This window comes from Rosa chinensis, chromosome 6, assembly GCF_002994745.2.
Source record: "Rosa chinensis cultivar Old Blush chromosome 6, RchiOBHm-V2, whole genome shotgun sequence".
Taxonomy (NCBI): domain Eukaryota; kingdom Viridiplantae; phylum Streptophyta; class Magnoliopsida; order Rosales; family Rosaceae; genus Rosa; species Rosa chinensis.
The window spans coordinates 48,887,669-48,947,012 of record NC_037093.1 but is presented as its reverse complement, the minus strand read 5'-3'; the positions used below and the strand labels follow the sequence as shown (position 1 = coordinate 48,947,012).

General features: G+C 37.5%; 8 protein-coding genes across 19 annotated transcripts; 7 read left to right on the top strand and 1 right to left on the bottom strand.

The window, feature by feature from the left end:
• The first annotated feature begins 5,409 nt into the window (after nucleotides 1–5,409).
• LOC112170127 lies at nucleotides 5,410–11,154 on the top strand. The gene is made up of 6 exons (XM_024307299.2): nucleotides 5,410–5,733; nucleotides 6,515–6,655; nucleotides 6,999–7,078; nucleotides 7,250–9,121; nucleotides 9,875–10,025; nucleotides 10,134–11,154. The coding sequence occupies exons 2-6, from the start codon at nucleotides 6,523–6,525 to the stop codon at nucleotides 10,853–10,855; spliced, it is 2,958 nt and encodes a 985-aa protein (XP_024163067.1). The 5' UTR covers nucleotides 5,410–5,733; nucleotides 6,515–6,522; the 3' UTR covers nucleotides 10,856–11,154.
• Nucleotides 11,155–16,597: 5,443 nt separating this feature from the next.
• Nucleotides 16,598–19,783, bottom strand: LOC112173462 (tetraspanin-18). The gene is made up of 6 exons (XM_024311095.2): nucleotides 19,253–19,783; nucleotides 18,954–19,053; nucleotides 18,375–18,455; nucleotides 18,163–18,267; nucleotides 17,727–17,930; nucleotides 16,598–16,742 (listed from the first exon to the last, which is right to left on the bottom strand). Exons 1-6 carry the CDS (start codon nucleotides 19,558–19,560, stop codon nucleotides 16,668–16,670), a joined length of 873 nt encoding a protein of 290 aa, XP_024166863.1. The 5' UTR covers nucleotides 19,561–19,783; the 3' UTR covers nucleotides 16,598–16,667.
• A 1,634-nt stretch (nucleotides 19,784–21,417) lies between these two features.
• On the top strand, nucleotides 21,418–23,571 carry LOC112171483 (GDSL esterase/lipase At4g28780). Its single transcript, XM_024308663.2, has 5 exons — nucleotides 21,418–21,810; nucleotides 21,910–22,037; nucleotides 22,143–22,385; nucleotides 22,685–22,934; nucleotides 23,042–23,571. Exons 1-5 carry the CDS (start codon nucleotides 21,447–21,449, stop codon nucleotides 23,275–23,277), a joined length of 1,221 nt encoding a protein of 406 aa, XP_024164431.2. The 5' UTR covers nucleotides 21,418–21,446; the 3' UTR covers nucleotides 23,278–23,571.
• Nucleotides 23,572–24,929: 1,358 nt separating this feature from the next.
• LOC112174043 (protein NLRC3) lies at nucleotides 24,930–30,946 on the top strand. Of its 9 annotated transcripts, none has more exons than XM_040509448.1 (18): nucleotides 24,931–25,085; nucleotides 25,173–25,265; nucleotides 25,354–25,456; nucleotides 25,565–25,630; nucleotides 25,727–25,843; nucleotides 25,974–26,047; nucleotides 26,326–26,428; nucleotides 26,596–26,638; nucleotides 27,079–27,141; nucleotides 27,575–27,804; nucleotides 28,359–28,479; nucleotides 28,569–28,672; nucleotides 28,919–29,032; nucleotides 29,114–29,284; nucleotides 29,383–29,526; nucleotides 29,612–29,760; nucleotides 30,138–30,377; nucleotides 30,639–30,946. In XM_040509448.1, the coding sequence occupies exons 2-17, from the start codon at nucleotides 25,196–25,198 to the stop codon at nucleotides 30,281–30,283; spliced, it is 1,818 nt and encodes a 605-aa protein (XP_040365382.1). In that variant the 5' UTR covers nucleotides 24,931–25,085; nucleotides 25,173–25,195; the 3' UTR covers nucleotides 30,284–30,377; nucleotides 30,639–30,946. The 9 variants fall into 9 exon arrangements, with proteins under 9 accessions (XP_040365383.1, XP_040365382.1, XP_040365381.1 ...); XM_040509447.1 differs by having other exon boundaries at nucleotides 25,565–25,639; nucleotides 29,612–29,757; XM_024311740.2 differs by having other exon boundaries at nucleotides 25,565–25,639.
• Nucleotides 30,947–35,832: 4,886 nt separating this feature from the next.
• Nucleotides 35,833–45,904, top strand: LOC112169732 (CLIP-associated protein). Of its 2 annotated transcripts, XM_024306787.2 has the most exons (21): nucleotides 35,834–36,479; nucleotides 37,181–37,336; nucleotides 37,442–37,504; nucleotides 37,700–37,768; nucleotides 37,953–38,106; nucleotides 38,656–38,817; nucleotides 39,236–39,333; nucleotides 39,608–39,682; nucleotides 39,796–39,864; nucleotides 39,982–40,067; nucleotides 40,147–40,264; nucleotides 40,363–40,461; nucleotides 40,542–40,899; nucleotides 41,044–42,839; nucleotides 43,120–43,221; nucleotides 43,815–43,919; nucleotides 44,013–44,087; nucleotides 44,176–44,244; nucleotides 44,484–44,552; nucleotides 44,786–44,887; nucleotides 45,459–45,904. In XM_024306787.2, the coding sequence occupies exons 1-21, from the start codon at nucleotides 36,147–36,149 to the stop codon at nucleotides 45,618–45,620; spliced, it is 4,320 nt and encodes a 1,439-aa protein (XP_024162555.1). In that variant the 5' UTR covers nucleotides 35,834–36,146; the 3' UTR covers nucleotides 45,621–45,904. The 2 variants fall into 2 exon arrangements, with proteins under 2 accessions (XP_040363534.1, XP_024162555.1); XM_040507600.1 differs by lacking the exons at nucleotides 44,013–44,087; nucleotides 44,176–44,244; nucleotides 44,484–44,552; nucleotides 44,786–44,887; nucleotides 45,459–45,904 and having other exon boundaries at nucleotides 35,833–36,479; nucleotides 43,100–43,221.
• Nucleotides 45,905–46,136: 232 nt separating this feature from the next.
• LOC112169733 lies at nucleotides 46,137–47,787 on the top strand. Of its 3 annotated transcripts, none has more exons than XM_024306788.2 (3): nucleotides 46,137–46,804; nucleotides 47,042–47,366; nucleotides 47,508–47,787. In XM_024306788.2, the coding sequence occupies exons 2-3, from the start codon at nucleotides 47,073–47,075 to the stop codon at nucleotides 47,697–47,699; spliced, it is 486 nt and encodes a 161-aa protein (XP_024162556.1). In that variant the 5' UTR covers nucleotides 46,137–46,804; nucleotides 47,042–47,072; the 3' UTR covers nucleotides 47,700–47,787. The 3 variants fall into 3 exon arrangements, with proteins under 3 accessions (XP_024162556.1, XP_024162557.1, XP_040363535.1); XM_024306789.2 differs by having other exon boundaries at nucleotides 46,138–46,804; nucleotides 47,083–47,366; XM_040507601.1 differs by lacking the exon at nucleotides 46,137–46,804 and having other exon boundaries at nucleotides 46,820–47,366.
• A 1,545-nt stretch (nucleotides 47,788–49,332) lies between these two features.
• LOC112169064 (two-component response regulator 24) lies at nucleotides 49,333–50,092 on the top strand. Its single transcript, XM_024306005.2, has 2 exons — nucleotides 49,333–49,587; nucleotides 49,919–50,092. The coding sequence occupies exons 1-2, from the start codon at nucleotides 49,333–49,335 to the stop codon at nucleotides 50,090–50,092; spliced, it is 429 nt and encodes a 142-aa protein (XP_024161773.1).
• Nucleotides 50,093–51,598: 1,506 nt separating this feature from the next.
• Nucleotides 51,599–52,501, top strand: LOC112169152 (two-component response regulator 24). Its single transcript, XM_024306137.2, has 3 exons — nucleotides 51,599–51,657; nucleotides 51,950–52,220; nucleotides 52,328–52,501. Exons 2-3 carry the CDS (start codon nucleotides 51,996–51,998, stop codon nucleotides 52,499–52,501), a joined length of 399 nt encoding a protein of 132 aa, XP_024161905.1. The 5' UTR covers nucleotides 51,599–51,657; nucleotides 51,950–51,995.
• Nucleotides 52,502–59,344: the final 6,843 nt, after the last annotated feature.

Sequence of the window (59,344 nt, the reverse complement as noted above, 5' to 3'; positions counted from 1 at the left end):
AAAATATTTTTTCTAATCTCATAATAATACAACTATAGAATGAAGGAAAGAATAATATGATACTAAATCTTCATTATATTAATAAAGATTAATCTCACAATAATATACTACAAGTAATATATTTTGAGTAATTTTTTCTTTCTTTCTTTTTAGTAGTGGAATATAAAAAATATTAAAAAACTAATCTTAAAAAGCTAAGATTAAGAAAAATATTGTAGAACTTAATTTATTTTAATTTCTAAATAGTTAAATATAATTAATTTTTATTTATTCAAATTAAGATTTTAAAATAGTGTTTTATAGTGGGTAAGTACGAGCATGGCCTGTTTATTGACCTGGCACGATATGGGCTCGGGCCATGGGCTGGACCGAGCTTAATGTTTAACTAAATGAGCCGGCTCAAACACGGCATGAAGCATGACTAAACCCGCTTAAAATGAATCGGGCCGGCTTGTTTGCCACCTCTAGTTTTAGTTTTAATTATATAGAATTATGTAGAGTGAGAAAAGACACATCAAATCTCCCACCAGTGTCCTCTCAATTTATGGGCAAAGAAGATCTTTTGTCTTGCAAGTTCTTCATAATCATAGAGGATGGTGGTAGGTCCTTCAATTATATTTGTATCACATATTTGTTGAGTAATCTTGTCAATGTCAAAGATGTTACCGTTGGGATTTCAAAGCAGGTGACCAAATAATCAACATTTGCTGGCCTATAATATGTTTTACCTTGTGCTCTTTACCTGCTACAATTTTTCCCCATATGCTTTTAAAATGTGATGATGGTCACGTTCATGGTAAAGTTCCACTCTAGTAACCATCAAAACACACTTATTAGATCATGTTTTTCTTTTGATGAAGACTTATTAGATCATGTGGGAGTTGTAACTGCTATGTTTCTGTACTCATATCTCTAGTTAGTTAATACGCTTATTAAACGCATATAAAATTTCAATACGCGTATAATTGAAAAAAACTTCATACGGAATATTGAAATTGTAGACTCGTTTTTTTTCGCACATTATTGAGTTCGACTTTTAAAACACGTTTTATACAACGTATTAGTTTTATGCGGAGTAAAAATACTTGGAATTTGAAAAGATAAAAAAATTAAAGCGCTAGTTAATTAAAACGCTTATAAAATATCAGTATGCATTATACTTCTATATAGCGTATTGTAATTCAAGCCCCTGATTATATTTTACTTGGGTGCCGTATCCTTTTTTTCATGTTTGATCACATATCATAAATGATATAAAATAAAAACTAAGAGTTTAGAATAGATTATTAGTTATTTTCTTACAAAAATAGTGTTTTATATATCTGTATTTTTGAACCCGTTTTTTCTACTATTTGCCAAATTATACACGTATAAGTTAAATTTATAAATTTGCAGTATCACGTTTTTTTGACCGTATTTTTAGACTAGATAAACCGAATAATACACGTAAGTTTCTTTGCCGAATTATACGCATCCCCTTTTTTTACTAACTGTGCTCATATCACATGTACATAAACATTGGTTGAAAAGACGTGAGAATAGAGGCAAAATTAAAGTTCAAAATTGACGTGAAATTTTTTTTTTAATTCACATGAACTTCAATTACGGCCTATAATATGTTTTACTCTGTGCTTTTTTTTTTTTTGAAATTCTCTGTGCTTTTTTCTTTACCTGCCACAATTTTTTTTCACTTGAGCTTTGAGTATTATTCAACTACAGCTGAGTAAATTTTCTCTGCTCTGCTTTGCATGCGAGTCTTTAAAACTTCATATATAATAACAACCGAAAATGTGTTGACTCATGAAAAAGATTCATCAATAAACAAAAAAAACTGACTACACTCTAGCATAAGTAATCATTATATATACCTTATGAACAGTACATTATCGATCTTAAAGCATAAGTAACCAGCATATACCCTTATCTACATTTACCTGAATGGCAAGAAAATATTCATACAACGTACTTACGTACTAAGAAACAACTAAATCCAATTTTTTTTTTTCATTGTCACTCTTAATCCAGGAGCAATAATAGTGTTCTGAGTTGTACAAGCATCACCAACAAAATTAACATCTCTTAACACACTAGCTTACAAAGCCAAATATTGTTATAGCATATTCTATAGTGTTCTTGAATAATCAAAACAGAACATGTACGTTTATCATATTTAAATGACCCAATTGTTAACAGAGAAAAACAAATTTGTCATTTAAACATAGGTTAACAGTGCATCAAGACAATTATACTATGTTGTTTAGTTAAACCCTATTAGATTATAGATTATTCACTCGTAATTTGCTCTAATTATGTATTAGGAGGGCTGGATCTATTCTGTCTTAACCATTGCTATCAAACAAAAAAAAAAGAATCTTCTTATCTTATTTGCCGAACTTGGCAGAAGAAATTTAAATTTATTTATTTTGATAGCAAATATTTGAATATTATACGTAATTAAACAACTAGAAAAATTGCATGGCAATTAGATAACTGAACACTCCATTTCTGGTATCTACAAGACTACAAATTCATAATTAAATCCTCAATTATGATTAGTAGGTAGGTGTGGATCTTGGGATTCAAGGACTTCATATTAAATCTTTGAAAATATTGCTGGACCTAATTATCAAAAAAGTTAAATCTTAACAAGGAAGGGCATGCATGAGCATGATTATTGTTTATGTTTATGTACTAATACTTGAAGACTCATTCCTCACGTAAAATTATCGAGTTTTGAATCATTGGTGACAGCTCAAAATAAAGATAGTAATCAAATTTGTTCATTTGGCATCTAAGTGTGGTTATAGTACTAGATGTTTCTCAATAACATGTTGTTGTTAGTTGATAGATTAAATTTTTGGGAAAATGATCATTTACCCGATTTTAGGCTAAAAATTGCCCACTTGCTCCACCAACTGTTTTTTAACCCCATTTACCCAAAACACTCTAAGGGATTATTTCCCCTTTACCCAATTAATTCTTTTTTCTTTTTTTTGAGACTTTTTTGCCCTCTCCTTCTTTCTCACTTAGAGAGAGAACTCACCTTCCACCTTGCTGTGCTACGGTGACTAGTGGCCGGCGCAGTCTCCGGCGACCAGACTCCGGCAACCGGTGACCGGACTCCGGCGAACAGTGACCGGATTCCGACGACCGGTGACCGGATTCCAGAATCCGGCTATTATTGCCCCCTAGTAATCATATTACTGCCCCCCAGTAATCATATTATTGCCTCCCAAAAATCATATTATTGACGTCCAGTGAATTGTATGAACTCCCAAAACCAAAATGAATACACTACAGGAACAATTGATCAATTTATAATCATATTACTGCCCCCAGTAATCATATTATTGCCCCCCAATACAAAGTCTAATGTTTCTACTGCCTCCCAATAGACCACCAAAAATGCACCTTTTTGTAGGATTCACAGATAATTTGACTTTAATACACAGAAAACAACATGTAACTTATCAAAACACCACACTATAGTGATCCATGTCCCTCGTATCAAAGTCTACTGGGGGCCAATAATGTGTCTACTGCCCCCCAGTAATCATATTATTACCTCACAATACTCTTACTTTTATACGTTTTCTTTCCTTCTGGGCATTCTGCCCTAATTTTACCAAAAAAAAAAAAAAAATTACGGTGAAGCAAACCGAGCTTCAGATCCATGAGCAAACCGAGCAAGCAAAATTGGGGCAAGCAAACCGAGCTTTAATCTTTCCTTCTCAGATCCATGAGCAAAAAAAAAAGGATTACGGTGAAGCAAACCGAGCTTCAGATCCATGAGCAAACCGAGCAAGCAAAATTGGGCAAGCAAACCAAGCTTCAATCTTTCCTTCTCAGATCCATGAGATTCAGATCGCCGCACTCTTCATCTCCACCAAGCAAACCGAGTTCCAGACCTCACAGTCTCATCTCCACAAACTCATCGCCCTCGAGAACCCGTCTTCCACGGCAACGATAACGTCGTCCACTAGCTCACCGCCACCGATTGCCACTTTGCCTACCTCGACATCCCCGCCGCCGACCGAGTCAAGATCGCCACCACTAGCTTGCGCGGCGACGCGAGCCCCTGGTTCTGCTGGTATGAGTCTCGGCACCCGGCGAGTTCGCCGTGGTCGATTCATCGCCACCGTGTGTAATTTGGAGCAGAAGAGGTCGCTGAAGGAGTATGAGGTGGAGTTTCTGAGGCTGGCTGCCGGAGGTGGACATCTCAGAGCCGTGGTTGAACAATTCAGAGAGAGAGAGAGTCTGGAAGAAGGGGAGTCGAGAGAGAAAGAGGGCAATACTGTCAAATATTGTTTGATTGGGTAAATGGGGTTAAAAAACTCTTAGTGGAGTAAGTGGGCAATTTTTAAGCTAAAATTGGGTAAGTGGTCACAGCCCCTAAATTTTTTCTCTCTAGTATATTATGTGATAAATTATAATTTTTTGAAATGATTATGTGATAAATTATAATTATGAGCAATTGTCGTAATATATTTTGCATGTTCGATCTCTTTTTACTATTGGTAGAAAATAATCACATCAATGAGTCCTGATATTTTAACATAAAGAACAAATTAGTACTCAAAATTGTAATAAAACCATAGATTTGGCATTAATACTTATAACGTAAAAGAGAATCGAGTAGTAACAAAGGGTATTGATGGTAGCCGACCCAATAAAGTGTGGCAAACCGGAACAGAATCTGTAATGATCAGTAACATCATTTGGCCAAAAGTATGATATTCTTCCTATAAAGTGCAATATCCATCTTTTTCATCTAGGCCAGCGAAAACCAGATATTGCAACTTAGAAAATGAATAAAACTGATATTTATGAAAGATGTCATCTTTTTCTCCCAAAAATAACACTTCACTCAACATACTTGTTAAGAACATGAAAAATCGTACATTTTATTTTTAAGATTTTAAGGATAATACAAATATATATAAACATACACAATTAAGAGAAAAAGTCAAGACATAAACAGTTACTTGCTAACTAAACTTAAAGCCCACAACCATCACAAAAAAGAAAGAAGTGGAAAGACATATATATATTTTTTTTGGATGAAGGAATGATATATTCTAAATAATTCACAATTTACATGTATTTTTGTAAATAATCACCACAAAGAACTAGTCAAGTAACTGAGTGTCTAAATTCTAGCAAAATTTAACATTCAAAGCTTATATTAAAGATGGATCAACACCGAAAATGTACTCACTAATAAAAGAGGAAGATTTGAAACTCAAAAACGAAGAGGGGCTCAAACCCAATAAATTTGACTAAAAAATATCCGTAATAAATAGGGCAAGGATTGAAAATATTCTAGAGTACAAGGACATAAATAGAAAAACAAAACCTCCCTGTAAAATATTACTATTGTCTGATTCTTTCTCCATACTTTTTTTTTCCTTTTTTTCACACTCTCTCTCTTTCTCTCTCCTGATCGTTCGTCTGCTTCTTCCTCTCTCTCTCTCTCTCTCTCTCCGAAATCGAAACTCATATATCAGTCACAATTAAACAAAACCCATTTTGCATTTTCAACTCCAGACAAACCCACCACAGAGCTTCAGCTCCAGCTTTAGTCGGTGGACAGAGACCCAAGAAGAAGAAGCAGCTCAAAGCTCAAGCCACCCCACTCACGCTTAGCCGATCTATCGCCGCCGCGTCAGATGCCTCCGGCCGAGTCTCCGACCACGTCCTCACCGGAATGAGAGTTTCCGACCACTTCACCAGGTCTCCAATCTCTCTCTTTCTCTCTCAAAAAGAATGCAGCTTGAAAGAGACTCTTGGTTCCACATTACTTTTTCTCACTTTCCGATCTCGCAGTTCTCGAAGCTCTCTACGCGAATCTGATTCCTTCGCAGACCTAATATTCTCTCACCCTTTTTTTTTTTGGGTTACATTTCGTTTTAATTTGCCTTGCTAATTTTTCCGATTTAAAAAAAAAAAAAAAAAACCCAAAACTCTTTTTGGGGTTCTTGCTTTTCTGGGGGTGATTGGAACTTGTCACAGTAAATTGAGTGATCAGTGGTATTGAATAATTGGTTCGGAGCTGTTCCCAGAATTTGATGTGATATTTCACTCTTCATCCACCTTTCCATTTGTCTCTTATTATCTCTAATACCAACTCCTCCCTAATAACACCATCCTTTCACTGAAAGATTTTTTTTTTTTTTTGGGAATCTGCAGCTCCCAAAATTGCCTGGCTTTCCTAATTGAGATTCAAGTTTTAAGCTTTGAGAGGTTTGTGCTAATTTTGAGTGAAATAAAAAAAAAGGGGAAACGAGAACCCTTTTCCCCTTGTTTGTCAGATTATTAATCATGATGAATTTGGTAGCTTCAAATGATATTTTTGTTTGTTTTTTAGTGATTTGCTTCGGTGGAAGCTGTCGTTTTTGTCAATGCATTTGTTGCTTCTTTGACTCCAGATTTCTTTTTATTGCGTTAACAAATCATAGAAATTGAAAGTGATTGCGTACTGGGATTAATCTAATCAAGTGTGTGATGACAACAGGGTCTGAAATGAAGGGGATGCATAGCAGCAAAGCGCACAATGTTGATAAGCCCTTCCCGGGATGCCTGGGAAGAATGGTCAACCTCTTTGATACCGGGGTTTCTAGAAACAAGCTGCTCACGGATAAACCCCACCGAGATGGTAATTTCTCTGATCATCATGTAGATGTCGAAACTTTAGGAGTAAAAACTGAGTTGTTGAAGCTTATTGTTTGTTTTGTTCTCATTGAAGGCATAGAAAGTTCATTTGGATTTTTAGGACATATTCATTCACTTTACGTTGATGGAAATTGTAGATTTGGTTAGGTAGTTACTTCTCTTTCCTCTATTGCCTACCTCATCATGATACAAGATTTTGAAAAGTTCAATGGTCAAAGTCTTCTTCCAATTTTTGGTGAAGCATTAGTCGTCATTATAACTCCCGTGTTTTTGCTTCATTTCGGTGTGAGTAATTGAATATAGTACTGAGACATTGATTTTGGTAGGCTCTTCACTCTCAAGGAGTCAATCAGATGTGGTAACAATGCTGGGTTCCCCCTTTGGAGAACAAATAGAGGATAAAGTGGTAAGTTATTGCAGGATTTTTCATTGACTAGTGAAATTATAGAAGAGTGATCACTGGCAAAGCAATTTGCATGTATTTAGTTCTCATTAGGTTATAATACACTTCAGTTTCTTGATTTGTGTTGAATTGAATGGGTGTTTTTTCTTACCTGTATTTGTATGGTGTCTTTAGATTGTTTCAGAGTTGAGGAGAAGTTCATCAAACAATAAAACAAATGGAACACCGATAAAGATGCTTTTAGACCAAGAAATGTCAAAAGAGGTGGAAACTAAGAAGAATCCACCTAATGTAGTTGCCAAGTTGATGGGTCTTGATTCTTTCCCACGACAACAGCCTGATTCAACTGCACAAAGAAGTAATGCAAGCAATTATTCACAATGTACTAATAATCATTCCAGTGTACCATTGGGATGTTGGCAGCAAGAAGATGAGTTTTTGGACAAGAGAATGCAGCATGAATTTCATCAGTGTCCGGAGCAGAATGATTACAAGGATGTTTATGAAGTATGGCAGCAACCTCAGAAGACAAGTTACGGAAGAAATAAGTCACCACAGAAGGGAAGGTATAATGAAAAGATTAATGAGAAGCAGATGGATCTTGTTCGTCAGAAGTTCATGGAAGCCAAACGCTTGGCTACAGATGAGAGGCTTCGCCAATCCAAAGAATTCCAAGATGCACTCGAAGTATTAAGTTCCAATAAAGATTTGTTTCTTACGTTTCTGCAAGAACCAAATTCCTTGTTTTCTCAACATCTATATGAATTACAATCTCTTCCTCCACCTACAGAGACAAAGCGAATCACTGTTCTTAGACCTACAAAGATGGTTTCAAATGACAATTTTGCGGGAGCAGGGAACAAGAGTGATAAACAGACAAAGAAGTCATCTCAGGTATGTCAGGCAGCGTGGGAAAGCCACCATTTATACTCTCCTACCATTGCTGATCAGAAAGTTGATGAATATCCTGCTCCAGCAACTCGGATAGTGGTGTTGAGGCCTAGCCCTGGGAAGACTCAGGATGGTAAGGCCATGGGTTCTTCCCCTACCTCATCACCAAGATTACATGGTGAAAACTTCTATGAGGAGCATGAAGATGATGAGGTGCAAGAATCAGTAGAAGTTGCAGAGGAGATCACACAGACAATGCGTGATAATTCGATGGGCCACCGGAGGGTTGAAACTTTGCTTTCCTCTGTCTTTTCCAATGGTTATACGGGAGATGAGAGTTCGTTTCACAAATCAGAAAATGAATATGCAGCTGGAAATCTCAGTGACTCAGAAGTCATGTCACCATCTTTTAGGCATACGTGGGATCACATTAATGGGTTTGGCAGCCCTTTTTCTTCTTCTTCCTTCAGTCGCATGTCATGTTCTCCAGAGTCATCTGTATGCAGAGAAGCCAAGAAGCGACTTTCTGAAAGATGGGCCATGATGGCATTAAATGGAAATTCTCAGGAGCAAAGACATGCCCGAAGGAGCTCTAGTACATTAGGTGAGATGCTTGCTCTATCAGAGGTTAAGAAGTCAACAACATCTGAGGATGAGATTAGTCACAAGGAACAAGAACGAAGGGAATCAGTTTCATGCTTGATTAGTGATTCAAGTAAGGAAGAGCTGGTTGATTCTCCTAGTCTTTTGAGGTCGAAATCTCTCCCTGTATCTTCTGCGGTATTTAGCAACCGGATCAACATTGAAGTTTCAGATCATGAGGCGGGGAAGATAGATGTTCCCAAAGAGCTGAATAAGGCAAAGAGCATGAAGTCATCATTGAAAGGGAAAGTCTCAAGTTTATTTTTCTCTAGAAATAAGAAATCAAATAAAGAGAAATCTGAGGCATTTCGAGCAAACAAGGAATCTCAATCTTCCTTTTCTGAACAATTAAGTTCTCTGGTTCGTCCGGGAATGATTAGTGATGATGCATCTCAGTGTTCCAATGATGGTGGATTTGAAGGGTGTTTCTCTCCTGCTTTATGTGGTGCTTCAGGAAAAGACTCTCCAGTTGTAACAAACATTGAACAAAAACAAGGGGCAGCTCCATGGGAGGTAATTCAGTACTCTTTTTCTATTACTACCTACTACAATGACCAAGTACACCGCCCTCTTGAAAAACAAAAATGAAGAAAAGAGGAATAAAAACAAAAACTAAAGAAGGAATTAGTTTTGAGGATGTGTCTTAAAACAACCTGTCTCTGGTTGCTCCTTTGTGTTGCTTGTTCGTTTGAAACAATAGTACTTAATGGCTGTACTAGTGCGGAGGAAATACTACTATGATCTGCTATGCGAGTTTCTCATTCTTTTGTTGTTTAACCACTCACCTATGAGCATTTATATGTTACTGCTTGTTTTTGGTACTTAACGACTGTACTGGTGCGGAGGAATACTACTATGATCTGCTATGTGAGTTTCTCATTCTTTTGTTGTTTAACCACTCACCTATGAGCATTTATATGTTATCGCTTGTTTTTGGTACTTTAAATTTCTTTTTGTTCAGTCGTTAGAAGGGGGTTAGGTTACTAGACATGTGTTCAAGCGCAGCAATCTCTAAGTAAGATAATTTGGGCTTTTATGGTTTAGGGTACACAATGAAATTACTAACATGGAAAGTCCATATGTATGTCAATGATGGTTTGTAATTCAGTCTGTTGTCGACTGTATGCATTTGACTTGGCATCGCAAAAATGGTTTCCTTTTTGTTTTGTTTTGTTTTGTTTTTTGTTTTTTTCCCTTTCTGCATATTCTCGGACCTTAAGAATTTTATGACAATATCATTGAATATCGCTTGTTTGTAATCCGCAGGCAGGGTTGTCTTTGGCAAAGCCTGTGGCGCCTGGAAATGTTGGTGAGAATCAGGACCAGCCAAGTCCAATATCAGTTCTAGAACCACCATTTGTAGAGGATGACAATACTATTCAGGAATTTTCTAGGTTTTTGAAGCCAGACCACCTAGGTAATCTCTCTCTCTCTCTCTCATTTTTTTTATTGACTGCTTTCTTTTTTGTTTATTTATTTCCTTCTTCGTAACTGTCTTATTGAGGATTGTCATTTGTTATAACAGGAAGACATCATAAGTCTAACTTGATTGACAAATCACCACCAATAGGATCAATTGCTCGGACCCTGTCATGGGACGAATCTTGTGCAGAGACTGCAACACCATATGGTCTATTAAAATCGCCTTCAGTTTCCACAAGCATTGAGGAAGAAGAACAAGACTGGCAAGCCATTGTCCAAACTCTTTTATCAGCAGCCGGCCTCGATGGTGAGCTGCAGTGTGATTCGTTTTTCGGTAAATGGCATTCGCTTGAAAGTCCTTTGGACCCATCTCTCCGAGATAAGTACGCCAACCCGGATGACAAAGAGCTTTTGCACGAGGCAAAGAGAAGGAAATGGCGATCAAGTCGGAAGCTCGTATTCGATTGTGTTAATGCAGCCCTAGTGGACATCACTGGTTACGGGTCAGCAGACAGCAGCAGCACAAGGACCGTTTCGTGCAGTGGGGCCCACGACAGGTTCTTGGAGGGCGATTCCCCCCTATTGGCAGACCGCGTATGGTCCTGGGTGAAGGAATGGTTTTTGAGTGAGGTGAGGTGTGTTCCAGAGGATGGTGGGGACATCAACAGCCTGGTGGTGGAGAGGGTGGTGAAGAAGGAGGTTGTGGGGAGAGGGTGGCCTGAACAAATGAGAAATGAAATTGACATTGTAAGGAAGGATATAGAAGGGAAGTTGCTGCAAGAGCTTGTGGAGGAGGCTGTGGTTGATCTGACAGGGAGGACATAAAACCAACCATTGCATGATCTGGGGGTCCTTAGTTATTTTTCCTCTTATTAAATTTCACTGTAACTCTATTATTTGTGCATTTGATTTTCAACAATTATGGTCCCCCGCCCACCTTAATTGTTTAATGCCACAAACATTTAATCATTATTTGATAATTTATGTCCGTTGTGTTAATATACAAGTGTATAATAATGTTACTTCCTAAGCTGACTTTGTCTGACATTCAGATATTTAGTCCTGTTTGTACTGCGTACGGTGGAATGTTTAATAGAAATTGACAACGACTATTTTGCGTCAAATTGCTGTGTTCCTGTGGTTGTAATGTAGTTTTTCTTGATCGTTAGAGTTGGACATTGTGCTTTACTGCTTAACTCAATCGAAAATAGTTTTATTATCCGACTGTTATTATGCAGATTTGACAGTTGACAGCAATGTGCATGGTTTGAGCTAAATATCTCTTGAGAATGCAAGTGTAATTTTATTTTGAATCATGGAAAACTCATTCTAATCCAAATTCCTGAAAGCTAATCAGGAATTAGAATGGCGTATACAGAAGTGAGACCAGGACAAAGAGTGAAAAATATTCTGTTTGGTCATTCTGGTCCAAAGCAGTCCCCACTGGTTAACTAAAGCAGCAAAGAGAGAATGGAAACATTTATATTCCGCTTTCAATATTTTGTTGGCAAATACTTCTATCCTGGTATGATATTCTCCATGCACCCACATGAAATGTCAGTCCTAAAAACTAACAGTGGCCCCAGAAGTATTAATGTGATGTAGTAGTTCTATCTTACTACAGTTGCTGCAGACCTTTAATTGTCTGGTAGGAAATTGATGAATAGCAACTCTGCTTGGACAAGAGTTGGATATCAGAATATCAATGGGAGTTATTGTGAGTAGGTGTGTGGGATGGCTGAGCGGCTTCTGTTTTTGGGTGGTTAAGGCATTCAAGAATATGTCACATTTGAATTTCAAGTATAGACACTAAATGAATGCACCAAAGAAATACTATGGGATAAAGTTTGGCAAATTACTCTTCAAACTTCAACCGTTTTTCTAATATACGTCATTTGATTAAATCTTTAATTTGAGTGTCCTCTTAAAAGTGTATTGTTTTTTCTAATGTCTCTGAACCGTCACATATTGATGTGCATTTCTATCCTTTTGGGTTGTTACTAATTGTCCTTAACCCAATTTTACCCATATTGAATTATTGACACAAGTCCTCCCATAACGCATTCCTCCATTACTTTCTGCTAAACTTTCTTCTGTTTATAACACCAATCGTTCCCATCATGATCCATGAAGAAGACCAACAACGATGATAATCAAGAAAATTAGTTTTCAAAATGGTAAAGGACATAGCAAAAATCCATTAAAAAAAATAGCATAGCAAAATGCTTAGTTAAGAAGAAAGCATAATAGAAAACCAATCAAAACCAAGGGTTTAGGGACCATATTCAGACTCTCCAGATCAGACAAATTAGTACCAAAATAATGTCATTTCTCAAGTGGAGTTATTTAAAAATGAGCATCTATCTATCTGTAGCTGGCAGAAACTAGAAATCATATATGTACTTACTCAAATTACTCATAGGTCAGAAACCAAATTGTCAATAAATTAGTTCAGACTTCTCAAGCTCCCTGTGAGATCCGTAACTTGCTGAGGCCAACTGCTCTGCAGGCCATAGAAATATAAATAGAGGTAAAAAGGACAAGCGACAAAGATTTTTCCATGACAGAGTTGTAGAAGGGTCAATATCATCATCATGATCATAGAAATCCAGTTTATCTCTGTCACCAATTTTCAAATCCCAACCACTCTGTAGAAGTTTGGTGCCATTTCTTAATGAAGAAAGGAGAAATATGCAGTAGTGAGCAGAGTACTGGTAGTACTAGTTCTGGCATAAGAAATCTCGTGACTGGAGCATCATGGCCATCCATGGAATCAAATGACAATTATGGCAGTCATGGAGTTCTTCAAGGCTGAATGAAGCCAGAGATGTATAGGACCTTATGTACCATATGAAAGGACAGCAAAGAGAATATTATATATCACTTACAGTTTGCCCACTTTTGCATGCATGACATAAATGCCATGTGTGCATGGCCCCATTCTTTGTTTTTTATCACTGTTATTTTCACATCTTCAGAACTTCTACTGTGGCTCATGAGCAATGAGATGTTCCGGTTTTTTCAATCGGAATAATCTTGGGTGGATCAAGGTCTACATGCACCATGAATTAATTTTCGGTACTGTTCTTTCACATCTTCAGAACTTCTACTGTGGCTTATGAGCAATGAGATGTTCCGGTTTTTTCAACCGGAAGAGTCTTGGGTGGACCAAGGTCCACATGCACCATGAGTTAATTCCCGGTACTGTTCTGTTCATGAACAGTACCGGGAATTAACTCATGGTGCATGTGGACCTTGGTACATACTAGAATTTTCGTTTTCAACCGTTAAGTCTGTTTTTCATCGAGAAAAAAAACCCCTCCGTTTGTTTGTTTTTTTTTTTTTTTTCCTCACATAAACCAATGGTTGAAAACTCGGAGTATCACGTACAAGGATGGAGCTAATGTTGAAGATTTGGGTGAGCTAATTTAAATTCGAACATAATACTACTAGATAAGTAAGTAGAACAGGAAGAAAATAAAAATGTCAGATTGAAGTGGGTTAGGTTACACTGTGCTTCGTACCAATTATGAAAGTTTACACTGTGCTCCACCCCTTATCACATGCTCCGGAGTACTCTTGTAAAATATATGATTGATAAAGTATTCTGGGATTCACATCTAAAATCAATTGGCAGTGGATGAAGTGACCCAAACTCTTATAAACCCACTAGCAATGTCCCATTTTTCCCATGAAGTATGTATATATTCTCAACAATGATATACCATGATCGCAAAGAAAGTATGTAAATCAGAAGCTTTCTTCCTCCGCAGTGGGTGACATATAACATCTCACCAGAAAGACATATCCCCAATAGAAGCAGTTCAGAGCAATGAAGCAATCACTAGTACTTTGAGGTCTTATATGTACACAAAATGATAATACATTTCAGCAACACAAAATGCATGATAGAAAACAATAGAAGCAAGTGAACAACGATGTACATCTGAAAATCAAGGAAACCGCTGATCAGAAAAACCTATCAGCTAGATTCACGGCCTGGATTTCCTACACCTCTATGCATTCTGATTCACACAACTATAGTTATCACCAGGGCTTAATCCATACTGCATCAAAAGGACAAGAAGAAAACATTCATATAATCATATTGATACAACAGAGTCAGTAACATTGTTTCACATTATTTTACATGGCCAAAATCATAGACTATATTTACCAGCACTTCAGCTTTGAAATACAAATGATTTTGAATTAACTTCTTTGGTACTTCATCTAGTGCTATAATGAAAAATCTTCCAACTAAAGAGACTGGGGTGGGAATCACAAGCCTTTTGCTTTCTGGGAACTCTTACCATCATGACTAGAAATTTCTTCCTTGTGTTGGTTTGGTAGTTTTAGTGAGCAACCAAGTTAATTGAGCATTTTCCAGTTATGGACTCATCAGTTTTAAGGGTCTAGATATATTAATCTTAGTTACAGAAGTTACAGCATTGGAAGAAAATTTGGAATGAAATAACACGCACCACTTCAGATCCAACCTCAACTTCCAGATGGTAAAACCAAGCCATCTGAACACAATGCTCTCACTGAAAGCAAGTAAAAACTAAATAGTTAGCTACTATCCTCAACTTCTTCATCAACTTTGAGAGCCATGAAGGCTTTAGTAGTCTAGGAACTGGTGTCGGCCACCATGGGAGCACTAATGGAAAGAAGTAGCCATTAACATTAACGTGATCCATTCCAACGAGCTTTGACAAATTTCCTGTTCGAATGTTGCACAGGCAAATTTCTTCATCAACATCAAGATACAACAATTCATCATTATTTGGATCAAAAGCAAACAAATCCGCAATAGTAGGCATTCTCAGTCCCAGTGAATAAACTCCAGTCTGTTTCCAACACAATTCACTGCTGCCAGCTCCATTCTGATCACAATCTTGCTCCTTTCCAGTCCCAAACATATAGAGCATCCTCTTCCTCCCGGTAGTGACACATACGTAGACCCCCTCCACACACACCAAGGCAGTTAGTGGTGCCGTGGAGACCTAAAACTTCATCATTAAATTCCATAAAACGAAGTTTATAAGGATCACCATTACCATTACTGTTTATCATAAAAGGATCCATCCCAAGATAACGGTTGGTTGAAGAATCCCACCAATACAACATTCCATTGTAAGCAAAGCTAATACGGCTTGTGGTCAAATCCAAAGGTACAGGATAAGCTACGACCGACTCTATCCACTCACCAGTCTCAGAAGAAAAGATCTCCACAGTGAACCTGGAGAAATGATAATGTGGATCCTCTCCTGCAAATGGAAGTATTCTGACAACCTTGCACCTGTAATTAGCATTAAGCGTAATGGTGTTGTGTCCTCTTCCTTCCTTCGTGTAATCATAGTACTTACGATCGCAGATGATTGCTGCTGGTGCTTTCCTCTGTGGCCAAGTATAGGACCTAGGAGAGGGAGGAAGAGCAACCCATTCCACAGTGGATGGATTGCAAATGTAGTAGAAGTCCATCCCGTCTTCGCAGCACAAAACCAAGTCATTGTAAGTCGCTTTCACAATTGGCTCATATTTCAATCCATGGAAACTCATGAGTTTTCTGAATACCGGTGCTAGCAAATTGGACGACCACCACGATGGTGACCATGACAGTTCCTCCCCTTTGCGGTTTATCAGAGCACGGATTATTGGTGGCGCTTCCATATCACTACTTCGGAGATGGCATATAAAGCGGCCAATAAAGTAGGGATCTGAGATGAGAGCGCACCAACGCTTGGAGACACACTTGGACTGAAAAACAGGTTTATAGCAAGGAAGTCTACAAAGAATCTCAACCAATACAAGGCCAGGCAGATCATTAATATTCATAGGAATTAATTTTGATTCTGATCTTTCTTCAATGGATGAATATCGAGGAGGCCTGCGGTGCACTGATTGACGAATAGGATCCTCTCCTACTCGTTCATTCTGTAGCATCACCACCACCTCTCGAGATGCAGAAACGTAACTTGGAGAGAGGAGACCCAACTTGCCAGAACATATATCAGCCAAGTTCTTGCACATGAAGTCCTGATTTTTCAACAAATCCAATCCCAATCTTATATGGATTAAAAGAAAACCAAAACAGACTCATGATTGTCAGAGCAAGACAAGGGACAAGGGACTGGATCAATTGGGCGAAAAATTTGTTTTTAGTTTTCGTTTTTGGTGATGAAAGCTGAAAAGGGCGGGGATAATTTGGTAGATGGGGCATGATACTTAACATATTTCTTTCTGTCAAATTTTTTTTTTTTTTTTTTTCAGTAGAATAGTCGGTTACTTTCAGCTACAGTTCTGCATGAATAACAAAAGCCATGTGTCCTTGCTTTGATTTAATCTCTGTTATTTCATAACTTCATAATAAACCAAAGATGATGATGGTCACAAACATTGTACATATATCACAAGCTTTCTACTACTACCATTAGTGACTAACATATTACTGGACACATTTGCCAATTGATACAAGGCAAAGCAGGCAGTCGATCAAACACACTTTTGAAGACTTGTATATACACACACACATCAGTGCTTTGTCTGAGTATTTGATTTTTTGAGAGCAGAAAACATTAGAAACGAGAGAATGATGATATACAGTCAAATATCAATGAAAAACCTTTATGTATCTTCACTGCCTGGATTTCATACTCATTGATGCATTCTGATTTACAGAATTGTATTTATCACCAGAGCTCAATCCATACTGCACAAAAGGATAAGAAGGTTGTGATTAGAGAAGAAAAGGTTTCACACAAGCAATAGACATAAGAAGATCCTTATAAAACCATTGTTTCCCGGTATTTCACATGGCCAATAACACTAAGGGCACAGGGAATGTAACTGTGAAGAAAGAGCTGAAGGCAGTGGAAGTTTTTTTTATCTTAAATCTATGGTTACTTGCACCACGGGTGTTATAACATTGCTACTTTAACAACTGTAAGGATAATGAACATTGAACAATAATACACAGAAATGTTCAAGCAAAGAGCGTACTGATCATAATGAAATAACCAGAAGATTGAGTAAATATTAGTCAAGGAGATAAAATATAGGTGCCATAACATTGCAACTTATGAACTGAAGACAGTAGAAATATCTCCGGTTACTTGCACCACGGGTGTCATAACATCACAACTTTAACAACTATAAGGATAATGAACATTGAACAATAATACACAGAAATGTTCAGGCAAAGAGCATACTGACGATAATGAAATAACCAGAAGATTGAGCAAATATTAGTCAAAGAGATAAAATATGGTGCCCCCAATCTCCCTCCCTCCCTCTCTTCCTCTCAAAACCGCCCCAAATAGATTATGCTTTGAGATGTGGGTAGCATTGCAGTTTCATTGAATTCTTTGACTGAAACTAACAACAAGAACATACAACAGAGAGACAAATTCAAGTTGGACCACTTCATTTATACAGACTTCAGACATTGTTGGTGACAGGGCACACATAAACTTGACCATTTATATTTCATACGCTGCCAGATTTCATATATTCTGATAACTTGGGGGTGGGGTCAACAATATCAATCAAGCTAAAAACTTGTTACAACTTGGAAAACATCCGGCACATTGTAATTGAAAATGTACTGCAGAATTGTTACTGTTTGACCAAGACTATGCTTTTGTATAATCAAAGCACAAAATTGTGGATTATGGATACTACACAAAAGATATACCTTATCTCTTATTCGTGAGCTCCAAATGTCAGAGTGAGTCCCTCTACCATCACCCTTGGTTGATCCAGATGCTTGGCTTGACTGTTGATTTAGCAGTGGTTCCCAAGTTCTACTCCTAGCATCGTACTCATCTTCAACATCATAGTCAGGTTTATGAGTAGATATCATGCCTCGTAGAATTATTGCTAGTAGCAGAGATAAAGCCTGACATTGCAAGAAAGATGTATATATAAGAAACAATCAACAAAATAATCATAAACAGGAATGCTCTCATATGCTAAAAGGCAGCCATGTTTTCTGAAAAAAAGAAAAGAAAAAGAAACAGATTCTGGAACTGGATACTTGTGTTACGGCTTCTGTGAATGAAAAAGGGCTACTGATATTAATACCATGCAATCAAGAGAGCAACAAAGTCATCATTATAACTGCAGCATACCTGTATTCCAATAACAGCTATCCCAACGCACTTACAGATGTCAATGTTCTCTTCAATAAAAGATCGAAGACTGTCAAGTTCACCAGTTGGGTCAAGTGGAAGATCCTGTACAGGCATGATGGAACATGTTAACTTTATTGGGTAAACAAGCAGGGTAAAAACCCATGCAGATATTACTGAAATAATATTCAATATTGTTAACAAAGCATCACCTTGTCCCAATGGTGATCAATTGCTATGAACGCTACCAGAGCTGCTTCCACTAGAGTTAGTACCGTTATGAGCAGACTGTACTAAAGTTTGCAAAGAGTTAAGGGAAATGTAGGATATAGAATCCAGCGGTGAAACTTTGGAACAATAATTCAGTTTATACACAATCCAATTTGCATGATATATTTTGATTTTGAAAGTTTAACTAAAGTTCATTGCCTCAAAGATCAATCAGTTCAGAACTTGTGAAAAATGTTCTTAGACTGTAGAATATGCAGTGGGAAAAATAGGAGGTGCAAGAAAATATGAAACAAGGACTTTGAACTTTTGATTGCCTTTCATTTAAGTAAGTTGTCTCTCTTTTTTTTTTTGGCAAGTTCATCTAGTTTCTGAAATGCAAAACTTACAACCAAAGGAACGAGGGAATAACTAGCAATTTCTCCCGTGTTAATATACTAGTTTGGCTGAGCATTTGCAAACTAGAAATTTCGAATTTAACAGTCTAGAAACATTAATCTAAGTTACAGAAGTTATAGCAAAAAAGCAGTAACAGTAGAAAACTTCAAAGATGTTAAGGATACGAAACACAGGCAGCAGCCGTTGATTGATTCAGCTGCGATACAACCTATGAAAGTAATGCAACAGAGCAAAGCCCCCACTCCCATAAAAGAGTAGATGAACCTGCCACCAAGAAAACCACATATATCAAATCAAGAACCGTATTTCTCCCTCTGAAAAAAACTTCCAACCAATTCTAAACATGTAACAACTAGTCAATGCCAAATCCAAAGAACCCAATTGCTCACAGCCCACAAAATATGCAATCAAAACCCTAAAAAAGCAACTTCTTTTACAAAATTCAAAGAAATTTCAAAATTACCAAGGAGCAGGGAGCTTCACTGCATTCAATTGAAACCCCATGCCGTCATCGACCCCAGACACCAACCGGACTGCAAAATCCAACGGCGTGATCTGATCGGAAGCCGCGCCGGCGTCGGAGCCCAACGAAAGTGAGAAAGGAGAGTCCGGGGAAGGCGCGGAGGGCGGTGGGAACACCGGAATGTGATGGTTCCACTGATCAAGCATCCACGCCGAGTAGACAATGATCGCGACGCCGACGAAAGCTTGAAGAAAGTTGAGGAATTTGAGCACGAAAGCTAAGCATACGTGGCAGCAATTCTTCGGCATTTTGGAAAACCCCAACCCTAACCGTAATCCTAATCGGCGGCAGGACTGTGATTTTGGGTGGTTTTCGGGTATTGGAAAATTTCGCTGTGGTGTTTTGTATTTGCGTGTGTGTTTGTTTCTGGGTAAGAATTGAAATTTGACAAGGAATCAGTTCAGGGCCTGGGAGAGGCCCCAAACTGACAAAAAGAAAAAATTCACTAACGGTAAGAATCATGCACCTCGGAAAAACTTGTTTTTGTGTTTGTTTGTTCTCGCGGTAACTTTAACTGGCCTGACAACTGTCAAACGCGAGGTCGGATTTACGACCAAGTTAGGTGGGTCCAATAGTTATTCAAAAAAACAATTTTCTTTTTTATATATACCTTGTTAATTTGCAGGGAATAATGGTACTCGGTTTCATCAATTACGTTATTTAAAAATAATCGTTAGACCTTGTCAAATTTCAATTTTTCTTAAAAAATAAAATCGGTTGAAAGTTTTGACAAACCTTATTTTACTCTGATAATGTTTATCGAACATTTTATTTCTTCAATTGTGATATAATTTATATAATACATGGATGACACTTTAATGAGAATTTTTACAATGAAGACTTCATGAACACTTTTAGAACAAGACTACTCATTTAACATGTTGATTTGAAAGTCTTTATAGAATCATCATTTTAAAATTCTCACTAGAAACTTTGTCATATTTTAAATTTAGGACCCGTCGTATTTTGATATAGGGTTTATCTTCATTCCCTCCATATACATTAAGTATCTAATAAACAATAGTTCTCTCCATTGAAGCAATGATTTACTTCTCCGTACTTCCCCTTCGATGTAGTCAATCCTCAAGTACCTAGCTTTCATAAAATTGTCAACTGTATTACTCTACCATGAGTACCATCACGTCGATCGATATCCTTATATCTCTGGTACGTGTCACCTCCTTCGTCTGTTTGTGCAACAGATAGATACATATACTACTATTCTACTATGTACCCTGCAGTAGTTCTTCTCATGTTGTATGCATCGCAAAGTTTTTAATTGCATGTAGTGATCGACTAGTGAGATCGAACGTACACCCATGAATTTATAATGTATAAATAGATGCCCTTAATTCTAGTTTTAGAGCAAATTTCTCTTTTCTAAATGGGCGTGTGTGGCTCCATATCGATCTTATGCCTCTGATATATCGATTGCGCGTGAAAACTAGAAAGGGTATAAGGAAAAATGTCTCTAGGTCTTCAATTATCATTCAATGTTGCATTGTGTGAACTCTGAAACAACGATGAAAAGCTTTGCTACGTACCTTCCTCACCAAACAAGTCTTTTTAATAACTCACTCGTGGACCAAACTCATAATAATGTACTTCCAAATTATTTGCCTGATGGGTAAAATTAAGTTTCAGATCGAATTACGGTTCCAAAAACGTCAGCCTTGTTTAGAAATTAGGTTGTAAGGAGTGATACAAAGAGATTTGATTAATCCAAAGAAATTTGTTCATCACCTTATTCAACTGATCAAGTTTCCACATATGGTGCAGATATTGAATTCAGTAGTAAGAGTCATATGTATAATATGAGCAACTCAAAGCCAGACTCATTTATTTTACTCACATGGCTTACTGCACGCACAGCAAAACTTTTCACTTTGCAAGGCAGGCTACCCAGCCTCTCTGCTAGCTTGCAGTGACCCTAATTTGCAATCTTTGATCATTATATTTATCCATGAAAATGACTTCTTCCTACCATACTTACTGCTAGATTAATATTCATTCTAATGATCTGTGCCTTGGTTCAAGCTAGAGTACGTTCGAATGTCAAAGTGACTTTGACTCTCTCTAAAAGCTTTAGTAGCTTTTGCTCTGTTCTGTTTAAACAAGCAGTTTATTATTTCCCATGCCCCTCACATTTCTAAATAAAACCCTAAAAGGCTCTAGTATTCCCAACAACTTAATTTATACTGTAGTCTCCAAAGAAACTCCCGCATTAGCTTTCATGTCTCCTCCTAGTGTTTGTTCCGGTGCCACCATGGCTGTTGCCCTAGTGCTAATGGTGGCAATGAGCACGGTGATTCTCGCACCTCATCAAGCTGAGGCAGCTCGAGCTTTCTTTGTTTTCGGAGACTCCCTTGTGGATAACGGCAACAACAATTACTTGGCCACCACCGCGCGTGCCGATTTTCCTCCCTACGGCATTGATTTCCCTACCCACCGCCCCACCGGCCGCTTCTCCAACGGCTTAAACCTCCCTGATCTCATCAGTAAGTACTCATGAGCTGATATTTCTAACTAGTGATCTTAATAATTAATTTCAGTTTCACATATTAATATTCATTTCCTTTCATATTATTATATTTTAGGCGAGCAAATAGGATCGGAGCTAGTCTTGCCATATTTGAGCAGTGAGCTCACCGGACAAAAGCTGCTTATTGGTGCTAACTTTGCTTCTGCTGGAATTGGAATCCTCAATGATACTGGTGTTCAATTTGTAAGTGCTTTTTCTTTTTTAAATGCGAAGAAATAATCATTTTGTAAGTTTAAGTATAGCCATGTATACCTGAATAAAAAGGACTAAATGCACTAATTTGTTTAGATCAACATAATAAGGATCTTTAGGCAGTTTGAGATGTTCCAGCAATACCAGCAACGAGTGAGTGCCCTAATCGGAGCAGCGCAAGCCAAGAGGCTGGTAAACGACGCTCTTGTCCTCATAACTCTCGGCGGCAATGACTTCGTCAACAACTACTTCTTGGTACCCTTCTCTGCAAGATCACGCCAGTACTCAATCCCTCAGTACTCCCAGTACCTCATCTCCGAGTACCGGAAAATTCTCCGGGTAATAATCATATATAGATATCCATTTAATTAACTAATTAATTCAAAATTATTTAAACTAGCTACATGTTAGTTTATTTCTTTCAAATTCAACCTTTTTTGAATTTTTCCCCATAAATTTATTACAATGAGCTTGTTTGATGGGAAGGGATTTTAATCAAAAAAAAAAATGGGAAGGGATTCAATGCCTTTTGAAGGACAGTATCTAACCCTTGGGGAAGTAAAAAACTTTCCTATAATGGATACCTAATTAAGATAAATTAAGTAAGTTAATTTGTAAACGTCATTAATTGCATGCAGAGACTATTTGGATTAGGAGGGAGAAGGGTGCTGGTGACCGGTACAGGCCCATTAGGCTGTGTTCCCGCCGCTATGGCCCAGAGGAGTAGGAATGGTGAATGTGCACCAGAGCTCCAGAGGGCAGCAGCCATTTTCAATCCCCTGCTTGTCCAGATGGTTCAGGGGCTCAACGCTCAGCTTGGTACTGACGCTTTCATTGCTGCTAATGCGTTTGCAAATGTGGAGTTCCTCAGTAACCCCCGGAAATATGGTAAATTAAGTTTTTGCCAAATCTTGTGTAAACAATACGTTTTCTCATTTGAACATTATGTTTGTGAATTGTGACAAAATGAAATCGTTTGGATATTTTATTTATAGGCTTTGCTACGTCAAAGGTGGCATGTTGCGGGCAAGGACCGTACAATGGGTTGGGACTATGTACCCCATTGTCGAATCTGTGCTCCAACCGGGATGTGTATGCGTTTTGGGATCCTTTCCATCCATCTGAGCGGGCGAACCGGCTGATTGTACAGACGATCATGACCGGGTCTAGCAAGTACATGAGCCCTATGAACCTAAGCACCATCATGGCCATGGACTCCGGGAATAACTAGGCTGTTAGCTAGATAGGCATGCACTCATCAGCTGCCTGCTTCTTCTACATGACTTATGTGGTTTCTTAGACTAGTAGACTTAATTTATAGTAAGATTGGTGCATGTAAACTCTTTGCGATGTTTCTGCAATGCTTCTTCTGGCCCTGGTAGAAATTAATTGGCCCCGGCCATAGTTAAATTGTGGATTAAAGAAGGAGCCATAGTTAATTGGCCGGCTCCAAATTAAATTTCTGCATGTAATGCTTATTCTGACCCTGGCCATAATTAAAATGTGGATTCAATGACAGTGCATTATTCAAGGCTTCATTACAATGCTTTTATTAAGATGCAACTTATGCTAGGTTGATCATACTAAAACTTACTTGCAATTTTAATGTCAATTACCTACGAGCAGTTGATTAGATGGATTCTCTAAAAACAATGTTGTTGGTATAGATCAATACAACAATGCATCGATCAGACTCGGATGCAGAAAAATTATAAGGCGTCTAACACAATATATACATTATTATGCATTGTACTATTATTCCACTCAAATAGTAATTTCTTGAGTAAAATGATATACCTTATAAAAATCATAGTGCGAGATTAAAATTTTTGTGGTTTGCTATCCACTTTTTGCGAAAACCCTTTTTAAAGGGCATCCTACTAAACATCAGGATAAACTTCACTCACACGCCATTTCGCTAAACAAGTTTGGAACCTGGCTGGCATGAATTTCCCGATTAATTGGTAAGACAGCTACATCTCGGTTTTCCGGGAACTCTTTATTAAAAAAACCTTTTCGATCAAAGTGATTTGTTTTTGCAAAAATGATTACCATTTGCTGGCAGGTCTGGAAAGCAAGAAATGATCTTATTTTTGGAGGAATTGCTCAGCATCGATCCCTTATCTGTCTCTGCAGCTTCAGCGACCACCCGGCCTAAAGAGCTTCACTGATGCTAATGTTCAACCTAGTAACACTAGGAGATTTGCTGCACTGGCCACGATCAAATGGGAACCTCCAAAAGATGATCATGTTAAAATAAACTTTGACGGCTCTGTCCACAAAGATTCGGCTCTTGGAGGCTTTATCATTAGAAACCATGTTGATAAGCCTCTTTATGCAGCCTCCATTCCAACGGGAAGTGCAACTGTTCCAGTTGCTGAGGCAACAGCCCTCCGCAACAGTCTTCTTCATACCAAGGAAAAAGGTTATCAGAAGGTGGAAGTGGAAGGCAACTCCAAACTTGTTATAGATGCAGTTAATGGAGTAATTAGTCCACCATGGAGACTAATCAAGATTGTCCAAGATATTAGAATTATTGCTGCCAGTTTTCTCTCAATTACTTTTAAATATATTTTGAGAGAAACTAACTTTGTTGCTGATGCCTTAACCAACCTAGGTCAAGTTACTAATTTGTATACCATTTGGAACGATAGAATTCCCCCTCAGGCCTCAAAAGTCTTACTGTTCGATCTTGTAAACTCTGGTTGTCCCAGAAGCTTTGCCTTTTTAATGAAGTTCCTTTCATCAAAAAAAAAAAAAAATCACTCACGCGCCTATTATAACTTTGACCCCCGGAGTTTTTGGTTGGAACTTGGAAATTAGAATTATCATAGGTTTTCCCTAATTCCAAACGACGTCGCTGCATAAGATAATAAAGCAGAAGCGCAATTAAAGACGGATTTTCTGCGTAACGTATGCTTGTAATTCCTTGACTCCTCTCTGTCTCTCTGTAGGAGCTGCTGCTGCTGCTTCTTCTTCTGCTTGAACGCGCGGTGAGTTCCCGCTTCTTCTGTCTCTCTGTCTCTCAAAGATTTCCCGGTGAGTTCTATATTCCGTACTTCCGATACTTCAAATAATACAAACTCCGGCAATCTCTTATAAACTCGTCTTTGTTCTGAACAAAAGGCGCAGATTGATTCCTCTCAAGCATGAGCGAAAGTGAGATTCCGTCTCTGATCTCTCTGTGCATAGACGCAATCAAAACAGACCTGCTTCGCGGTAATTTTCTCTAATTTACTCTTCTCACTCCTCATGATTCAGATATCAGCTGCATTTTAGAATTTGAATTCGGATTGCATTTTTGCAGGAGATGATCTTCTTCCGATTATCCATGAGCTTCCTTCGGACTTGCTCCATCTTCTGGTCTCGCGGTTGCCTCCATTCGCCCTACACAAGCTACAGAGAGCAATGTAGGTTTCATCCTAGTCAAAGCTTTACTAAAATTCAGATTGCTCAACATTTTACTTAGAATTTCGAATCGTTTTGCGGTTTTGTAATCGAATTTGTTCTTCAAGCAGGCCTTTTGATGACCGAGAAGACGAGTTTTCTGATGAATGCCTCGGAAATAGTAGAAAGCGAGGAAGGTCTGCAAGGTTGAGTGGTTTTCATAATCATATTTGGTTTGGTTTGTCATTTGGTTGAGTTTAGTACAGCCGTGAAACTGCTTAATCATGTTGCAGGTCAGGGAATTTCAACAAGGCATGGAGAAATTTGTTTAAATCGCGGTGGCCGGAGCTTGGCAGTAGGATTGAACCGCCTGACTGGCAGCAGATCTATTGGGAAACTCATCTGCAAAAGTATGCTTTTCTTTTTATTTTTCTATTATTTTTTAATAGCTGTTTTCCCTTTTCAATGACAGAAGAGGGATTGGTGAACTTTGTTCATGGATGGTTTGGTATTTTTGTTTTATGAAACCATAAAGAACAGTTGTCTAGATGAAGTAGCAGAGCTAGCTTCGCTGCCCTCATTTGATGGGTGCCTTGGTGAAATCAAGATTTCAGGTACTAGCTACTAGCGTGGTTGCTTTAGTATTTTCCTTACTACGTGAAGTTCTGTTGAAAGCAGGATGAATGCTATCAGTTCAAGCTTCTGTAGGAGCTTGATTAGCATCTTCACCTACTTGTTTTGAACTGAATGAAAATATGTCTCTCATATTATTATACTCCTAAAAAAGGTGTCTACCTTTACAGTGAAGTTGAAAGAGTTTTGTTTTTTCCATTCAGCATACTTGTTTATCTGCTATGTGGTTTATCTAATCATTTGTGTTTCTTCTATGCAGACTCTTTGTTGGAATTGATAGGTTGTGAGGGTGACATGGCTACTTCAACTTGTGAATATTCCAAACTATATCACCATTGTCTACACTTTGGTTACTTTGTGCAGTAAGTTTGCAATTAGATGAGAGCGTAGTCCTATGTCCTTCCAAGAATGGAGGACTGGGTCGTATATTGAAATTTTACTTCGTTATCCATTTGCATATACAGACTTTCAATGTTCTTGTCTTTATGCAAAATTTATGTTATTAGATTGTGTTCTTATCTTTATGCAGATGCCTGAGACTTCAAAATGTTTTCTGTGATGAAGAAATTTGTGTAAGTTACTCTATTCATGTATAGATGCCAACAGAGATGCCCTAATTATATTAAACCTTAGTTGGACAACACCTTATCTACATCTGAAAAAAAATTGTGTTACTATTTCCCAAGTATAAAAGTCTTAAGCATCTATTGTGGAAGTTTTGTGAGGCATGCTATGAATCTGTCCGGTCAAACCATATTTGTGCTAAATGTCATTTTTGCATGCTTGAATTCTGATTTCGTGTCCCTATAGCCTCCCTATGCCATCTGCGGGTTAAAAAATTAAAAAGAAAGACGTCATTAAAGTTGTGATGAATACCATGATAAACAAGGGCGAAGATATGCATTGGCCAGAAGTGGCCTTCCCCTAAAGCTTCATATATGCTTGCTTATATTCTTGTTTAAATTAATGGCTGGAATTGGTTTATTCACAACTGTAATATAATCTGTTGCAGCACCTATTGAGGAACAGCAAATTGCAGAGCTTGGAACTAAGGTGGATAAGATCCAAGGAGCATGTAAGCTCATTTCTTTCTCTTTGAATGTTCAATAAATAGGCTACGATTGCAAGCTTCTTTCTCAAGGACAGAACACTTCACCAAGAAATAATGCAATTTTTCTGAAAATTTTTGTAGCCTTAAGTTGTTTGCTCTAGTGAGTAGGTGATATGATGACTGCAGTAGAACCTCGTATTTGAAAAAGTAAAATAGACAATGCATAGAGAGATACCTCTCTCATGCTGGGAAATATATGTTTTACTTTTACATGCTATACCAAATCACAAAGTAAACTAGAACTGTTCATTCCATATGATTCGCATGTATATATCCAGATCTGATTCTTTAAGCTAGTAGCCAACTCATGTTCAATAAATATTACAGAGATCAGACTGATATGTTTTTGCTATGTGCTGGTTTAACCAAATGCCTGATGCGATATACATTTTTACAGATTACTGGATTATGCAAGCTTCTCAACCAGAACAGTGAAAGTTTAACGTCGCTTGAATTCATTCACTGTACACTTTCTTCAGCTTCTATCACAGCAATTTGTAGTTCTCTATCCCCAAAGAGTTTGCAAGCACACGAAATAAAACACTTCTCAATCAACACAACAAAGTTTCTTGAAACTAACCAATCTTCTGTACCTATCGAACTTGTGTCATTTTTATCTTCAGGAAGGTGTGTCCATTTTTCCAATTTCAGGCTTCAATTAAAATCTATCCAACTTTTTGGTGTGTGTTCTGGACTGGTTGAAGTGGCATGCTCAGAAGCTCACAAATAAGAAAGGAATATAATTGTGCTTGTGTGTGTGAGCGTGAGTGCGTTATGAATTTCCTGTTGCATAGCTGATCTTTGGAGGCTTGTTCAATTTAAAGATATACTTTAACTTCTTTTTTTTTTTTCCGGATTTTAGCCTTGGACTTATTGGCATTTCAATTTTGTTGACCAAGGGTTTTTAGTGCCTTACTTTCCGTAGTGCACCTCACATCTAATTCTAGTGGCACTTAAAGGCTTGTTGGAAAGACTCATATACGTGATAAAAGATGCTAATAATCTTGCCTATGACCATTTCCAAAGGGTTAAAAATCTCGATTCTTGTGTATTACCATAGGTCTACAACATTTTGTCTTCTCATTTGAATCATATTTATCTGTGAGCATTCATTTGCATCTTGATTAATGAATTAGTTGCTCCAATGGTATTCCTTCTTGGTTTATCTTATTTTGCTCCAGGTCCTTGTATTCTTTGAAACTCTCTGACAACCACCTTGGCCAAAAATTTGTGGAAGTGGTATTTAGTACGCTTCTCAATGCTTCGTCCGGTCTATCCATCCTTGACCTTTCAGAAAACAATGTAAATGTCGCAATGCCATTGAGAAAAGTTTTCTTATACTGTTATGTCATTTGTGCAAACTAACATGAATATTACACAAAACCATGCAGATATCAGGCTGGCTTTCTGAACTCTATAGGAGATCACGAAATAACCCCCCAACACCTTTAGGAGTTGGAAAGTCCTTGCAATCATTACGGGTGCTCAATTTAAGGTTTTAACCTACACTGTTACTACTGCTTTCAATGCAAACTTTTATACTGGAAATAAGAATTTATGGCAGTTATAAAATATATGGATCATTGAACTCCAAATGGTGAAGAGTAAGTGCTTTACATCAATTACCCCTAGGAACAAGCCCGATGCCACTAGTTATATTAAAATGAGGCTACACAGGGCGTATGTTGAACAAAAAACAAACATGCAGGTTTTAAACTATTAATTACTTGTATCATTTTAGGGGAAACAATCTCAACAAAGATGATGCAGATGACCTTAGATATGCTCTTGTTCATATGCCTAACTTGGAGGTCCTGGATATGAGTGATAATCCTATTGAGGATGTTGGAATCAGGTCAGTGGAATTTTTGATTGCTACATAGGTATTGAGCCTATAAGATATTTGGTCTAACATTCTATATCATCAATGTCTCAGGAGTTTAATTCCCTTTTTTATGGAAGCTTCTGAAAAATGCACTCCCTTTGTTGATTTAATGTTGGAGAACTGTGAGCTTTCCTGTCATGGAGTGACTCAACTTATAAAAACCCTTTCTAGCCTAAGCAGACCATTGAAGTCCCTATCTGTTGCAGATAATGATCTTGGCAGGTTTGTCTAATCGACACATGGCAGTGGCTTAGACTCTGCACTTCTTTATTTTTGTTTCTTTCTCAATATTTACTGGATCCATAATCACAATTATGCAGTCAAGTAGCAGCAGCTTTGGGAGAACTTTTGTGCACGTCCATTCAAGTACTCAATGTTGGAGGTATTGGATTAGGTTCATCTGGTTTTCGGGTACTACAAGAAGAACTTACTAAAGAGTTGAAGCTAGTGGAGATCAACATAAGGTTCAATATTATTGTTAATACTTTTCTTCTGATTTTTGCTATACCTGGTTCCAGGAAATTTATCATATGAATAAATTATGTGTAGCAAAAACCGCGGAGGAGTTGAAACTGCAAATTTTTTGTCAAAGCTCATGTCAAAGGCTCCCGAACTTGTTACAGTCAATGCTGCATATAATCTTATGCCTGTAGAATCCTTGACCACCATATGCTTTGCCATTAAAAATGCAAAAGGTATTTGTATTAGCTGCCTTTAAAGTCTTGTTTCAATTCAAAAGAAGTTACATCTCATGTTTGTGTACTCTGCAAAGAAACAAAACAAAAAATCTGAGATTCTGAACTGTTAACATTTGTTTTTCAGCCAGTTCCTCATAATTGCTATTACAATTGCTAAGTTTAGGTTGCCTGATATTTGGTTATCAAGGTTTGACTATAATGCTAGTTGAATCTTTGGTCTTGACACTTGACCCTCTACCTCTTTCCATTGATAAATCAAAATAAACCATTTAAGGATTGCTAGTGAGTAGTAAGTGAACAGATTTTGTGTGCCTCTAGCATGCATGCTTCTACATATGAACAAACAACTTGAACTTTTAAGTAACCTTATTTGTTAGGTCTTCGGCATTTGGACTTGAGCGGAAATCCTTGGGACTATAAGCCAGTTTATGCTTCTATGCTTGCCGACATCCAATCTATTGAAAGGCTTGTTTTGATTCTTCCATCTCTTACCCCAGATGCACCCTATGACGCTGACCCATAGAGGGTTGGCTCATGATGCAATTTCTTCAACCATTGTTATGCAAAGTAACCCACTGGAGTTGCCACTTTCCCTGCTGTGGAAAAAAAGTATGCAGGTATCATTCTTATTGAATGCAATTTTGTGTATATTGCCTGCCAGCTTTTCGGATGATGACTAGCCAAGTAATTGTAGGCTTCAGTTGTTGGTCAATGTTATGTATTGATCTAATGTGTTGTTAAGTTTCCTGCTGTTGCATTCACTCTTATACAGAGAATTCCATATAACTTTGATTAAACATGCCTTGCTGATTGCATTTGCACATTTTCAAATACTGCACCTCAACTTGACTAAGATACTTGGCTCCCATTTTCAGCAGAGCACACTACTATTTCTGATCCTAGGTGTTTATTACCATACGTCAAAGAGACACCAGTAGCTGTGGTTGCAAAATCATGCCTTGGAGTCATTGGCTTTACTGGCTATCCAAATTTACTCCATCACCTATGTAGCTATTGATTTGTTAATCTATTATGGCTAAAAGAAAAATCATTCGTTTATTAAATGACTAGCTGGTCATGAAGAAATTGGTGACAGAAGCTGAGATTAACATCAGTTTCTGAGATGATTAATGAAAACACACTTCAGCATTTTAGTACACTGATCCCTACAAATGGGAACCAAGCTGCTTAGGACTCGGCTCTTTTGTTGATTTGCTTGTAATCGACTGCTCATTACTTACTCTTCAAAGTTCGAACACTTTATCCCTTACTGATCGATCCCTCGAACCAGTTGTAAAAAAAGAAGCAAAAGTCGAGGATTGTTGCGATAGCTCTGTTTCTCTCTACATCGATCATATGCAGAAGAACAGATCATGTGCAACTGTTCAGGTATTTGGGCACACTGATGCCCAACCTTACCCAACAAAAACCCCATCAGCCAACCTGTAAAGGTCATACAGTCATACTATATATAACAAATTGCAGAACCCCTACTTTGATTGAGCTGTTTAGTATTAGACTATTACCATGTGTGCGTGGCACCTAACGTGGTGAAAGTGGACCACTCTGTTCTATGGGGTTGTTGGCTAGGCTTGGTCATGAAGTTAGGCTTTTTTCTTATTTGGGTATCTTTCAATCACCTTCCCTTTTATAACTTATCCCTTCCCCAATCTCTCATTTGTTAATGATGAATAATGATGAAAATGATGCCTTTGAATGACCCGTGAACAAACTTGTTTTGTTACTAATTTCTGGTTAAACTTACTATCAGTTTTGGCTGGACGAACTCTCGTAATCATGAGGGGCGAGTCTTCGAGCAGCCATAATATTGATTCCCATTCTGAGTTTGTGTCATTCTCATCCTTTTCTTCACTTGATAACACATGAAGGTCCCTTTCAAATAGTATATCTTTGAGACCGGAAAGATTAGTTTTGTGCAATAAATACGAGTGATAATCGGTAATTACGTAATGATAATGCTGCTAGTTAAGTAGTGTTTATCGTGTTTTAGTTGAATTTGAGTCGTATTACGTGTCGAGTCAAAGATACCTCGCCGGAACAGAAAGTTCAGTGATGAGGAAGAAGTGATAGTCAATTAAGGAAGAAGAATGTGCAGTGTGAGAGTGCGAGTCTCTGCCCTTTTGATCATTTCCTCGTTTGGAAAACTTTAAGGTTTGTACTTCAGCTACCAACCTTCAGCTTCAGCAGTCAATTAAGAATACCTGTCAAATAAAATAAATATACTGACTGATATTCTGGGAACCTGGTCCAGAGTTGCAGAACTCTATATTTGAAATGCAATTTCACTTTCATTCGTTGAAAGTTGAAACAAATTAAATGGTACGGTAATTAGGTGACCAACCTCCTGTCCTCATGGGGAAGATTATGCCCTAACATTTTTGTTCATACACGTTCCTTCTCTGTTAGGTCTCTATAATGAGATTGTATGGTACATAGGGACATGAAATAGGTAACTAACGACGAGAAGTCTGTTTTCTTGGTATTTTTGTTTAATCGTAGTAAACCTCAATATTTAATGATTTGTTTCTCATGAGTTTTTAGCTACAAATAACAATCGTTAATTAGGACCCTTCTAGTGAGAGATTCATTTTTTGGACATTTTAAGGGATCTCTTATAGGACTTACTTTTCAATCACATATCGGCATCTCGACTATTCAGTTTTTAGGTCTTGATGAATATATCAGTCAGCCAAATTGATGATCATTTGGGTATTTATAATCATGATTCACTATTATGAACATGAACGGTTCAGGTTAGACAAATTTAGTTCGTCCATTAATTTGATCTAATACGGTATTAGATTATCAATTTGGTTAAAAAATTTGTACAAATAATCTATTCATAGAAACTTAAAAACTGAATAATAGATATGCCAATATATGACCAAATAGCTGGCCTGATAAGCGATTCCTTAAACTAGCAAAAAAAAAAAAAAAACAGATTCCTTAGTGGAGGGACCCTCATCGGTAATATTACAAGTTCACAACATGCAATTATTTTCTTATGACCGATTGCAAGTATTTTCTTCAATCTATTTATTTTTCAAATGGCCATGTGTATGGACTTAATTAATAGTGTAAGACTCCTTCATAAACAACTCTCAATGCGATCACCTTAAGCAAATTTTTTTTGCACCTTAAGCAACTCCATAATATTTAGAAGGTGACTTATCATTGCATTCTTACAAATCAATTGCACATTCAATAAATAAAGCCACTTGGTTTTGTCGCCTAAGATGCCTACGAAAGAAGAAAATCATAATTGATTGAAAATCAAAACAAAGTTGGTATCCATGACATGACGACTCATATAACTTTATAATAAAGTATTTGTTACATGAAGTGGATATTGCCATCTTCTGTCATACATGAAGTTAACACTTGGGTGTTGAAATTGGCCTACCCCAAGAGTAAAGATTAAATGATAATAATAAATGCCAATTCCTTTCAAATAAAGGAGGAAACTCACATAAAACAACCCCGGTCTTTGATTCTCCACCCCTTTGGTTTGATGGTCGGATCTCCTCGTTCAGATGCGCTTTTGCGTCGATTTCAATATATATGAAGCACTATATGCCTCTATTTGTGTCCATGTTTGTCTCTGTTCCGGGTAGGGTTGCTATGTATGCAATCTTATTTTTGTAGTGATATATCTTAATTAGTGTTTATGGCAGGGTTACAGAAGAGGGACTTCTTCAAATGAGTTCAAGGTGATTTGAGATATTAACTTGTTGCTTTGCAAGCAAGCTCAAAAGAGAATTCTCGCTTCGTTGGTTTTTTTAAGTATCATTTTTTTAACTTTTGAATATATTTATCTTGAAAGCTAATGTATTGACCAACGCTAGCGTTTTATATTTGGAGCTATCCTATTAACATGATCAAAGTATGTCCATATACTACTATACTTTTCCAGTTTTTTATTTATATATTTTTTTATCATACATGTTGCCAACATGAATATTGAACAATTTACAACGGTAATATTGAGAGTTAGCTGAAGACTAAAAACAAATTTGAACAGCTAAAAATGAGTCCAACGATAGCATGATCTACAGAATCCCTTTCGGGAGAAATATATCATGAGTCTCTTCCTCTGGTATTTATTAACTTACCTCGTAAAGAAAAAACATTGAATGTTATAATCCAGTTGACATGAATTTATTGCAACACATTAATACACATTGAAATAATACACAAAATTATGGAAAGCATTATTATAAATGCACCTAGGAACTTGATCTCCCTTTGCCTCTGTAAATGTTTATTACTCTTTAAAACCCCTCCAAACCAGGAATAAACCAGATTCTTCTGGAACTTGTGCTTGAAATATTTTTGGAATAACTATTTATTTATTTTAAAAAAATATCACAACTAGTCACTCAACTTTAAACCATAATTAGTAAAAAATGAGACGTATATAGTACGCGAAAAATATGTACGTGTATTATTAGGATATTTTATCAAATAGTTTGTTGAAAAGTTTGGCAAAATATTTTCAATTAATTAAATTTTTTAATTAAAAATATCCATTTTTATTCAATAATATGTGTAAAATATGAAAAAAGGGAAAAAAACGTAAAAATTGTGTATAATACTTTTGGCTTTAAAAGTATGAGAAATTTAAAGAATCCCTTTAAAAAATACGAAGTACGGAAGTATTTTTTTTTTTTTAAAAGTAAGTACGTGTTTTATTTGAGTATAATACGAAAAATTACTAACTAGGCTTTAAACTATTTAACACTTTGGTCACTCACCTTTTAAATATATCACTTTGATCACTCAACTTTAACTCTGTTATTCACTTTAGTCACTTAATTAATTTTTTTCATTAAAAAAAAATATTTGCCACAATATTAATGATATTTTCATCAAATCAATTGTGAAAAATTGAGAAATCTGTGTTAGAATGATTGGGAGAAGTGATTAAAGTGAGATAAAATGTTTTTTGGGTGACTAAAGTGATTGACAGAGTAATAGTTGAGTGACCGAAGTGATATATTTGAAAGATGAGTGACCAAAGTGTCGAATGAGTCAATGAGTCATAGTTGAGTGACCATTTGTGAAATTGTTCCTATTTTCAAATCTAAAAAAAAAAAAAAAAAAAACTAGGTGTTTTTTTTTTTTTTTTTTTTTGAAATGGATTTGGAACCCAGTTTAGCTAGAAGGTTCAGCCCCACACCCGGTTCCATTTATTATATTAATATTAGGGTTTTGCATCCGGGGGAGGCATAAAACCTAAACCTTGAGCTACATAGAAACAATTACATTGATCCTCGTAGAGAATATCCTGAATAATTCCAAGCATTTCATCTAACCACGAATCATCAATATCACACCCATTAGCAAGGTGAGCAAGCCTACCTGCTACACCATTTGCTTCACGGTAAATATGTCGAACTCTAATTGATTGAAAGCACACATGCATATACTCTTTACAATCATCTAAAACTCGATTTTTCTCTTCACTGTTGAGAGCAGCAATCAGAATGGCAGAGTTGCTTTCAATATCAATGTCAGTCCAGCCTTGGTGAATACCAATAAGTAAACCAACTCTATATGCCTCTGCTTTCATATTAAGAACCGAGTGTGCATGTAAAAAAAGCTTAGCAACACAGCAATACCCATACTAGTTTCATTCCTCACTAGTACTCCAATATCTCCACTCCCATCTTTAGCTCGAAAAGCCCCATGCACATTAATTTTAATTTTTAGACGACCACTAGGAGGATTTTTCCATTTGGTTTGCGGTCTTCTTTGCTTCCTCCCCATCTTCGGATGGTACTTCCGGAAGTCTTCTAACAGTTTCATGTGCCCAAATTGCCCATAAACCCAGGTTCTTTCTTTGGACATGGAATAATTAACCAAGGTCAAGTCCAATAAAAAATTAAAGACAAAAAAAAATTAAATAAAAGAAAGACCATGACTGTTGTTCACTGTAGTAACTACCAAACAAGTAAGCACACAGTGGTAGAATCCGTAAATTACAAAAACACCAGGGGTAACGCTCTTAATTGCCCCTCTCTCAACCACATCGTGTTTTCTTCATCCCTTCTCCTTCAATCTAGCAAAAGCCAAACCACCCTCTCTATCTCTCTCTCTCTCCTCCTCTCTCTCTTTCTCTCTCTAAAAATCTAAACCAGGAAGCAACAAGCCCCTGCTCTAAGCTCGAGCCTCGGAGACGAAGAAGAGGCCCCCCTGTAAATTCAGCCACACTTCCTCTGAATTATCCCTCACATTTCCCCACTCTCTCTCACTCTCAGTCTCTCTCTCACTGACTCACTTGACTTCACCAACCGAATCGCATGCCCTAACTCCGACGCCGGAATTCGCCAGATCTGAGCCGGTCCGCACCAGATCACGCCCCGATGGAGGAAGCGCTTGAACTCGCACGCGCCAAGGACACCAAGGAGCGCATGGCCGGAGTGGAGCGTCTCCACCAGCTTCTCGAAGCTTCCAGGAAGAGCCTCACTTCGGCCGAGGTCACTGCGCTCGTCGATTGCTGCATGGATCTTCTCAAGGACAACAACTTCCGAGTCTCCCAGGGCTCTCTTCAGGCCCTCGCCTCCGCCGCCGTCCTCTCCGGCGACCATCTCAAGCTTCATTTCAATGCGCTTGTCCCCGCCATCGTCGAGCGCCTCGGCGATGCCAAGCAGCCCGTTCGCGACGCCGCCCGGAGGCTGCTGCTTACTCTTATGGAGGTTTGTTACTTCCTCTCTTGCCCCTCCACATTTTTGATTCAATTTTCTCAAATGTACTTGATGCATGCTAGAATTGACTGATTCTGAACCCGAATCGTTTAGGTTGCTACTTTTGGACTTGTACTGATGTTCATTCCTCATTTGCTCTCTTAATTTACATGAGAATACATTTAAATGTGGGAAAATTTTGGTCTCGTGACTAGTTAATGAAGTGAATTGCTTAGTGGATTGGGATCCCATTGGTGTAGTTTCTAATTTTTCATTCATAATTACAGTTTAACAGCCACATTAGATGTTTATTCTGGTGCTCGGCTGGTTTGCGTTTAGTGCAGACACATCTCAATGGTTACCGGTTACGGGTTACTGTTCTGGTGTTTTTGCCTTAAGCTCCAATTGTTCTACCCAATCAGTTTGTTTCTATCTTCCAGATGATATGAAATATGTAATTGTACATTCACACATTTGAAATTTAAAATATGGAAACCGTCCGCCACTGATACTATTCTTCTCTTTTCTTTGAAGCTAGTAGAAGTTAGCAACTATAGTAGTGTTTATAGTCTTTTTGCCATTGTAGTCTTTGGTGATGCTTAAAATTTTTATTGTTTCCTTCTGTCATTTCTCAAAATATATCCCAACTTTCTTACAAATAGGTGTTTTACTGAAGTTACCAAGTCTGAAATGTCACATTCCTTCTGTTGCAGGTGTCTTCTCCAACGCTCATTGTTGAAAGAGCAGGTTCTTATGCCTGGGCACACAAAAGTTGGAGAGTTAGAGAGGAGTTTGCACGAACTGTCACCTCAGCAATTGGACTTTTTGCATCAACCGAACTTCCTCTTCAGCGTGCTATACTTCCTCCGGTATGTTTGCTGACTTCTATGAACAAGACAATCAATTTTCTTTCTACTCAGTTCAAATGCTCATGGGAAACAAACTAATTTAATTATGTATTTTTTTGATATCAGATTCTGCAGATGTTAAGTGATTCAAATCCCGGTGTAAGGGACGCAGCTATATTGTGCATTGAGGTTAGTGGTTCTGGTCTTATAGTTCCAGTTTAATGCACTATATTAAATCTTTTCTTCTTATGCTACCACCTGGTGACTTTGGTCCTCCTGAGATGCTTTGAAGCCATGCTATGTAGAGTATATCTTTAAATTTTTCGTAGGTTGGGATTCGATTTGTTGATGTAATCTGACTTTTATACTTATTCCAATTCCCAGGAGATGTATACGCAGGCAGGGACTCAGTTCCGTGATGAACTTCAGCGGCACCATCTTCCCATGTCCATGGTGAGTATCTAATATGAGTAATATCTAACTGAGAAAATTTGACGTCTAATTGCTGTTCAGTTTCCCATATTTATTTTGTCGTTATCTTTTCCTAGTACTTCAAATATTGTTAATGATTGATTTTGTCTTCCGGATGTTATTTGATGCTAGTTGCTCATTGGGTTCTATTCAATTTGCAATGCAGGTGAAGGATATTAATGCAAGGCTAGAGAGGATTGAACCTAAGAATCGCTCATCAGATGGACTTGCTGCTGTAGAAACAAAGCCCTTGAGCCATAACCCAAAGAGAAATAGTCCAAAGGCTAAGAGTTCCTCAAGGGAGGTATCTCAATTTGGAGGTGAGAATGCTTGTCGTTCAATTCTGGGGACACCATGATGTTATTTGCTCGCTCAGAAGTGATTAATTGAACCTGGTATACATAGTAATGGTGAAGTTAAATCTTCTTCCAAAAATCAATTGTTCTCAATTTTCTTGTCACAACAATACTTCCTTGTCTTTGTTTTTAGTTTTGAAAGTTAGCTGATTATTTTTCTTTATAAAATATCATGGAAAACCATCTTAATTCTTGTTTCTCGATTTAGAGCTTTGTGATAGCCTCATCTATTTATTTGTTTATTCAAATTTCATTTATGTATCTTTGCTGCATATTAGGTGAAATATTTTTTGGGATGTTGGGAATGAATAGAAATTTTATTTTTAAAACATGTGAATACTAGTCGCTATTGAAATATATAGCCACTGTAAAAAATTGCCTTTAAAGTGTAATTTCTATACTATAGAATAGTGGTTTGAATCCAGCCTTAAATATATGATGTGTTATCCATTGAACAGGTAAGACTGAGTATTCACATAATATTGATTTGTTTTCTTCATCTGTCCTATGCAGCGGAAACTGATCCAACTGTAAAATCTGTAGACCCTATAAAAGTTTATTCTGAAAAGGAACTAATAAGAGAAGTGGAGAAAATAGCTTCTACCCTTGTACCAGAGAAAGACTGGTCAATTCGGATTGCTGCAATGCAGAGAATAGAAGGGCTTGTATATGGAGGTATCTTTGCCCTACTCTCTCCTACTAATTTCTTCAGTGTAATATTCGCAGAAGCATAGAGATTATGTTTAGTAATTCATGCTTCAGGCAGTTGCTGTGGTTCTCTTTAGGCATTGTCTTGATGCATTTTACATATAACTTTAAATTCTTATTTAATGCATATTCGGTTAAACATGCACTTCTCGTGGGAATGCTAAATAAATTTTTGTTTTGTTGTGTCCCAAAGTTGATGTCTGATTAAAGTATTGTTGTCCCCTTACTTTTCTCTCTTCTCCCAACACTGTCATCTTTGCATGTTCGAAGTAATAAATAGTGAAATGGCATGTTGGAAAATAGATTATTGGCCACTAAATATTGGATATGATAAATACATGTAGTAGTTCTGGTGTAGAGTTTGCTAATAATCACTTCCTATCAGGTGCTGCTGATTATCAATCATTTCGGGGACTTTTGAAGCAACTTGTGAATCCTCTGAACACACAGTTATCTGATCGAAGGTCTAGCATAGTGAAGCAGGTATTATAATAATAACCTCTTTTAGGCTATTGGTTTAAAATCACTTTAGCAATATCTGGCTTTCTTTTGTGAGCAGTTTACTGTAGTATTAGCTCTTGCAATTTTTTGCAGTTGTCAGTAGGACTGTAGGGTTAGGATGTTTAGCTCTTTTAATATATAAACAGTGGTTCAACTGTCAAAGGCACTAGTTCATGTTGTCCATTTGCTCTTTGATATTTTCTGTTTATTCCTATAGCGTCAAGGGGTTCTTATGATTAACTTGATTTGTTTCTAGGCTTGCCATCTGTTATGCTTTTTGTCGAAGGAGCTATTGGGAGATTTTGAGTCATATGCAGAGATTTTCATTCCAGTAAGTTCATAATTATCTTACCAAAAATAATCCTTAAAAAAGGAAGGGGAAAAGAAAAGTAAAAATCCTCAAGTGATGAAAAAGCAGTACTCTAATTAATCGTATGTAACCAGGTCCTTTTCAAGCTGGTTGTGATCACTGTACTTGTAATTGCAGAGTCTGCAGATAACTGCATAAAAACGGTAATTACAATTCTATTGATCCTTTTACTTTTACTTTTACCTTTACCTTTTTTTTGTAAGTAGAAAATCGTTCGTTTATGAAAAAGTATCTTGTGTTTCTTCCTTTCTGCTTCCCAGATGTTGCGTAACTGTAAAGTTGCTCGGGTGCTCCCTCGTATTGCGGATTGTGCAAAGAATGACCGTAATGCAATACTTCGAGCAAGGTTTATATCTGACACTAATTTATATGTGGGTGCTGTTAGACTTTGTTTTTGTTTGAGTCACTAATATCACGTGTTGTAGGTGCTGTGACTATGCACTGTTGATACTGGAGTATTGGGCTGATGAACCTGAAATACAGAGATCGGCAGATTTGTATGAAGATCTAATAAGATGTTGTGTTGCAGATGCAATGAGCGAGGTATTCAATTCAACAATTCATATCTTGTATTTTATGACTTATTTGGAATGGTGAAATGCCATGGATATCATATGTAAACCTCCCTGTGTAATTGACAGGTCCGTTCAACTGCAAGAATGTGCTATAGAATGTTTTCAAAAACCTGGCCGGAGCGTTCCCGACGACTATTTTCACTATTTGATCCCGTTATTCAAAGGGTATGTGCTCTTAACCTTAAGGATAATTTGATTCTATTTTGTAGTCAACTTCTTATATCCATGTTTAAAAATTTGCACAGTTAATCAATGAAGAGGATGGGGGGATACATAGGCGACATGCTTCTCCATCTGTTCGTGATAGGGGTACACCGGTCTCATTTACTCCCCAGCCATCTGCTTCTGCTAATCTACCTGGATATGGAACTTCGGCTATTGTTGCAATGGATAGAAGTTCAAGTTTATCCTCTGGGACTTCTTTCTCGTCAGGACTTCATCTGTCACAAGCGAAGTCACATGGTAAAGGTACTGAGCGTAGTCTGGAAAGTGTGTTGCATGCAAGCAAACAGAAGGTCAGTGCAATTGAAAGCATGCTTAGAGGTTTGGAGTTGTCTGACAGACATAATTCTTCAACTCTCCGGTCATCTAGTCTGGATCTAGGTACCTAATATCTTACTTTCTTTCACCTTGATATAACTTGTGAATTTCAGTATGCTAACACATTAGATAATCTATATATCTGAATTGTCAAAATCTGGTTGATTTGTGAGCGGCTAAATTGTTCTCTTTTTGCCCCTAGTGCAGGAGTTGACCCTCCATCATCTCGTGATCCACCATTCCCTGCTGCTGTCCCAGCTTCTAATCATCTTTCAAACTCGCTAATGACAGATTCAACCACCTCAAGTAACAAAGGTAGTAACCGCAATGGTGGCCTGGTTTTGTCTGATATCATTACGCAAATTCAAGCTTCCAAAGATTCCGCTAAATCATCATATCGCGGTAATTTATCAGCTGAAACACTGCCAACTGTTTCATCCTACAACATAAAGAGGGCTTCTGAGAGAATCCACGAAAGGGGTTTCATTGAAGAGAATACTGACAGTAGGGAGGCTAGGCGAACTATGAATCATCAAGCTGACAGGCATTATTTGGACACATCTCACAGGGATGGAAACTTTAGGGATTCACATAATAACCATATCCCCAATTTTCAAAGGCCCCTCTTAAGAAAGAATGCTACAGGAAGGATATCTGCAGGCAGGAGGAGAAGTTTTGATGATAGCCAACTCTCACAGGAGATGGCAAATTATGTAGAAGGTCCAGCATCGCTAAATGATGCTTTGAGTGAAGGACTAAGTTCATCTTCAGACTGGTCAGCTAGGGTTGCTGCATTTAATTATCTTCGGTCTTTGTTGCAGCAAGGCCAAAGAGGAATTCAAGAAGTGATTCAGAATTTCGAGAAAGTAATGAAGTTGTTTTTCCAACACTTGGATGATCCGCACCACAAAGTTGCACAAGCAGCCCTTTCAACACTTGCAGACATTATTCCATCATGCCGTAAGCCCTTTGAAAGTTACATGGAAAGGATCCTACCTCATGTTTTCTCACGGTTAATTGACCCAAAGGAGTTAGTTAGGCAACCTTGCTCAACAACTTTGGTCATCGTTGGCAAGACTTACAGTGTAGATTCCCTGTTACCTGCTTTGCTTCGTTCACTAGATGAACAGAGGTCACCAAAGGCTAAATTAGCTGTTATTGAGTTTTCTATCGGTTCATTTAACAAGCATTCAGTGAATACTGAAGGTTCTGGTAATAGTGGCATCCTAAAATTATGGCTTTCGAAGTTGACACCATTGGTCCATGATAAAAACACTAAACTAAAGGAGGCAGCTATTACATGCATAATCTCTGTATACTCTCACTTTGATCCAACAGCTGTCTTGAATTTTATTCTTAGCTTGTCAGTTGAAGAACAAAATTCATTGAGAAGAGCCTTGAAACAAAGTACTCCTCGCATCGAAGTGGACCTTATGAACTTTTTGCAAAACAAGAAAGAGCGACAGCGCAAGTCTTCTTATGACCCGTCTGATGCAGTTGGAACATCTTCCGAAGAAGGATATATTAGTGCCTCAAAGAAGAGTCATTTCTTTGGGAGGTATTCTGCTGGTTCAGTTGATAGTGATGGTGGCAGGAAGTGGAGTTCAACCCAAGAAACAGCCTTGGTGACTGGCTCGGTTGGCCAAGCAGCTTCTGATCAGACTGGGGAAAACTTGTATCAGAATTTTGAGACTGGTTCTAACATTGATGTTCTCAATGCAAAATCCAAGGATCCAACTTACATGATCAGTGCCATGAATCAGAGCTCTGGTTCCTGGACTAGCCCTCTGGACAATGGCGAAGGTAGAGTAAATTTAGAAAGTTTGCATACTCATTCCCTGGATGTTAATGGGGTTTTGAACTCGGACCATATTGGGGCTGCTGAGAGCATTGGGCATAGTGAAGCTTCCACCGACTTGGACCAGAATCACCACCAACTTAAAGCTTTAAAGGTTAATTCTATTCCAGACTCAGGTCCCAGCATTCCTCAGATACTCCACCTGGTGAGTTCTTTGACATTATAACCTCCAAAGTTCTTTTTTTTTCTTTTCGGAAATCGTAAGTTTATCGTTTTCTTTTTATGAGTTATTATCAGTATTTTGTGATAAAACTCTAGTTTTTTAAAAAGTAATCCTCAGTAAGACATTAGAATGATTTCACTAGTGATTTGCTTCTCTAAACATGTAAACAGTCAATTGTCATGTCAAGAAAAATATTGATCATAAATTTGCACTTTCTGGAGCTTTACCCCTTATATAAGTAGTGTTTTGTTTCTGTTTATAGATTAGCACTGGAACTGAGGAAAGTCCTGCAGAAAGTAAGCGTGGTGCACTTCAACAGCTAATCGAAGCTTCTAAAACTAATGACCACTCTATTTGGACCAAGGTTTGTTAGTCTCAATTATTGGCACACTTAATCATTCAATGCATGTATAAACTCTTAAATTTTATAATCAGATGGGGGGTGAGGAAGGTCGAGATAAATTAGAAAATGAGAAAGTGGCAATTGTTAGGATATTGATGAAAAGAAACATGGAGAATGTTATAAAGAACTCACCAGTTCTCCATGCGGAGAATGTTCCGCAAACATGGAGAACTCATCCATTCTACATTTCTATTTTTTGTTTTATTTTATTTTATAAATGTTGTAAATTGTATGTGGTAGGTTTAATTTTCTTGTTTGAAAAGAAGACGGACAGCTTCAAACGGTTTTAGCATTGAGGGTAACACTATATCAAGAATTGGACTAACAGTTGATACAATACTAAAATAGTTAGGATTTCAATTTGGGGACATCTTGATCACAATGGCCAATTGATTGTGTTGACAGCACAGAGAAGTCAACATGGTGAGGGGTGTGGCATATTGTTGTTGCACTAGAGATCCAAACTATATATTTGTTTTGTGTAAGTAGAGATCTTTGGTGTATGCAAGTGCTCTGGATCTTATGTTAATGATTATTTTGCGGTATCTGTGCAGTACTTCAATCAAATTTTGACAGTTGTACTTGAGGTGTTGGATGATTTTGACTCCTCCATCCGGGAGCTCTCTCTTTCATTGATTATTGAAATGCTTAAGAACCAGGTTTGTTATCTACTTTGTTGCATGATGTGAAGAGCATTTAATCCTCCAATCTAGTATTGCTAATATTGGCTTTTTTTTTTTTTTTTTTTTCAGAAAGCTGCAATGGAAGATTCTATTGAGATCGTGATTGAGAAGCTGCTGCATGTTACAAAGGACTTAGTTCCCCAGGTAGCTTTTATTCAACTAAGGTTAATTTTATTATTTATTTGCATTGTTTTTCATGTCTCAAACTAATCTTATTTTATTTCATGTTCAGGTTTCAAATGAATCAGAGCACTGCTTGAGTATTGTTCTGTCGCAGTATGATCCATTCAGATGTTTAAGTGTATGTATCCATTTCAGTTCCCTCCCAGCCTTGTGAAATTTTTATCAGCACTGAGAAAACTGGTTCCTGATAAAAAAAAAGAAAAAAAAAGAAAGGTGAAGAAAATATGTGTGCTCCACAGTCAAAGAAGTCATTGGCTGAACACTAATCCAAAAACATTAGAAAAATTTTGTGTCAACTTTTGACTTCTTGCCTTTCTATTTACTAATGTGTGGTGTTGTCAATTGTTGATGCTGCAGGTCATTGTCCCTTTATTGGTAACTGAAGATGAGAAAACTCTTGTTACTTGCATAAACTGTTTGACAAAGGTATTACACTTCTATGTATTCGATCTATATGAAATTTTTGGATGGTTATGACTATGCGTAGACACTTAAGATTTTGGATGTTTATTGGTTGTGGTCCCTTTAAAAACTTCTTCCCCATCCAAAGATGTACTATTTGCCAGAGAAGAGTGATCTGTTTTCTTCCAACAATTCACATTACCCTCTCGGTATCTATCAAGTACTATCTTGCTAAGCCTCTTTATTCTCTTCTTCAGCTTGTAGGCAGGCTTTCACAGGAGGAACTAATGGCTCAATTACCATCTTTTTTGCCTGCACTGTTCGAAGCGTTTGGAAACCAGAGTGCTGATGTTCGCAAGGTAAGGGCTATAATTGATCTTATCCCTTAATCCCTGTAGTGCATTAGCAATGACCATTCAAATGAAAAATGTCACAAATGATCTAGACCTTAAGTTGCTTGGTATGAGTTCTCCAGGTTTTTATTTTTGTTTCTTTTTTCCCCTTTAATTTTACCTTTTTTTTTTTGCCCATACCTTTGCCATCTGTGAAAGTGTTTCTGAGATTAAATCAAGTTTAATTTCTTGAAACTTTCTCATCATCTTTAAAGACTATTTTATTGAGAGCAAGTTTGGAGAACTGATTGTAACTGATTAACTTGAAGCTGTCCGTTTCTGCAGCCTGTCAATTTATTTTTTTCTTCCGTTTGCTCTGAAAATTTAGAAGTTGGAACATTTATACTACTGCACTTGTTCAATATCACCTGAACCTGCAGTAGGACCTTCTGGAACCATAGAATGTTGAGATTGGATTTCTGCAGCAGTTGTGGTTTTATGCCCTACTGCTTGAATTTACTTTAGTGGGATATTTGTGTTCTGTATATGTTCTTGTGCTTTGTTTCTGAATTAGTGCAATCTATGCTGTGCTTTGCAGACTGTCGTCTTCTGTTTAGTTGATGTATATATCATGCTTGGAAAAGCATTCTTGCCATATCTGGAGGGGCTCAACAGCACACAGTTACGGTTGGTGACTATTTATGCTAATCGAATTTCACAGGCGAGGACAGGCACGCCAATAGACACTAACCATGATTAGCAGTTCAGTTAGGTAGGAATTGTGGGTTTGGGTGTTGCCAAGTTCATCTGTTGTATTTTGTATATTGTGTGAATGCATTTTCGCTTCTTTGTATTCATTTTTGTTTTGGGGGGTTTTCACATGTTTGTATTCTCATTCTTTTTCAAATTCTTATGTGTCTGGTTTGGAGGTAGAGTGCATTTTGTGGGAAACATTTAGTGTTACAGCGCACATATTGTAATCTAGATTTCCCAAACAGCATTTATATATAAAAGAAAGGTTTTGCATTACCATTTATAGAGTGATTACATTTTTGAGCTTCATATATGCCTTTTTCTGCTTGGCCACTGTATGGGTATCGCCAATGATATGTGGTATTAATAGACAAGGCATTTTAAAGCATTTTATAACATTGACGTCAAACAGAAGAATCGGAGCTTAATAATGGAAGTAACTTGACTCATGCAATTTTAAGTTCGTAACTTATGGTTAATTGACAGGGAACTTAATGTCGTAACTTCATGCAATTTTAGGACTATTTCAGTGCAAAGTAGCTTACAGAAGATATGATTGCTTACAGAAGATATGATTGTTGTCTGAGGCATACTCGAAGTCTTAAACATCGATCTTCTTTTTCGTTTTATCTGAGACATGAGTCTGCGATATGGTATTCCAGTTTCTGATGTTAAATATGATGTAAAGAATTGAAAAAATATCCAACGTTGGTGGCAAATGGAAGAGAACTAACTACATGGTCAGTCACTTGTGCAACAATTTTATCCAGAGTGGGAAATGTGAACGAGTTCAAGGAATTTTTGCTCATATGCTAAAGCATACCTGCAAATCGGCAAGAATGGTAGAAAACCGAACTCATTAGCAAGCATATCACGTGAAGTGTTCACGCGATAATCATTAACGCTTTTGTTTTCGAGCAATTAAGATGCATAGATTCATTGAAATCTCAGAAATTAACTCCATAAGGAGAAAAAAATCTGGTTTTCTGATTGTTGCGCCTAAATAATCACCCCCTTTCGCGCAAATAACGCTCTCCTTCATGCTTTCCTCGTCACTGCCTGCACTTTTAGCCTGCTGGAAATGGTAGAAAACATTTCAGTTTTCTGCAGTGGTGTATATAAGCATATCAGCTAAGAGCTTCAAGACTTTGCTGGTATTCCTACACTTCCTTCTACAACCTCCTTCCTGAGGTATGTATATCTCTTTTATATGAAGTTTTATAGAGCTTTTCATCTACAAAACATAGAAATGCTATTGCATATTTGTTTTTCACATGCTTTTATTGTTGTTCATTCATAGTACAATCCATAGCATACTAACATTTGCTCCCCAGTAGCATCAGTAAGCACTAAGCAGTATTCCTATGTTGTAGATTGCTGTTCCGTTAAACTATTTTTCATTACACTTTTCTCTTTGTTCACGTACAGAAACCAGTCTACTAATTGCTTCCTTCAAACAATGTTGCCAGCAATTGCTAATGGTCGCATGTCAAACAATGGGAACCCTGCAGAAAACGGTAACGGTGGGAATCCGGATAGGCCAGCTTTGAGGAATTGGAGAAACAAGCTGACTATCCTTCTTATTGACGAATCTGAAAACCACAGGATTCTGGGGACGGCTTATCTTACAGCTTATGGTGTCGAAACTACATCTGTGACTGATGGACGGGCTGCTTTGGAGCTCATATTTTCTGGTGCTAGGTTCAGTTTGATCCTCATTGACATGCATATGCGCTATATGAGCGGGGCACAGGTGTTATACACACACTTCTAATTTCCATTTTCATCCTTTTATTTACATTCAGGGAAAAAACAAACTAAGCATGTAATGATTAGTTCATTCTCATTATAAGTACTGATTTCAATCATTTGATGTTTGGCATGTCTATGACAGTGTGTGAGTCACCTTCGAACCATGGGAGTGAGGTCCCTGATGCTCGGTATGACAACTTTTTGTAGAGAAAGAGAGGAACGGGCATTTCTGGAAGCGGGGGTAATGGCTTCATTCCAAAGCCTCTTAGTCCTGATAACTTTCTTCAAGTCCTGGAAGCGCTGGATAACAACCAGGGATGAAAAGCCAGGCTGATCCAGCCTAAATCAAGGACTTTATTTATTTATTTTCATTTCTTAGTTGTTGTGCCCTTGTACTTTGTTTTCAATATTTCAATAAAATGGATTTCTCTATATCTTTGCAGTAGTGTTTCTATCCCATTGCTGGCTTCTTTCCTTTTTGTGTGAAATTGCCCTCTAAGAATACTCACTGAGAAAGGATCATGCTATGAAAAATGCTACAAGAAAAAAGTAAGCACATACACCATCTAAACATAAAGCATAAACAATGAAGAATCCTATATACCAGACATCAGACAGCAATGTAATATTCGGCTATTTTAAGAGGATGCTGCAAGGAAACATGCAAAACTGGCTTACAACCAGAAGTATAAGCCCACTGGTCTGCTATGAATTAAGTTGGGTGCATTGGTGAACCTGTGAAAGAAAACATATGCTAAACACTCTATACCACTAGAGTTGTAGGCCCTTACAGGTGAAAAGCAAAAGCATTGGCCATACAGTTTGTATGTTATCACATATGTTTCCAATGATATTGCTAATACTGAGGCGGTTTTCTTAGCCTAGCATGAAAGAATGGCAGTTAGTACTCATTGTGTGATTTGAAGTTTAGCTTTTAGCAGAAATTCTGTTTGGGACTATTCGAGTGTAAGATAACTTGGACATGTTTGTTTGATCGTTATTTAGGAGAAACTCCATACTGTAAACAAAACTTTTTTCTCTCCTTATCCTAGACATGAGTTTGTGATGTGTTGTAAAGTCCAAAAACTGTATGAAAGAGGAGACCAGTAACACGAGAGATTTTTCCAGAAATGAAAACCAGCTAAGAAGTACTAATATTAAGTTTCTTAGATGTCCAATATAGGTGGTAAATGAATACAGGAGAACTATATGAATTTGTCACTTGTGCAACAATCTCATCCACAATGGTAAACTAATGTTATTGAGTTAAAGACATTTTTGTTCATATGCTTAAAGTACGTAAATCATCAATCAAGAATAGTAGAAAGTAGCTAGAAACCGAACTAACATTAGCAAACGCGCACAAAATGTGAGCACCTTCACATGATAAATATTTAGTGCTTTAGTTTTCAAGTACTTAAGATGCATGGATTCGATTAAATCCAGAAAATTACCTCAATAAGGAAACAAAAAAGAAAGCTGGTTGTCTTTTTTTTTTTCCGCGAATCTCGGTTTCATTATTTCCCTTATAATTTTTGTGCTTTTAGCCCATTGGAAGTGCAGCACTCTTGTTTCTGTAATCTCTATATAAGCATCTTTAAGGTATTTCTACAATCAACTTAGAGCTTCAAGTTGGTGAATCCTTACAATTCCTTCTATAATTATCTCCTCTTAAGGTATCTGCTTTTCTAGTTAAGAGCATTTTAATTTTCTTTTTTAAGTTTTGTTATATTGCATGTACAAAATTGGAATGCTGGTTGACATATTTTTTAACCACAAGATTAATTTTTCTTTGAAGTAGCATCAATTCAATAGCTTTCCTATATAAGAAAGTTGCCTAGCTTCTGGTATATATAAGATTTAATTTGTTATCCTTAACATATGAGATAGCACAACTTGATGCCCCTAAGTTTGATTATACTTTTTTTGTTCATGTAGAGGGAAACCATCAACTGCTTCCTTGAAAAATGGCTGATGGAAATGCTAATGGTAACCAAGAAGGTGCTACGACTCCCCTAATGTCTTGGAACAACAACCTGAAAGCACTTCTGGTGGATCCATCACCCGCCTGTAGACTTATTGGGAAGGCATATCTCACGGCCTATGGTGTAAACACCGAGGCTGTGGACAATGCAGATGTTGCCATTATTCTGCTTAATATGGGAGCCAGTTTCAATGTGATTCTCATAGATATGCATATGCGAGAAATGAACGGAGCGCAGGTCATATATACACATCTAATTTCCATTGATCATTTTATTAACAAACGGTGAAACTAGAAAGCATGATATATTAGATTTTGATCCTCTCTATAAGTACTCTCAAGCATCTGTTTACTCATTGATGATTGTCATGAATGGAGATGAGGCTTTATATACACATCTAGTATTCCTTCTGACCTGTTTATTAACATGTGGAAACTAGACATCATGCATTGATTAGACTTTGATGCTCATTATAAGTACTTCAATTCTACATACAGGCAATCTGAAGTCATATTAAATGTACTCAAGCATATAGTTCACTCATTGATGTTTGGCATGTCGATGACAGTTTGCTATGCTGCTTCGGAGCTTGGGGGTACAGACCAAGCTGCTTGGTATGTCAACTATGTTTAGAGAACGTGAGAAAGAAGAGTTTCTGGAAGCTGGGGGTGATGGTTTTATTGAGAAGCCTCTTCATCCTTCCAAGTTTGTTCCAATCCTGCAAGAGCTGGATAGCAACTGAGGGTGAAAAGCTAGGCTGCATCAAGCCGAAATAGAGGACTCCCTCGTTTAGTTTCTGTTCAAGTTGTTGTGGATTTTGTAATCCTTTCTTTAATGTTTGAATAAAATGGAGTTCTCTTTATTTAATAAACCTCAAACCTATGGTTTCCTTCTTTTGGCCTCTTGCATTTGGTTTGAGCTGATTGCCTATGAAGAACTACAAACCAGAAAGCCTAAAACAGTGTAATATTGTTGGCCTCTAATGATGAACAATCAAGTTCAAGACTCTATAGCTACCACTAGAACTATAATCCCTCATAATCAAGTACCAAGTCAAATCAAAAGCGAAAGAAATCAGTGATACAGCTGTTGCATGAGATAATCGTATCATTGCTTACTTTCTATAACAGTAAACCATTTTGGACCATTTGATCGATGCATTCATGCATCCAAGAAGTTTCACCATCTATTAGACATTCATAAAATCACGTCAGAATCTCTTTAGATTCTGGTTCATTGCATACCATGACTAGAATGAAGATGGTGCCCATTTTCTTTCCCTTCAGCTGGTAACCTCAGTGTGGATGTGTGGCTGCATATGGGACTTAATTACATGGACCTAATACCATTATGTATGTAAATGAGGCATCAGGTCAATTTTGGGGTGGCTAGTCAAACAACCAGCTGGCCGAATTGTGTATGCATGTCTTTTTCAGATTCCGTCATGTCAAAAGGACAAGCTGCATATGTCCTTATTACAGATTATCAAGCAAACAACGATATCAGAAATTAGTACAAAGTGTCCTTTCTAATGATGACAAGGATAATGTGTTACAGCCTACAAAAAATTCTTGTACCACTGACATTAGTTCAACGACTTGGGTGGATATATGTACGCATCGTGCACTGATGTGGATATATACCTATGCCACGTGCACCGCCACGTAAGATGATAAGACACGAGTGCAGCCGTGAGGCCACTTTACCAACCTAAAAAAATTAAAAAAAAATTTAGACGGTTAATTTCTAATGACAGTATGACACTGAATTGGTTGCTTATAGAAGTTGTTCGAAAAGGGTAAAAATTTCGAACTATGGAAGTTGCATGCGGTGTAGGATCTCATAGAATACTTTCTTTATACTTGATGATTCGGGTTATGAGGCTATTGAATGAAAAAATTGGGAGTGGTGAAAAAGAGTAAAAGTATGTTGGCCTTTAGTGTGAAATGATCTTTACATTTGGTTGTCACTTTCACATCTTTCAATTATGCAAAGAACCAGTAGCGTCTCATCTTTGCATATCAACAAATAAGGCAAAAATCAAACACTCTTAGATTTTTAGATCTTCAACTAAATCCAAGTGATACTCTATGACTCTCTGTGTACCCCCACAATTTCACTTTAACCTTTTTTCCATTTTCTTTTTGGTAGAGGATCCTCTTTCCAGGTGTCATTCCTGCCCTTTTAAATATGGTTAGAATTCAACCATTGGAAGAACACACCATTTCTCTCATCTGACCTGCAATCATATACAGCAGCAGAAGCAGAATCCTCTTTCTTCAATCCATTCTGCATTTTACAATTAAGGTACCTACTGAGCCTTCATTTCTCTTATATGTTGTTGTATACAGAAGTTATTCCTATTTACAAGGTGAAATTGGTTGGTAGCAAACATTTGGTATCAGTGTTTTGACAAAAAAATCTAGATAACAGGTTCCGAATTCTGATCCTTTTGGCGAAGTAAATCTTTGAGCCAAGCCTGTTTTCCCCATATACAACACCAAATGAAATGCTAAAAAATGTGAATGTCTTCTTATCATTATTAGGCACATTTGACATATTCTCTCATTTTTCACAATGGCTGTTTCTGTTTTTCTAGGGAAACAGACTTTGGAACCTCTGAATTACTTTACAAGAGCAACAAAATGTTGAACAGCACAAATGCAAATGAGGCTGCAGCCAAGATAACAGCTCTCGTCGTAGATGACAGCAGGATCAACCAAAGTATTCACCGCAAGCTCTTGGAGAATCTTGGCATTGAAAACCAAGTCGCAGGTAACGGAAAAGAAGCTGTTGATGTCCACTGCTCTGGCAAACAGTTTGATCTTATACTGATGGACATGGACATGCCTATCATGAATGGCATTGAGGTAAAAAATTAAAACCAATGTTGCCTAAGAAATTGATTTTCCTGATGAGTTTACTTGCTGATATTGCTTAACTAATTTGGTCTTTTCGGTTATCTTTTGTACAATAGGCCACCAGGACACTGCGTGCAATGGGGATTCGAAGTACGATTGCTGGTGTATCATCACATGCTCACAACGAAAATATACAAGAGTTTGTGAATGCAGGACTAGATGACTACCAAGAGAAGCCCTTAACCATTTCTAAGCTAATTTCCATCCTCCAGAAGGTGAATATCAACTAGTGCATGTTTGAACTTCATATGGATTACTAGAGGAGAAAAGAATGTCATGTTTCTCATGTAACACTGACAATGACGAATTAGTATCTTGAAATGTTATAAGATTAATTGAAGCAGTTGTATAATCAAAGATAATTAGTATCTGGAAATATTGCATGTCCATGACCAGAAGGTGAATAGCAACTAGTGCATGTTTGAACTTCATATGGATTACTAGAGAAGAAAATTAAGAATGTCATGTTTCTCATGTAACGTACTTTATTAACAACGGTAGCTTTTGTGATTTCCTCGAGGCGATGTTCATTAAAAGTACTCTAGTAGTGTAAGAAAGTTTGTTTATGGGTGCAGTTGTTCTAGACGGAATATTCATCGGTAAGAGTTTCCCATAATTTTGCAAATAAATTTTGTCGTCAAAACCAACCATAAGGAATATTAAAATAAAACATGTGCCGACGAAAACATTGTTGGCATAAACCTTCTATAATCTATTGATGAAATTTGGTGGTAAAAAAAAAAAATGAATACACTTTTGCCAATGCAGCATTCATGGATAAATGCCTCCCATAAATTCGCTGATGAAATTTCATCTTCGAAGACACCTAGTGTCGACGAAAGTTTCGTTGGAAGGTCTCTCATAAACCTACCCTAGCCTCAAGGCGGCCTTCATGCACGTAGAATACAATCAGGAAACCTAAAAATCAATTTTCTTTTATTTGTTTAAGTAAATCCAGAATATGTGTCTGGTCCAAACTCGAGATTACTTGCTCTAGTTGAAATAAGGTTTATATTAGAGATATTCTCGGAGAATCTGAGGAGATATCCAATCAATGTACGATTATGTTTCCATGTACAACTCTATCTCTATGCTTGTAATCGTCTATATAAAGATATCCCTATTATCAATGAAAACGCAACTCAATTCTCTCCTAATTCAGTTTTCCTTAAACACGTTATCAGAACGAGACTCTAACCCTGAAACAAATAGCCAAATCCTGATTCAAGAAGCTAAAACCTTAAATCTGAATACAAAACCTTGAACCCTTTTCTGCCTCCGCCACACAACCTGAAGAGATCTACCCCAGGAACCCAGAACCAGCAGCAGAACCACCAGAACTGGACGGAAACCTATCGAACCGGTCACCAGAAGCTCCATACAACCCGCAACAAATATTCCACCGGTTCACCATCTTCCGGACCTCCAATTTCCACCAAAATTTGCTAGCAAAAGCCCCTTGATCTAAAGATTTAGGAACCGGATGAAAAAGTCCAAAAACCGGCCTAAATCTTGCTGAACTGGCCGCCTGATCATCTAATAGAAAAACCGGTAGAAGAAAGAAAGAAAAAAAAGGGAAAGGAAAAGAAGCCCAGAAGCCCAGAAGCCCAATCCCAAGACAGAGGCCCACAACCACATCAGCACCAGACCCCACAGCCACGTCAGCAGAACAGTCAGTCGACACGTCATCAGAACAGTCAGCCACCACGTCAGCACCCAGGGGACCCACTGCCACATCAGCATCCGGGGGACCCACTGCCACGTCAGCTCGGTCAGCTCCTAGTCAATGCCGGTCCATGATCGCCGGCCACCTTTCAGGCGACTTTCCTGCCAGTTTTCCGACGACTTTTTCTGGCACTTTTTCCGGCCAAATTTTCTGGTGACCTATTTCAAGGTAATTTTTATTAAAAGTTCCCGTTTTTTAGTTTTTATTCAATTTCTCTTATTTTTCTCGGGGACTTGCAAACTCTTTTCTTCTACCCCTCTTTCTTCATCATAGGGGAGACCTAATTAAGCCGAACAGTGGGGGTTCGTGCTCACTCCAAGCTTGAAGCTTGTTGAGATCTCCAAACTTAGAGTTTGTAGAGAATTTATGATCGACCACTTACGTCATTGTTTCGATCTAATCCAATATCTCTTGGAATTGAATTTCTTGGAAGCGACTACGCTCAGAAATTTTATATGTTTTCGTGGTAGCTTTTTCCGCTCTGAAACTAACCCTTTTTCTTGTTCTCTTTCAGGATGAGTAACCTGAACAAATTGGACTTTGCTCCATTGGGAACAACTGGCTCTGAATATCACATGTGGGTTCGTGATGTCCGCCAGCATCTTAAGGCCGATGGAATCCTGGATACGATTCTCGAGCCTAGCCAGGACGTGCTAACTGTTGAGCAAGCTCAAGCTTTGGAAGCAAATATAGCAGCTAGATGATCTAGAGTGAAGGGTTGAAGACTACAAATCTGGCTGGGATCAATAGATCGCCAATTCAGTTTAAGTCTTTATTTTTCCAAGAGATGTAATAGGCAATTGCCATATATTTTTGTAGTAAATCACTACTACAAAAACTGCATCACACAACGATGAAAATCTGTTGTGTGATTTGGACCATGTCTGTCATCTATCTTGATGTTGTGTGATAAGCACACTCACACAACGGTGTTCATAGACACAACGCTTTAGTTATAACCGTTGCACCGATTATGCGGATGCCAATGCCAGAAATTGGATGCGGCGTATTCAATTGTTGTTTCGATGGTGGTCAGACAACAGAAGTAAGTAGGGACTGTTGTTGGTTAACTTCTCACACAACAGAAAAATATGGCAACTGTTGTGTGAGTACTAATGAGACAACAAAATTTTATAGGGACCGTTGTGTGATTTAACATTGGACAGTTGATACCTATTTGTTCTGTTGTGTGAGTATTAATGAGACAACAAAATTTTATAGGTACCGTTGTGTGATTAAAATTGATTTGTTGTGTGATTAACGATATATGCGTATTCATACAACATAATGTAATTGATTGTTGTTTGATTATTTTAGGTTCTTTACCTGAAATATTTGCACAAAAATAATGCACAATATAAGATTTAGGCATTGAAATACTCTATTTCAACCATCTAATGTACCAAAAGAGATAGCATTCATGTATCCATTCATACCATAAAACCAAAATAGAAAGCATTTCAGCTATCTTGATGGCTGTTGCATTCTAACTAATTACATTGAAAGATAGCAAAAGATGATACAATCAAATCGTCGCAAGAGAAAAATATTTGCTGCTAAAGTTCTCTCATATTTGCCACTAAAGATTCATCTCCTACATGGAATCTTAGATCTGAATCCACACCTAACTTGGATGCCAAGGATAGTTGCAGCAACTGCCTTTGTTGCTAGGTCAGCATAATATTTCTGCATAAAAAAAAATGACGGAAGCACATGTGTTTTAGTCCATAAACAAAAAAACATAGGGAGTACTTGTTTCATAAACAAAAGCACCATCACCATCAACACAGACAGCAATAACATCAAGAATCAAAAAGTATTATCACAGCAAAATCAACAATATTTTACATGTGGTTTAATTGTTTGTCCTAATCACTAGTCCAAAAAAACATGCTTTACAGTTTCATTTTACTTGCCATCAAATACGGTAAATGCAGCAAAGGAAAAAACACCACTGGGAAAAGCCAAAAGCACATAGGCATAAGTCATAATCCAAAGGTAAGAATTAGAGAGATATTATAAAGGGTGGCAGGGGAAAAGGAAGGGTTACCTCTTCAAACATGCTTTATTATTTCAAATCCTTACGCACGATTGTACCACTAGCATTCTCTAGCAAATGCAATTGTCCCCAAAATCCTTACATACTTGGTGTGAGTAGTGGCAATTTTCTGTCAGCTTGAAGTCTAACTTTTACAAGATCAGTCAGATTTGCCACTGTTATTGCTAGAGAACCTATCCAGAAAAAAATTACCCACTGACATTAAATCAATCAGCAAAGAACACATCATAAGTGCAAATATTACTGCCTATCTTTCCATCTTGGAAATGAAGGGGAAAAAGTCCAACTTCTAGCCAAATCAATGATAAGCCACCACTAATATAGTTTAGAGGACAACTTTCTTCTTTCACTAATCATTGACATCTATCATTAGATCACCGCAATACTCTTCCATATAAAATAAAATCATTGGCATATAAAGACGTTCAATAAGTAACGATCACAAAAATCAATCAAGGCATACCTTACCTTAACACCAGCCCACTTATCAATGAGGCCTAGCAGAACCCACCAGTCCAATTCTTTAACCACGCTGTTTATCCTTGCTCGTAATATAGTGACTACATTGACATAGAAAAGACAGAGAGATAGATAAAGAGACTAACTTACTTTTTCGCTTACAGAGCAAAACATTAGAAATTGATACCAGCTGTGACGCTTAAAGATATGTAGTGCCCATCTCTCCAACTGCTGTTCCACTTACAATTACTTTGCCACCTGATCTGCAACTGCTTTGATGAGCTCCTCAATATCAGCCTCTTCATTTTTTGCATCATTTTCTGCTATAGGATGCCAAAATAACATGAATTAAGACCCTACAATATCAGATACTTCAATGGTCTATAGGCAGCAAAATTCTAAACAAAAAAACTCAGCAAAGGAAAAACCAGAAACAAGAACCACAAATCAATCTCTTAATACAAACACAAAATTGCTCGAACATGTTATCCATTCATTCCTTCAAGACTCTATTCCCAGATTCATACGTACAAGAATCAATAAAGCAATTACATTTTTTACGCATTATAACACAAAGCTTAATAGAAACTTGAACAACAAACAGTGAACCAATTAGTCCATTACGAAGCTCTGTAACCCCGAAACCCTAACAAATTGAAGGTCATAATTGACTGAAATTTAAGCTACCAGGTTACCAACAAGGGTAAACAAAAATGTAAGTTGATAGAACAATTTTTTAACTAGAATGACAATACATAATCTTGAACAACAATCACTTCCAACTTGGAATTAACACAATGTAATAGAGGGTTATTGCCAAAACAAGCACAAAGAAATCGAAACTATTACCTCTTAAAGACAAAGAGAGAGCCTTCAACATCCCTGCAACTCCGCCAAAACTGAAAAATACCCAAAAATTGGTCGAGATTACTATCTGGCCATGGCTTTCACTGACGATTTTAAACTAACCATTGCTCCTATGTAGAATGATTACAAACCCCGTTACTGTTTGATCCTTTGACATTCAAAAAACAGCTGCGTGAGAGATATGCCAGAGACGTGCAGGACATGGTCATAGTTAACAAAGGAGAAGACAATGCTATCTAACAACCGTAAAGTTTTCATTCAAGGGAATATCATCTCAAGTATATCAACTGCAAACCCACAGAAAAATCAATGAGTTCAGTAACCAACAACATAATATCACTGTGAATTGTCTACATTTCGAGATCAGTAACCGATTCCATCTACATAATTGATAAAAAATAGTAAAACAATTCTTTTGATGATCCAAGTGTGACAATATTATATCCCAATTCATCTTTGACAATGAGTATCAAGGAGAAATAAGGCCAACAATATGAAAGCATAAAAACTATTTCAACCCAAATACCATTTTCTAATTGGAAGTCATATATCAATCTATAAAATCTATAAATTAAGCAGAGATAAGGACTTGCATAAAAAATAAAAAGCTAATCAGACATGGTCCTCCCCAACATACCTACCAAAATTCCACACCCAGAAACCCAAATCCAAATTCAAATATTAAAATAGAAAGGGATTGAATCAAGTCCCAAACTTTCACACCATAATTGTAAATAATAATCAAGCGCGAGCAAGAGGGGTACCCATTGGTACATGTCGATGTTGAATTTGTAGAAGGTGACATTTTGGTCTCTTCGACGAAAGTATCGATTCTCTAGAGGACAGTAAGATTGAGCATTTTGGTGCTCTGCTGATCCAGATTCGGCATCAAAATGCTCTCGTAGGCCTCGTTCCCGCCTTTCATCACGGGCGACTCCTTGTCGTTCAGCCCAAACTGGTGGAGCCTGGACGACGACTGGCACAAAATGAATCTGTTGCTGTACATCGAGATCTTCGACAGCGACAACGAGAGGCTCGAGATTCCCCAGAACAAGTCGAGTCGCATATGGCTAGACTGAACCCCTGTCTCAACGCCAAAAGAATTGGGAATTGAGGTAACCGCAGTCACGCTGCTGCTGCTTCTCAAGGTTAGGAATTTGAACTCTCCGTGTTGTTTCTCATCATCTCACTGCTGGTCGATTACTCGGAACCCTAGAGCGTTCAATTCGAATCCCATTTTTTAAATTGTGGAAAAATTTGGTATGGATTTTGAAAAATTGAGAGGAAAATGGTAAATTGAGGGATTGAACTGGTGGTTTGGATTAGAAGTGAGGAGGGCACATGATTTTCATTTTGGATAAGAAAGGGAAGAGAAGTGGCGAAGAAGATGACAAGAAGGTCGAGAGGTTTTGTTTTGTACTTTGCAATTAGGTCGAGATGTGGCTCGGTCTATATTAACCCTCAATAAATTTTCCAAGTCACTCCCACAACGTTTCTATAACAAACTGTTGTAGGAGTGTATTGCATAAAAACAAAATGCTAAAGCATGGAGGGAAATAATGCCGCCTATTGCTTTGGGCTCAAAATCTCGCCGCCTATGTTTTTAGTTCATACAACAGAATAACTTAAATCTGTTGTGCAATTTCTACAGCTTGCACTAGGTGTACCAAGTGGAAGACATTCAAGCAAGCTTTCTCAAAATTTTGCGCCCATTTTTCAATCACACAACGGAAATAGATGTACCGTTAAACATAGTAGCCCAAATTTTAGTGTTTCAAGAGGCAACAAAGACTCCAAAGTGGAGGGAAATCTGCCGCTAAATTTTCTAAGACTCAGACAACGGAAAATACTTAATTCCATTGTGTAATGAGTTCTGATAAAAAAGTTATCATTTTGTTGACATTCACACAACAGAACATCACTAATACCATTGTACAATAGAGTTTACTTAAACACACAACA

What these genes read in the sequence shown, in the direction of transcription:
- LOC112169064 (XM_024306005.2), top strand. Translation starts at nt 49,333, where the DNA reads ATGGCTGATGGAAATGCTAATGGTAACCAAGAAGGTGCTACGACTCCC. An exon ending in GAGAAATGAACGGAGCGCAG is followed by an intron (nt 49,588 to 49,918) that starts GTCATATATACA and finishes TGTCGATGACAG; the next exon opens with TTTGCTATGCTGCTTCGGAG.
- LOC112170127 (XM_024307299.2), top strand. Translation starts at nt 6,523, where the DNA reads ATGAAGGGGATGCATAGCAGCAAAGCGCACAATGTTGATAAGCCCTTC. An exon ending in GGATAAACCCCACCGAGATG is followed by an intron (nt 6,656 to 6,998) that starts GTAATTTCTCTG and finishes TGATTTTGGTAG; the next exon opens with GCTCTTCACTCTCAAGGAGT. An exon ending in AACAAATAGAGGATAAAGTG is followed by an intron (nt 7,079 to 7,249) that starts GTAAGTTATTGC and finishes TGGTGTCTTTAG; the next exon opens with ATTGTTTCAGAGTTGAGGAG.
- LOC112171483 (XM_024308663.2), top strand. Translation starts at nt 21,447, where the DNA reads ATGCCCCTCACATTTCTAAATAAAACCCTAAAAGGCTCTAGTATTCCC. An exon ending in ATGATACTGGTGTTCAATTT is followed by an intron (nt 22,038 to 22,142) that starts GTAAGTGCTTTT and finishes TAATTTGTTTAG; the next exon opens with ATCAACATAATAAGGATCTT. An exon ending in AGTACCGGAAAATTCTCCGG is followed by an intron (nt 22,386 to 22,684) that starts GTAATAATCATA and finishes AATTGCATGCAG; the next exon opens with AGACTATTTGGATTAGGAGG.
- LOC112174043 (XM_024311740.2), top strand. Translation starts at nt 25,196, where the DNA reads ATGAGCGAAAGTGAGATTCCGTCTCTGATCTCTCTGTGCATAGACGCA. An exon ending in CACTTTGGTTACTTTGTGCA is followed by an intron (nt 26,429 to 26,595) that starts GTAAGTTTGCAA and finishes ATCTTTATGCAG; the next exon opens with ATGCCTGAGACTTCAAAATG. An exon ending in TCATTTTTATCTTCAGGAAG is followed by an intron (nt 27,805 to 28,358) that starts GTGTGTCCATTT and finishes ATTTTGCTCCAG; the next exon opens with GTCCTTGTATTCTTTGAAAC.
- LOC112169733 (XM_024306788.2), top strand. Translation starts at nt 47,073, where the DNA reads ATGTTGCCAGCAATTGCTAATGGTCGCATGTCAAACAATGGGAACCCT. An exon ending in GCTATATGAGCGGGGCACAG is followed by an intron (nt 47,367 to 47,507) that starts GTGTTATACACA and finishes TGTCTATGACAG; the next exon opens with TGTGTGAGTCACCTTCGAAC.
- LOC112169152 (XM_024306137.2), top strand. Translation starts at nt 51,996, where the DNA reads ATGTTGAACAGCACAAATGCAAATGAGGCTGCAGCCAAGATAACAGCT. An exon ending in CTATCATGAATGGCATTGAG is followed by an intron (nt 52,221 to 52,327) that starts GTAAAAAATTAA and finishes TTTGTACAATAG; the next exon opens with GCCACCAGGACACTGCGTGC.
- LOC112173462 (XM_024311095.2), bottom strand. Translation starts at nt 19,560, where the DNA reads ATGCCGAAGAATTGCTGCCACGTATGCTTAGCTTTCGTGCTCAAATTC. An exon ending in GTGAAGCTCCCTGCTCCTTG is followed by an intron (nt 19,054 to 19,252) that starts GTAATTTTGAAA and finishes TCTTGGTGGCAG; the next exon opens with GTTCATCTACTCTTTTATGG. An exon ending in ACGGCTGCTGCCTGTGTTTC is followed by an intron (nt 18,456 to 18,953) that starts GTATCCTTAACA and finishes TGCAAACTTTAG; the next exon opens with TACAGTCTGCTCATAACGGT.
- LOC112169732 (XM_024306787.2), top strand. Translation starts at nt 36,147, where the DNA reads ATGGAGGAAGCGCTTGAACTCGCACGCGCCAAGGACACCAAGGAGCGC. An exon ending in CAAAGGACTTAGTTCCCCAG is followed by an intron (nt 44,088 to 44,175) that starts GTAGCTTTTATT and finishes TTTCATGTTCAG; the next exon opens with GTTTCAAATGAATCAGAGCA. An exon ending in GCATAAACTGTTTGACAAAG is followed by an intron (nt 44,553 to 44,785) that starts GTATTACACTTC and finishes TCTCTTCTTCAG; the next exon opens with CTTGTAGGCAGGCTTTCACA.